This window comes from Heteronotia binoei, chromosome 12, assembly GCF_032191835.1.
Source record: "Heteronotia binoei isolate CCM8104 ecotype False Entrance Well chromosome 12, APGP_CSIRO_Hbin_v1, whole genome shotgun sequence".
In the NCBI taxonomy this organism is placed as follows: domain Eukaryota; kingdom Metazoa; phylum Chordata; class Lepidosauria; order Squamata; family Gekkonidae; genus Heteronotia; species Heteronotia binoei.
The window spans coordinates 58,230,980-58,303,068 of NC_083234.1; positions in this window are offsets into that span (position 1 = coordinate 58,230,980).

Sequence of the window (72,089 nt, forward strand, 5' to 3'; positions counted from 1 at the left end):
TGCAAATTCTTTATGTTCTTCATTAAATCTACGCAGTTCCTGTTCATTTGTAATTGTAATTCTTTTTCCCTGAAGTTCAAAGCTCAAACCTTCAGGTATTATCCATCTATACCTCATCTCATTGTCCCATAATTTCTCTGTCAGTTTTTTGTATGTTCTGTCATTTATCACTTGTCTTGGTAACTCCTTCATGATTCTTACTCTACTGCCTCCCACTATCAGTGTCTTTTCAAAATTTTTGTTCATAATCTTTCCCACCATTTCCTTTGTCATGAATCTTATGATCACATCTCTTGGTAGATTATTTTTTTGGCATAGAATGAATTCACTCTGTACATATAGTCATACATATTTTTAGTCTCTTCAGGATCTTCCTCCAAAAATTCTGCAATTATCTTTATTATATATTCTTTCAAGTCACTTTCTTTCTTTTCAGGTACTCCTCTCAGACGTATCTGAGTCTCCATCAATTTGCAGTCATGGATTGCCACTTTTTCTTTTATTTTCAACAAGGTGGAATCATGTACTTTCATTCTCCCTTCTACCTCCTGCACTTTCTTAGATGTTTCCTCAGTCTCATTTCTGAGATCCTCAATGTCTTTTTTAATCTCTTCTATAATTTCTTTCTTAGAGGCAGTTATCATCTCTTTCATACCTTTCATCATTCTAGCCTCCATTGCCTCTAATTGTTCCTGCATTTTCTCCAGAGAAGTAGCCCTTGTACTGGTTTGCTTATGCTCTGACATTTAAAAAACACCAAAAATTTTGTTCTCACCCATTTAAAATTTAACTATCAGGTTCAAAAGATTAGAGCTTGCTTTTTCCAACAAGCCTAATTTCGCCGTCCTCAGAGGCTCCTAGGCTGAGATATTAATTTTTAAAGTTTTTATTTCTTTCAAAATGGCGGTCGCGACTTTCTACTTCCCTTTAAAAAAATTTCTTTTTTCCTTTAAAAGCTTCTAAAGTCTATTATTAACAATAATGTCCAATAGTATTTATCTTTTCATCACCACCTCAATGATTTCCAACAATTTTTAATGTCCCAAACACCTTAAAATATTATTTTAATTTTGACCTCCTTGTAATGGCCGCCGATGTTATTCTATGGTATTATAATCCTAGAGTAGGCTTTTCATTCAATGCTTCCTGCTTTACTTGCCACCAAATCCCGTTTTCGCTGGTAGAGAGATCTCACGATACTTGACGTACTTCCTGTGTTGAGTGTGTATACTTCAGGTCTGTGATGATGGTGCTCTTTTTTCAAAACCGCAAGTAGACCAAACAATAAATTCCTTCTCATTTTTTAGCACTGTCATTTAAATTTAAAAAGTCCAAATTTCACCTCTTCATCCCTTCTTCTTTGAAGCTTTCTAGATTTCCATTTCCCACCTTCTGAATTTATTCTGTGGCCCTGAGCCACTCTTGGGAAGGGCGGGATACAAATCCCGAATAAATAAATAAAAATAAATAAATAGTCCCAGAATGAAAGATAGTAATCTGTACCTTTTTTTTGCAAGTTATCCAGATCCACACCGGTCTTGTATCGCTTTAGATGTTTAGTAATGTCCAAGAAGATTAGGATTCTGTCGAGCTTATGTCAAATGAATGACTCTGTAAACCTCTGCAGATGATGAAAATGCAACTCTTCTCCGGAGACCCCTCAAAGTCTAAAGGAGCCCCCCCCCCCGGGACTCCCTTTTAGCCACGGTAAATCTCCTCAAAGTTTTCTGTGCATATCTTGGACTAATCTCTGACTGAGAAAAGTAGGCAGTAGGCATTAATTTGCCTTCCACTACCCCGAACAGAAGTTCCAGCCTGCTCCCTTTATGAGAAGCAGCTCAGCTCGGCATTTTCCTACCCCGGAAGTCTGAAAACTTTGTTGGTCTTAAAGGTGCTACTGAACTCCTATTGTGTTCTGTTGCTTCAGACCAACATGGCTGCTCACCTGGATCTAGTTCCAGGAAGACTGAGAAGTTGGACTGAGGAGGTCTCTAAGGAACAGTGTACACATGAGCCATTGCAGCAGTGAGGAAGCCTGAGTATTTTTAGAAGCAGCCCCCAAAGGTCCATCAGGACCTTGCTGCTGCTGGTGCAAGATCCTAGCCCTCATGAATCCTGCTTTGTTGATCTTCAGGAGTGGACAGCTCCCTGTGCCTTCTCCTCCTAGATTTTTTTGGGGTTTTTTTTTAAATTTCTCTGTGTGTGCGTGTGCAACAGACAAACGTGGAAGTCATGGTGACTTCCGAAGACCTCTACTGGGGCATGGAGGACGTTCAGAGAAGTGGTTTGATGCAGCCTGCCTCTGCCTTCCACTCCTGGTATTCCTTGGAGGTCTCCCATCCAAGTACTTGCTGGGGTTGGCCCAGCTTAGCTTCTGAGATCTGATGAGATCAGGCTTGCCTGGGCTACCCAGGTAAGGGCCTCCTAGTGGGTGCCCCCTGCCACAGACGCAAGATCCCATGTCTGCTTCTCCCCAGTTGGTAATGGGCAGTTAAGAACCTTGGGCAGAGGCTACCTGTTTTCCTATTGATGGGAAATGGCAATCTGCTAGGAAGGGAGAAAGGTTGAAGGAGTTGGGCATGTTTAGCCTGGAGAGGAGGCGGCTGAGTGGTGAGATGGTGATAAGAATCACCATCTTCAGGTATTTGAAGGGCTGTCATATAGAGGATGGTGTGAAATTGTTTTCTGTGGCCCCAGAAGGTAGGACCAGAATCAATGGGTTGAAATTAAATCAAAAGAGTTTCCGGTTTAACATTAAGAAAAACTTCCTGACCATTAGAGCGGTTCCTCAGTGGAACAGGCTTCCTCGGGAGGTGGTAGGCTCTCCTTGGCAGTTTTTAAACAGAGGCTAGATGGCCATCTGACAGCAATTAAGATCCTGTGAATTTAGGGGGAGGTATTTGTGAGTTTCCTGCATTGTGCAAGGGGTTGGACTGGATGACCCCGGAGGTTCCTTCCAACTCTATGATTCTATGATCTGGACCAGTTTCCCATACAGCTGGTGGCAGCCTTGCTCCGATTTCCTCATTGCGTCCCATTGCATCTGTTATGGAGCTGACTGGCACCCCTGCTTCTGTTTCCTGTTAAGCTGCAGTAGATACTGGGTAGTGTTAACAATTTATAGAGCGAGATGGCATTTGGAAATAGAGCAAGCAGCTCTACTCAGCCTGTGATGATCACCCCCTCCCCAATCCTCCTTGCATTATGAAGGAATATATATCTATCTTTCTGCAAGGTGCCTATGAAAAATAGGCCTTTTTATTTCCATGCTAGGAAATTAAGATTTGCCTGGAAGTAACATTTGGCGAAGGCTTTAGCAAAGATTATTCGCGGCCTTGGAGGGGTGTAAAGAGCGTGTGTGTGTGTAAAGTTACAGAAATCAATGGAAGGGCATATCTCATTTGGGTTTTGGCTTTCAAAGGCAGCATTTTTCTTGAGGACATCATAGTCGGGGGTCATGGAGTGGGGAGAGAAAGCGAAGGAGAGAAGTTGGGTATTTTATGCCCCTGTTAGGTACAATGGCAGGCAGGTGTACACAGTTAATCTTTTCAACGTGTCCCCTGAGTCACCCTGTGGTACAGCATCTCTTTTTCCTGCATGCAGCAAAAACCCTTATGCCCTTCCCTTCCTCCAAAGTGCAAAATCTGGGCCTTGTTGAGACTGATCCTGCCACTTTCACACCAGGATGTTCTGAATCAACGGGCAACCCGCCACTCGCTTTTCATAGCAGGATTCTGTCGGAACTGAGGAACAAACATCTCTGTTCTTCTGTCTGCCTGTCCCCTTTTGTACTCACACAAGCAACACTTAGAAGAATAACAGGCTTAAAGTCATTCACTGAGTTTCATTACAGCATGAGGATCTGAACTGGGGTCTCTCCACTGCTAGTTCAACACTAGTTATTGAAACAGACTGTTATTTCAATTTGATTAATTCTGAAACTGATAACAAGGAAGTGTCAGTGGTTTCCCCCCACCCTTGAAATAGTATTGGGGGCTGTCAGGCTTTGTACACATCTGTCGAAAATTGTGGATTACAATCAGTGTGTTTTTCCCCGAAGAGCTTAAATGGTTTGTCATACCAGTAATCCTTACAAACAACCCTGGAAAGTAGGCCAGTATCTAGGGATTGCAGATGAGAATGCTCACTGAAGCTTGCCTAAAGCCTACTCTGGTTTTTTATATTAAGAGGTGGGGAGGTTTCATCCTACACTCCCCATGGAACATGCAGCTGAAGCCCTAGCCGAAGGCCATTTTCCCTCCCCAAATTGCCTTTCTAAGCAGTGCTGGTACTGCATCTCTACATGATGTCAGGATCTTAGCTCCCTCCTCTGTCTTGTGAGGGGGGGGGGGGGGACACACATAGCCTTCCGGTCTTATAGCCAGCTGCCTCTAACCAAGTTTCTAGTGTGTGTTTCTTTTTAACTGGCAAAGGATTTTCAGTAAATGTGAAACATCAATGTTGAACAGCTTTTGCTGAAACCTTTAAGAATCTGACCCACATGGGTGGGGCTTATTTGCCATTGGTTTGACCAGGGCTTTTTTTTTTGTAGCAGGAACTCCTTTGCATATTAGGCCACACACCTCTGATGTAACCAATCCTCTTGGAGCTTACAACAGACCCTGTACTAAGAGCCCCCCCTCCCCTGTAGGGGATGCTGATTCTGCAGCCAGGATTCTGCAGCCATGCTTTCTGCCCGGTACACTGAGATGATATGATTGAATCATTTCAGCATTTTCCCAGCCATGTGGGAACTGTGTATACGGTAACATTAAATGGGTCCCTATGAAGTAATGAGATCAGCAAACTTTGGTGAGCTTGCAAAAAAAAAAAAAGCCAGGAAGGGAGGACGGGAACCTTTCCAAATTAGCATAGCCCTTAAATAGATGGAATCCAGAGTTGGCTTGTAAAAAAAACCTCTTGGAAGAATCATTAGGAGAATTTCATTATCTCCATATTGCCAAGGTCAGGTTGTCCATATTTCCTCTTTAGTGCTGTGAGGGGAATATGCGGTGACTCTGGTATAATAGACCAGAAAATGCCCACAGTGGGAATGATGGTAAATCAATAAAAACTCATCAATAAAGCTCACCCCTCCACACAGCTTGTCCCGATGTATCGCAAGCCACCTCAAGTTTGTAATTTACTTATAGATCTCTGCTCGTTCCCCCCATTCCACCCCACCAACATTTTTTACATCCATTTCTGAACTTTTTTTTTGGTGTGTATAAAATTTTTTATGGGGCGCCATATATATAAAGGGATAAAATGCTTTAGTGAAAAGACCATTGATTCCCCCCCTCTCTTTTTGGTGCGACTGACTGTGAAGAAATAGCTACATGTTGTGTTCTTGCCCCTGAAGGAGGTCAGAGCAGCAGAGTGGAATGAGAAATCCAAGATGGGTGGATGCAGTAGTGGAGACAGAGAAAGATTTTGCTTAGCTTTCAGAATTGGGATAGCCACAGAAACTCACAGAATTTAATTAAGGATAAACAAAGCCCTGCTGGTTGCCAGCTGCTTTATCTAAAATGGCTGCCCAGCGATGATGTCATCATCCAGTGTCCTGCTGCAACCCAAGAGGTGAAACTAGGAATACTTCCAAGATTCTCATCCAAATCCCACCCCCAGATTTTGGAGTTCTAAACCATCTGGTCCTTGCTTCCAGTTCCGAGTGGAATTGTTTCATTAGAAATCCTCCATATCCCGGTTTTTAACTTCTAGCAGGGCTTTTTCTTGTAGAAAAAGCCCAGCAGGAACTCATTTGCATGTTAGGCCATACCCCTGACATCACCATTGCTTCACACAGGGCATTTTTGTAGGAAAAGCCCAGCAGGAACTCATTTGCATATTAGGCCACACCCCTGACATCACCATTGTTTTGCGCAGGGCATTTTGTGCAAAAAGCCCTGCAGGAACTTATTTGCATATTAGGCCACACCCCCTGACACCAAGCCAGTTAGAGCTGCGTTCTTGTGCATTCCTGCTCAAAAAAAGCCCTGACTTTTAGATTTTGTACATAGCCCTGCCTTTCAGCATCTCTAGTTCATATGCATCCCCCCCCCACCCATATGTCACAGATCCACATTACATTGATATAATATTGGAAGTTTCTCATCAACTTGTATGCTCAGTTTAGGGTTGCCAACAGTGGGTTGGGAAATACCTGGAGAATTTGGGGGTGGAGCCTGGGGATGGAAGGACAGCATCACAGTGGGCTATAATGCCATTCTCCAAAGCAGCCATTTCCTCCAGGGGAATTGATCTCTGTTGCTTAGAGGTGAGTTCTAATTCCAAGAGATCTCCAGGCCCCACCTGGAGGTTGGCAACCTTAGTTAAATTAGATTAAAGTTCTTTTTGTGTGTTGTTTCACCAGTGTTTCACCAGCAGATTGGATTTATATACCGACCTTCACTTGGAGTTTTAAAGCGGTTTACAATCTCATTCCCTTCCCCTCCTGAGAACAAATATTCTGTGAGGTAGGTGGAACTGAAAGAGCTCTCTTGAGAACTGCTCTTGAGAGAACAGCCCTTTCAAGAACTGTGTCTGACCCAAGGTCACTCCAGCAGCTGCATGTAAAGGAGTGGGGAATCAAACCCAGTTCTCTAGATTAGAGTCCACCATTCTTAACAACTACACCAAACTGGCTCTCGACATCTCTCTGAAGTGCTTGAAATTCAGCACTTGAACCTAATTATTGATCATATCAAAGCAAGGCTTGCTCAAGAAGGCTAACAAAAAATCCAGATCACCCCCTTTAATCTGGTCCTTCTTAATCTAGAGGCACACACCAATAGCCTCTTGCTGCTTTTAGAAGAGAGATCTGCCACCTTTCTGATTCTGTTGGACTGGTCCCCCTCTGCTTCAGCCCTGGATAGTGAAGGACTCATATACATCATGACCCTTTGTGAGTGACAACTTGAACTTTGGGCCTGCTGATAAGTAGCACTTGAAATGCCACTTCCTGTTTCTGCAAGCAGCCAAATTCAACTGCCTTGGCGGTCTGTAGAATGGCAGTGGCTTGCCTAAGTTTTTAATCACCTGGACTGGATGGGAATGGTAGCTTAAATTATCCAAGAGGCACAGCTTTTGTTAACAGTTCTTGGTTAAACAATGCCTCATTTTGTCCTGGTCACCGTTCTTGATTTGTTGTTTCTTTTTCGAAAAGGAAAAATGCTGTCAAAGCATCATCCTGAACCAGCCTGCAGAATAAAAGGCATTTGTATTTTTAAGAAAAAGAAAGAAAAAACAACTCCAAAAGGTATAATTAGCTTGTGCAAATTATGCAAATGATTCGTCATACTAGGATACTCTGTGTCACATTGTCCTAAATTTGGTGGCGCTTCATAATCCCCCTCCAAGTGTTGCTTGGATGGTTTTCTTTTTTTTTTTGCTTGTAGCCAGTTGCCAGAAAAGTGAACCACATTTCCCCCTTCTTATTGTTTGTTAAATATATTTGTATACTGTGCTTTTCAGAGATTTGACCGGGACTAATTTCCAACAAGAATTTAGAGTACAAATTTTAGACAGGTTTAAATGGTGGTATGAGATCATAAAAGCAGCATTAGACAATGTGAGCTGCATTAAAAAAATACACAAAGCAGCACAGCAGTAGAATCCTGTAAAAAGCATCAGTGGTTAAGAGTGTCAGACTGATATCTGGGAAACCCAGGTTCACGTCCTCACTCATGACATGGAAGTTTTCTGAGTGATAGGGCTGTCAGGTCCAACTCAAGAAATATCTGGGGATTTTGGGGGTGGAGCCATAAAACTTTGGGAGTGGAGCCAGGAGCAAGGGTGTAACAAGCATGATTGAACTGCTATTTTGGTTTTAATTGTTCTTTTGCAGGTTTTTATATCACTGTAATCCATCCTGAGCCTGGTTTCCAGGAAGGGGGTCAAAAATCCAATTAACAACAACGATGATGATAATTTTTTTTTTTATCATTTTAAATGTTGCTTTTAATTGTTCAGATTTGATTGCCTTTAATGCGCACTGCATTGTGGACTCTGAACTGATGGAAAGACAGCATAAAACATTTTAAATAAATAAACAAATTTCGACAAGTCAACTGGATAAAAAGGGATCTACCAAATCAACAGCGAGAAGCAGTCAACCAAAACTGTTCACAGACTTATTCATTTAGTTTAAAAGTCCGATCACCTCTCAGTAAAATATTCTTGAGGCAACTGACTGAATTCTGAGGAAGGGATAACAGTTATAAAACTGAATGCAAAAAGGAAAGAACCAGGGAACTTCTATTAATTCATAAAATGTCCCCTCTCCCCCCTCCCTTGCTCAGGACATACTGGACTGTATGTATGTCGCAAATTTCAGCCTTCTGTCTCTTTTGGGATTACTGTGGAAACCTGTGTGTGAATGAGTGTGAAAATACATTTGTTTGAACATCACTTTATTTGTGGAGGTCAGACTTGGCAAATTCTAATCAGCGTTTCAGTTCTGAGATGTTTTTGGCTCCTGTTTTCTTTCTCAAAAGGATTTTTCTCATGGGGATTGCAAAAGGCCACATGTGCTGATTCTCTGCTCCTTTGCCCTCTCCTTTCCTCATAATTTACCAGTTTTAACCTCCTGCAAAAATGACATATATATAAATATTGTTAATAGCACTAACATAATGTTAAGTCGAGTTTTACTGGATTCCTTCATACACCCTCTGGATTTATTAGCTGTAGGGTCTGAAGTAAATTTTTATTAGCCCTGTGTTAAATGCAACCTCTATGGGCTTGGTTGCTGTTGTTTAAAAAAAAACAAAAACCCAGTCTCTGTCTGACAAAAATGGATAAATCCTTGCCGAAGTGAAACATTAATTCATTTTGCTAACCAATACTTATCTTGTAAGTTACACACTGGCTGTTGCATGAAGCTGATATGATGGTCCTTGGTCATACATTAATGGGTTATTGACCAAACAGGATAATTAGGCTGTGGGACCCCGGTGGCTGCTGTAGTGGGTGAGATGCAGATTTGGCCCTTAATATGCCAATGACCTGTTTAATATCATCTGATGAAATTTAAGAGAGAAGAGCAGTTAAAGTGGTCGACCCAGACCTGCACTAAGATTTACGGCCAGAACAGGGGCTGGAGGGCAGGGGGAGCCAATTGATCTGGAAACAATAATGTTCATAATCACAGCATTTCTGTTTTTATTTCAAATGGTAACAGGCTAATAAATATTGAACTGGTTTCCTCCTCTGCCCTCAAAGACATATTTCTGAAATGGATATCCCTCCTTCCTTATATTAGCTTATAACACCTGGATGGAGAGTTTAGGTTAAAGCCTCAAAAATGATTGCTTCATTTTCTTTTTGGAGAGAACCATTTTCATTGATAGGCCTGTTGATGGCACAAGAGCAAAGTTGAACCTCCACGTTCAGGGACAGTGTATCTCTGACTACCAGCTGCTCGACTAAATGGTCATCTGGATTCACCCAATGAGGTTGCTGTTCGCTTTTTTTTTTGGGACAAGCTAACAGTGTTCCATATATGTGTGTGTGCATGTGTTTGTGTAGCTTCCTTTTCTGAGATGTTGCATTTCCTTTGCTCTACAAAGACGCACCATATTCAAATGCTGTGATCAGAGTGGTCTTCTGTGTTAAAAGTATGTAAGTCCTCTTCATGTTTTTGAAATGAATCAATGTCCAGCTTGTTTCCCCAACCTCTGAGTGTATATATTATTTACATCTGTCTGAACCTTTTATTAAACAGTCTGCCAGTTTCTAGCTCTCAAGGGTGGCACAGAGTTGCAGCCTTCCTACCATGCTGTGGTTACAGTGCCCAGTAGAACTTTTTGCAGCTTCTCATGATTAGGTGAGGCAGCATAAATCCTACAACAGAAAGCATACCCAATCGTGTAGAGCTATTTTGCATGGGTTTGTGCAGGATGCAACTTTTGGCAGTGAGTTCAGAAGCAGTCCCACTTGTGGCTCCTTGAGTTCATTAATGCCCTGCACTCTTTTCTGTACAAGAGGGCACAGAGAGAGCAATTGATTTTAAGTTCACCTCATGATGGATGGTGCCCTTTGACAGTTCACTGGCCTGATGCTGCACTCGGGATGCTAACATTGCAGCCAGAAATCTTCTCATGCGGTTCAACACTTAATATAATGCAGTGGTGGCTGTACAAATTTGATGTGCATGCATACACATGCATGTGCACACAGACACACCCAGAGGTGGCTTTTAATCCTATTAAGTGGGATCCAAAAGGTAGTGCAAGCTATCAGTGGAAGAGGGGCTGTGATTCAATGGGAGAGTTCCGTTTTGTATTCAAAAGTTCAATCCCTGGCATCCTCACAAAGGATTTCTCAGATAGCAGATGCTGGCATAGTCCATATCAAAGTTCCTTTGGATAATTGCAATTAAGTACCCAATTGTTTCTCTGTTGATTGGCTCACAGTTTTGACCATTAAGACCCTAGATGTTTCAGGTTCAGGGTATCTGAAAGACTGTCTCCTGAACTGTTGAGCCAACATCCTCAAAAGCTCTGTTCTCTGTTCCCCCACCTACAGAACGCCTTCCCCCTTGATGCTAGCAGTGTGCTCCTTCCTCCTGGGTTCCCTGTCAGAGGAAATAAGAGTTCCACCCCAATATGTCACAGCATTCCTGAACAATCTTAGGGTTCCCAACCTCCAGGGGGGAAACTGGAGAACTCCTGGGATTACAGCTGATCTCCAGGCAACAGAAATCAGTTCACTTGGAGAAAATGGCCACTTTGGAAAGTAGACTCTATGGCATTAAACCCCACTGAAGACCCTCTCCTCCCCAAACCTGGCTCTCCTCAGGCTGTATCCCCACAATCTCAGGTATTTCACAACCTGGAGAGGGCAGCCCTAGCAATCTCCCATTTTCTGCTGGAGGGATGCCCCAGGGGAAAAAATGGTATATTCATCACCCATTTGGAATGGAGCTTCTGGATAATCTCCTGTCTCTTGTGGGAGGAGTGCCTGAAGGAAAGGATTAGAGCACAGCTCCTTTGCACTCCTTTTAGATTTGTTGCTTGGGGGTAGGGTGGTGTTGTAGGATTGTCAGCCTCCAGGTGAGACCAGGAGTTCTCCCTCAGAATTAGAACGGATCTCTAGACTACAGAGATCAGGGTCCATGGAAGAAATGGCAGCTATGGCAAGCAGAGTCTATGGCATGGACATTGCATACTCATTGTACTCCTTCCCATCCCCAGACTCCGCCCTCCTGAGGCACTGCCCCCAAATCTTCAAGAACTTCCCAAGCCCGAGTCAGCTTATTGGTGGGCCCTCCTGGCAAATGCCAACAAAGCTGACCAGTCCTTGAGCTGCTTTGCTTCTTCCGCATTCTGCTTTTGCACATTTTATAACTGTTTCACACACAAGACTGGAGAATGACATCCAAAGGGCCATCTTTCTAATGATCTAAAATAGGTGCTAATTTTGACTTCTGCTTCTCCCTACTAGGGTTGCCAGTCCCCAGTTGGGAGCCGGGGATCCCCCAGTTTGGAGGTCCTCCTCCTGCTTCAGGGTTAGCAGAAAGTGGGGAGTGGGGAGGGAAATGGCTGCTGGGCACTCCCATTATACCCTATGGAGACCTATTCTCATAGGGTATAATGGAGAATTGATCCATGGGGCTCAGGAAGGGGGGCTGGGTTTTTTGAGGTAGAGGCACCACATTTTCAGCAAAGCATCCAGTGCCTCTCCTCAAAACAACCCCCAAGTTTCAAAAAGATAGGACCAGGTGGTCTAATTCTATGAGCCCCAAATAAAGGTGCCCCTATTGTCCATAATTTCCAAATGGAAGGGAGGTATGTAAAAGGTGTGTGATCCCTTTAAGTGTGATGGCCAGAACTCCCTTCAGAGTTCAATCATGCTTGTCGCACCCTTGCTCCCAAGTCTCCTGGCTCCACCCCAAAAGTCCCCAGATATCGTTTATCTTGATTTCAGTAAGGCTTTTGATAAGGTTCCACATACTATCCTTGTTGACAAGTTGGTAAAATGTGGTTTGGATCCTGTTACCGTTAGGTAGATCTGTAACTAGTTGACAGATTGCACCCAAAGAATGCTTGTGAATGGTTCCTCATCCTCTTAATTGGGAGGGGTTGCAAGAAGACAGAAACAGGATACAGGATGACCTTGACAGGCTGGAAAACTGGGCTAAAATCAATAAAATGAATTTTAACAGGGATAAATGTAAAGTTCTGCATTTAAGTAGGAAAAATCCAATGCATGGTTATAGGATGGGGGAGACTTGTCTTAGCAGCAGTATGTGCGAAAAGGATCTAGGGGGTTTAGTGGATCATAAGCTACAACTTTATTAAATTCATATCCCAAAATCTTAGAAATTTCTTGCTGAATCATCTGCCAAAACATTTTAGCGTTTTCACAAGTCCACCACATATGGTAGAAAGAACCCTCATGCTTTTTGCATTTCCTACACCTGTCCGGCATCTTAGTATTCGTCTTTGACAGTTTTTTAGGAGTCATATACCATCTATACATAATCTTAGAACAATTTTCTTTAATACTCTGACATGTTGAAAGTTTCATAGAGTTCTTCCACAAATATTCCCAAGTTTCCAGCTGTATTTCTTTGTTTACATTAATTGCCCATTTAACCATTTGAGATTTCACTACTTCATCTTCTGTAGACCATTGTAGAAGTAATTTATATACTTTTGAAATTAATTTATCATTGTCTCCAAGCAGAACTTTTTCCATTTCTGTTTGCTCTTTTCTTATTCCTTCAGTTTTAAACATTAGGAAGAACTTCTTGACCGTTAGAGCGATTCCTCAGTGGAACAGGCTTTCTCGAGAGGTGGTGGGCTCTCCTTCCTTGGAGGTTTTTAAACAGAGACTAGATGGCCATCTGATAGTAATGAAGATCCTGTGAATTTAGGGGGAGGAGTTTGTGAGTTTCCAGCATTGTGCAGGGGGTTGGACTAGATGACCCTAGAGGTCCCTTCCAACTCTATGATTCTATGATTTCCTGGCAACCCTACCCTACACTTTGTCTCCCAGAACTCCTTCCTTCTGTACAACAACTCCTGGAGCATACTGGTTCCTACTTTAAGTTGTTACACATACCCCACACTCACAAAAGACCACATATGGCTCCCTCCATGCCTTTTCCCAAAAGCCTTGTCTCTCTCTGGGGGCTGCCCTCTTTGACAGAGTCCTCTGCTCCCCTGACTTCTGTCACCTGCTTCTCCTCTCCTCTTGGAATCAATTTCTTTTCCTACATTGCTACATATTCATTGGGGCTAAAGTCATTTGACCCTGGGCCCTCCATCCTCTGGCTCTATCTCTTGATCACAGGACTTCCACTATTTGCTAGCAGCCATGTTCCATCTTCATTAATCAAGCAAAAAGGGTCCTGGAAGTTCAGTGTTTCCTGCATGATGATGATTATTTTATTTGCAAAAAAAAATGTCTTTGGTATTGGAGCAGCATAAGAGAGTGTCTGCTGGAAAGCTAAAAGCTTGTAGTGGCCCATTTAATGCAGCTGACAAAGGACACAGAGGCATAAAAAGGCTTTTGTGTCGCTGTTGCCATGTAAGGAAGAAGAGATGAGCATTTGTTTATTCTTTGGGGGAGCTGGTGGACTTTGATGACTGGGGGCTACTAGCTGATAGAATTCGGACCCATAAGATAACATACAAAACTGTCTTATATGAAGTCAGGCCACCTCCTCCATATAGTTTATCCTGACAAGCAGCCGCTCTTCAGGGTCTCAGAAAGAAAATAGTCTTTCTCAAAACCTGCTACTTGAGATGTTGACATCCTCAATAACTGCTACTGGAGATGCTTAAGATCTGGCACCGAACGGTGGGGCTGAAGATAAAAACAAGCAGATGGGTCAACTTGGTTGGCTATATCATATTGCTGTTTGGTTCAGCCTCACCTAGCCAGGTAAGTACAAATTCTGGTAGCTCCTAGGTTGCCAGCAGTAAAAACAAACACCCCCCCCCCCATGTAGCCATGTGGGAAATGTAATGTAAAATTTTATTTGTATCCCGCCCTCCCCCGCCGAAGCAGGCTCAGGGCGGCTAACAACATTTAAAGTGAACAACACAATAATAAAACAATAAATTCATATTAAATTCACATTAAAACCAATCAATGATTAAAACATTCCTAGATCTGATACTGGCGGTAAACATTATTAATCTGGTGGTAAACATTAATTTAGTCATTGGTGAACGCCTGTTTAAAGAGGACGGTCTTGCAGGCCCTGCGGAACTGGTCTAAGTTCTGCAGGGCCCGCACCTCCTCTGGGAGCTGGTTCCAGAAATAAAAAAGTCCATAATCCTATAGGAGAAGTACCAGAGCCAGTTCCAGGTTTTGCAAATTAACCACTAGCCGGCAAGGGCTACTGGCTTGAGAATTGGTTATTATGTATTAATTTCTCCCAGTAAAGAGGAGCACAGGCCTGATAATTCTGAAGGCTCACTGCCAACAAGCCAGAAAGATCATACTTACGCCCACAGGCCAGGGGGATCTGCTGGTCAGCTCTCCCCATCCATTGCTTCTGTTTCTTCTTTGCATTTAATTTTCTATAGAGTTGAGCGAGAAAGAAGCAAGGCCAATTGGCAAGGGGACATCATTGCAAACTAGAACTTGTTACTAAAGCAGGAACTCACATTACCATCCCAAGATCTCCACTGACCTGTGATGTCAGGATGCACTGGGGACTACATTTTCCCAGGGTCCACTGGGGCATGGAGGCTCAAAGCCATCAGAAACCACATCGAAGGCAATGGAGGAGGCTTGGTTAGAGCATCAGAGACACCACCACCACCTGTCTGTTGATTGGCTAGCCAGCCACCTAGCAGCCAAGCCAGTTGCTGCCACTGAAGAAAATCTGGAGCCACCCTACAGTAGCAATGGAAAGTAACACTTGGCACAACAAATAGTGGAGATGATAAGGAGCGGCTGTGGCTCAGTGGTAGAGCATCTGCTTGCTATGCACAGGGTCCAAAGTTAAATCTCTAGCATCTAGGGTTGTCAGACCCACCTCTAGCATCTAGGGTTGTCAGAATCCCCTCTATTGTGGGGCATTTCTCCACCACTGGCCAGCTGGCTGATGGGGAAAAATCTCTCCCCAACTGGCCCCAAAGGCAATGTGATGATGTCACCCAGAAGTGACATCATCATGTCATTGCCATCATGTGGCGATGCTCTAATTTTTAGGCAAAACTATGGTAAAATTAGCTACAAACCATTGAGTTTTGCTCAAAAACTAGAGTATCACCCCCCAACAATGGTGATGTGATGATGTAACTCCCAGGTGATGTCATTATGCTTTGCATGTGAAGAAGATCCCCAAAAGGAAACAGGATCCCCCTGTTGGATGCAAGGTAGGACCTGTCAACCCTGCCAGCATTTCCACCTAATGGATCTGGTAGTAGGTGATATGAAAGACCTCTGCCTGAGACCCTGGAGAGCTGCTGCTAGTCTGAGTTTGATAGACCAAGAGTCTAATTCAGTATAAGGCAGCTGAACGTGTCCCTGTAATCCCCTGTCCCCAGGAGACAAATACTAGCAAATGAAGAAAAGGCCACATTGTTTGTTAATTAGGATGGCTGTTTGTTTTTGATAACCAAAACAAATGGAGCGTACTATTTTCAGTTCATATTTTCATTTGGAAGGCAATGATCAGATGTCCATAGAGCTTACAGAAACCAAGGATTACAGGTGGGGTTGAACTGGGCCACTGAAGGTTTCCGCATCCCCTGAAAACCCAAGACAAAAAGGCCCCTGGACCTGAAGCTGGATTTCCTTGCTAAACAATACCCTCTCAATAGTTCAAGGAGCTGACAGGATTTGAGGGACGAGTCGTTTTTTTTTTTTCCCAGGGCAAATACAGGAGAGAAGAATCTGTGTCAAGAATGGAAAAATTTAATGAAGGTTTGCTTTTAAATAAAAGGTTAATAAGAATTTAATTAAATTAAATGATTGAAGTTCAATATTTGTTGAACACATATGAGTTTCTGTTTGGCATGGAGCAAAACAGGAGCCTTTGGGCTCTTGTCAGATGTTGTTGAGAAAACCCTGAATGGAATCTGGTGAAAGATTTGAGGCTTTTGTATCCTGTATTGAAACCTTCCAGGTTATATTAGTAAATACATTCTAGATACAGAATCATGATATGAATGACAGGTAGCAGCAGTACTGCCCCATAGGTCTGGCTTTTCACCCTGGATTCTTTGTGTGAGACAAGATGCAAGAATGTTTCATTTCCTTTGCCAATGGGTTCCAAAATAGTGGCTTGTGTTGCTTGTATATCTTTAAGTTATCATTTTAGCTGTTGTTTCACAGGGTTCCATGTAGGGTTGCCAAGTCCAACTCAAGAAATATCTGGGGACTTTGGGGGTGGAGCCTGGAGACTTTGGGGGTGGGGCCTGGAGACATTGGGGGTGGAGCCTGGAACAAGGGTGTGACAAGCATAATTGAACTCCAAGGGAGTTCTGGTCATCACATTTAAAGGGACAGCACACTTTTAAAAAATGTCTTCCTTCCATAGGAAATAATGAAGGATAGGGGCACCTTCTTTTGGGGCTCATAGAATTGGACCCCATGGTCCAATCGTTTTGAAACTTGGGAGGTACTTTGGGGAGAGGCACTAGATACTATACTGAAAATTTGGTGCCTCTACCTCAAAATACAGCTCCCCCAGAGCCCCCGAAACCTCCAGATCAATTCCCCTTTATACCCTATGAGAATCGATCTCCACATAGGGAATAATGAAGTGCTCAGCAGACGTTTCCCTCCCCGCCCCCCCGTTTCTGGCGACTCTGAAGCGAGGGATTGGCCTCTCTACTCACAAGTTGCTGCCAACTTCTTCAAAGTAACACAGACACACCATCCCAAGAGGAAGCCTTTCCAATTGGGGACTGAAGCCTCTGGAGGTGGAAAGGCACATAGACCTCTGGGGGCTGGGCTTCCCCCCGCCGGCCAGCTGACTGGGGGCGGGAAGGAGTCTGGGAAAACGTAAGAACCACCACTGGGACCTGGGGATTGGCAAGCCTAATTCCATGGTATAGCATCTAGTTTGCATGCAGAACATCCCAAGTTCAATCGGCACCTCTAGTTAAAAGATTATGCAATAGGTGATATGAGAGACCCCCCCCCCTCTTTCTCTCAGAGACCATGAAGAACTGTGGCCAGTTAGAACAAACAATACTGACCATGATAGACCAAAGGTTTGACTCAGTATAAGGCAGTTTCATGCGTTCATGTGCACAGTCTAGGCGCTTCTGTGTGTCCTGGGACTGCCCAGAGAAAAATGCAATCAATATGTAAGCAAAGATGTATTAAGGTGGCATAATAGGTGGCAAAATCAGGGGAATTTTTTTTTTTAAAAAGGTTTTATCTCATGCTAATTAATGGACAGACCAAAACTCAGCAGACAAATTCAGCAGAAGAGAATTTTGAAAGAGAACCAAACATAACAGTGGAGCCAAACCCAATCTTCCTTCTGTGTGATTCAGTGCACTTTTAGAAATGCGGGGCGGGGGGTGGGGGGAGGTTGCCAGCTCCAAGTTGGGAAATGCCTGGAGATATGGGGCAAAAACCTGTAAGGACAGGGACCTCAGTGGAGTACAATGCCATAGAGTCCATCTTCCAAAGCATCCATTTTCTCCAGGGGAACTGATCTCTGTAGTTTGGAGATGAGCTGCAGTTCCGGGAGAACCCCTGGAGGTTGGCACCTCTAGCCAGTCAGACGTCTGAGTGTATTTCTGCCCCCAAGGACAGCTTGCTGACAGTGAAACAATCGAGGCTGTGGCCTAGGCGCTTTCCCTTCCCTGCAGTTGAAGCCTGTGGCTCCTAATGTACAGGGATGGCATTAACCGAACATGGATTATCATGGCTGTCAGGGGCAGGCGTGTGTTCCTTGGCACGATAAGGGAGAGTGGCAAGCTAGAAGGCGAGCAGGAAATGTAATTAAGAGGCTTCCTGGACTATAAATATTGGTTTCTCCCCCCTCCACCCACCCCAAGAGGAGACTGGAGGAATATTTGGGATGATTACATTTATTAGAGCGCTGGGCAAAAAAAAATATGTTACACCCGCATGACACATGAATGTGATGGTTTCAGATTTCATTAGGCTGCCCGAGGGCAGCTGTACTTTTGTCCCCGCTCCAAATGAGCAAGGCCTCTGTCAGGCATCCTTAATGGTCATCTTTGCATGAGTGGTAATGAGGCAGCCGAGGAAGGCTTGTTGGTTTGTTTCTTAACCCCCTTCTCCAACCTTTTATAAACAACAGAGATGCCAGCCGGAGGGGATCAAAATGGCACTGGAGCTCATTTTCTCTCTGTGTATCTGTGTGTGTGCGGGGGGGGGGGGGGAGGGAGGATGGGACTTGTTTCTCTGACAGCGTGGCGTAGCGATGGCTGTTGGAGCATTCGCCTCGGAACCGGAAGACTTGAGTTCAGGTCCTTCAGTTGTGAAGGTGATCTTTGGGCGGCTGAACACCTTAATGGGTAATCAGTGAAGCTCCTAATCGCTGGTCCACAGGGTGGTCAGGCTGGCATTGGCTCTGGTGGGCATTTAGCAGAAGTCTAGAGATGCTGAGGACTGGATTTGTTTGTTTCCAGCATGCAAAGCAGGCGCTACATCCCTGAGCTATGTCGGGTCTATCCCAACCTGCTTCACAGGGCTGTTGTGAGGGACGGAATGGATGACTGTGGGCCACCTGTGCACATCCAGCACTGAATGGATGACTGTGGGCCACCTGTGCACGTGTAATGTTCATCTCTGATTTTGCTGACCCTGAGACATTTCTCCTTCAATGGTTTTTGGGGGTATTTTTTAAATATGTGCATATGTGTGCGTGCACACACCTGGAAGTCATGGTGACCTCTGGTGAGTTGTCATTGACCTGTACTGCTTGCCTGGAGGATATTGAGGGAGGTGGCTGAATAAAGCCTGCCTCTGCCTTCCCAACTGCTGGTATTCCAAGGAGGTCTCCCATCCAAGTACCTGCCAGAGTTGACCCTGCTTCGCTTCTGAGATGTGACGAGATTGGGCTTGCTTGGGCTATCCAGGTCAGGGCCTCCTTCAATGCTTATGTGGCTTCCTCTCTGTTCCCCTGACCTGCACAAAGTCCTTGTTGCCCCAAACTGTGAGAGCCCTTGCCAGGCTTTGCCCCCAGCCCCTCCACCCTCATACCCTCCACCCTCCTATCTTGCCTGTGAACTTTGCTCTTCCCATAGCCACCAAAAGTCTCCTGCTCCCCTCAAATACCTCCTCCCTTCCTCCTCCTTATTCCTGGAACTGGTTGCTGGACACCTGTGTGATACCACCATTCACTAACTAATCTCTTCTCCATACCTCCCTTTCCCAGGAACTTCCCCTTCCTTGCTATGCCTCTGCATGTAGAGCTGGAATGGATGAAGATTCTTCTCCTCTTTCTCCCTGCCTCTGCATCCTCCCCCTTTCATGTCAGCCTTACGTCAAATTTTAGACTGTAGACTCCTCAGGGCAGGGCTCTGTCATCTTTGCAAAGTGCTTTATGCATTCCTGTATTCATCTTCAGTGTGTAATCATTCTGTTTTGCAAAAGCTTCAGAGGGAGAACGTGTCAGGGTATAGAATGTAATGGTCAAAATGTTGAATGGAATATATCCTTGATGAAATGTGCAGCTTGAGCTGTATATTTATTTAGAAGTAAGGAAGGCAATTGGCAAACCACCCCGTAAATAGTCTGCTGTGAAAATGTGGTGATGTGATGTCAATCCTAGAGTCGGAAACGACTCTGCTTGCACAGGGGACTACCTTTACCTTTTTAAGCCAGTTTAGTGTAGTGGTTAAGAGTGGAGGATTATAATATGGGAGAACTGAGTTTGACTCCTCCTCCACATGCAGCCAGCTGGGTGACCCTGGGCCAGTGACAGTTCTTTCAGAGCTGTTCTCTCAAAGCTCTCTCAGCCTCACCTACCTTGCAGGGTGTTTGTTGTGGGGAGAAGAAGGGAAGGAGATTGTAAGACTCTGAATGAAAGCTTTAAGTTGAGGACAGTAATGGTTACCACCTTGTCTGGCAGCCTCTTCTGCTCTCTGTGTTCACCTTGCCCCTCTTTCCCTCTGCCTGGGAAGTGGCAGACAGTCTGTAATTTTGGAAATAATCAGAATTCACCATCTGACTCTTAAATTGTGGCATTCAAGTTATTTAGTTGTTTTATTTTATATTTGATGTTTTATTGTTATTGCACATCACCCATAGCCCTGCAGGAACAGGGATTAGGTGATCCATAAACAACACCACCATCATCATCATCATCATCATCTTCATCACCACCACTACCATCATGATCGCCAATCTCTTCCTCCTCCTTTCATAAAGACAGCATGGTGTTGTGGTAAGAGGGTCAGATAACCCAGGTTCAAATTCCCATTCAGCCATGAAGCTTGCTGAGTGACATTCTTACCTTAGACTATACACTACTGGACTCACCAAGCCCTCTTTTTCTCTGAAAAGGAAATGAGGACAAAATACAAGGGATGGCTGCCTGATAAAATAGGTACTGGCAGAGAGGATGTTAATGCAGTGGGGGCCCATTCCAATGTATGCCACCCTGAGATCCCTGGAAGAACGGTGGGACATGGTGATAATAATGACTATATTTGAATATGGAGAGAATATTTCCTAGAAGAGATAAGGAAAGAAGAATCTCCACTTTTCAAAAGCAGAGCAAGAGGAGCAATGAATAAAATTAATAATTTTGTCAGTCAAATGATTTGTAGAGAGGTCTTGGGCTCAGCCAATTTTTTGGGGGGGAACCTTTGTGTTGTAGAAGATCAGCTCCCCAGTTCCAAATGTATGCGTCTTTTTTACGTGTGTGGTAGAACAGATTGCAGGGCTCCTGTGTCTCCAACAGCCATGTAGAGAAGGGAATTCTGGCAATCACAACTTCTCCCACCTCTGTAGTGCTGGGATGCAACAAGCTGTGTGCCAGCTGTGATTTTCTATTCTGAACAACAATCCTTGCTATATCTTATTTTTTTAAAAAAAATTCAATGTACCGATGTCAAAACCAATCCAAGCTGCGGGTGCATATATTTAAATTAAAAGTAATTAAAAATGGGCTGCCAGAGGGGAGGGAGACGACGGCATGATAGATTCAATGCCGGAAAATGAAGTAATGAAATACTTTATGGATTAACTCATATCAGACTGTTTTTGCAAATTTATTTTTCATTATGGCCCATCCATATCAGATACTGTCTGAATTTATTAGACCGCCTTCAGGGCAGCCAGCCTTGGCTAGATGACAGGCAAGCTCCTGTCTGGAGCGTGTCTTGGCAAGGTCCTTCCCCCATCTCATCTGACCTCCTGGGGCTAAGGGGGCGGAGGTGGCCAGTCTTTGCTTGTGGTCATTGTGCCTCAATAATTAGGAAGGTAAGGAGGTCCCCCCCCCTTCCTTTTGAATTGTCTTTCTCATATTGTTATTATTTTCAAGGAAAGAGAGAAGGCCGGCTGCTAAATCATTACAACATCAAACCCAGAGGACTCTTTCCAGGTCATTAGTCTGGTTTGTCTTGAGTGTCTCGAGGTCCTAAAGGGTTTGGAGTTATATGCAATAAGGCGATAGTCGACAACGTTTCCCCCGAGCCCTAGGTGTTAATGAGAAAGGTTTTCTGTGTTGCTGTTAATGCTGCGTGTGGTTTTGAAAGTCAACAGGAAATGAGAGTTTCTGACTTTCACCATCTCCTCTTGCCTCTCAACAGACAAAGAGGCTCTGCACTGAGTCCGCATCAGTCCTTCTTGCTTTGTCCTGACAGGCAGAGAAAGGTTCTCTGAAATCTTGGGGAGAGTGCTCAAACCGGTTGAGCTGATGTTCTGCTTGCCAGTTAGGAAGCCAGTTTTCTGATGGACTGTTTGTCAGTTCATCGGCTCATTTGTGACTGTTGGTTCAACGTGTTTCTTCTTAACAGTCCAGCATAGGGCAACCAGCTTTTTGTGCATGTTCATTCTCATGTGACCAATTGAGCTCTACTCCTCCAGACCATGCTGCCCTGCTGCTGCTCTGTTCAGCCAGGCAATTGTTTGAATAGACAAATCAGTCACAAATCATATCAACTGGTCAAATCCTACCTTTCGGTTTACATATAAGTGGTTCTTAGTGACATTCATGGCTGCCGATCTGCTTGGATCACCGGTGGATCTTGCGTATGCACCGCATTTGGAAAACCTCAATGCAAACCTGTTTAGTGGGCATTTGAGTCATTTGGTGCTCTGGCAAAGAAAGGTCATTCCCAGTACCTGTAGTATTCTACCATTAGGGAGCAAAGGATGGCACTTGGTGGATTATGGGAAGAACACGACTGTCCTTGGTGTCTCCTCCTGGTGCAACCTAATGGAAGTGAAATAAGCCAAATACTCTGAAGCAGAAACTAGTCAGCCCCTTTGATGCTGGTCCTTCACAGTTAGTTTTTAATACTTTGCCTGGAGACCCTGATAAGAAGATTGAAATTGAGGCAGATTTTTAAATTCTTATCCCTGTTGTTTCCACTTTAAAATCTACAACTTGGTTTTGCGTCACTCTTCTGCAAACTGAACCCATGATTCTTTAGTTTCATGCTATTTGCCATTTCCTGGCACAGATTTTTTTTTCTCTCTCTCCAATGTACACATTTTTTCAATGTTATTAATGCCTTAATAAATCAGTGTTATACATTTATATGTGTATGTATAAGTGGAGTACGTTGCACATACCTTCCATTGCACATGTAAAAAAAATCCATATATAAGCACGTGCACATAAACAAATTGACAAAACTCATAACAAAAAAATTGGACAAAAATGTAAAAAACATAAAAAGAAATCAAATGTTTGTCTATTCCAAGCTGAGACTCTGAAAACCCTGTTCTCTGCAATTTTTATTCTGCCTTTCCTCCAAAGAGCTTAGGATGGCACATGTGCTTTTCCCTTCCCCATTTTCTTCTCACAAAGAAGGTTAGTTACACAAAGAGAGAGTGATTGGCCTAGCTTCATGGCACAGTACAGATTAGAATCTGAGACTCCACAGTGTTATCTTAGTCCAGCACTCTGACACCTACATCACACTAGGACCTGGGACCTTGAGGCCCTTAGTAGATGTAAGTAGGGCTTTTTTGGTAGCAGGAATTCCTTTGCATATTAGGCCATACACCCCTGAGGTAGCCAATCCTCCAAGAGCTTACAGGGCTCTTCTTACAGGGCCTACTGGAAGCTCTTGGAGAATTAGCTACATGGGTGGGGGGGGGAGGAATGTAGCCTAATATACAAAGGAGTTCCTGCTACAAAAAAAGCCCTGGACGTAAGTGTGTAAGTAACTGTGCTTGCTGCCACCCAGAGAATCTGAAAGAAGAAAGGAAAGATGTTGTAGGTTACTTGCTGGTGGAAATTGCCATCAAGTTGCAGCTGATTTATGGCTACCTTGTAGGGTTTTAAAGTCAAAAGGTGGTTTGGAGTTGTTTGCCTCTGCATAGCAACCCTAGACTTCCTTAGTGGTCTCCCATCCAAGTACTTATCAGAGCCGACCCTGCTTAACTTCCAGAATTGGTCTAGCCTATAGCATCCAGGTCAGGGCTGCAGGTTACACAGCACATTCTTTGCTCCTCTGCCCCACACGTTTCATGTGGTCCTGAATCTTTTAGTTTGTGCAGGCTGTGAAGAACACAGAGCCTGTTTATCAGCTGAAGGGCCTGGTGGGTTTCATTGTACGGGACCTGCTTCAAATCCTGCAGATTCTGGTTTTAGTTGAATTATAAATGAACATTCTGAATCCATGCAGTTCATAATTAATAACCATGTTAATGAACTTCACTTTCCCACAACACAAACATTTTTTCCCTCTATTTCCCAATTGAAGTGCATTTGCTTTCCTGAAAAGCTGCTATAAATTCACCAAAAAAGCACGTAAAAATGACACAATATTAACAAAACATTGATTTTTCTATTTATTTTTATGCACATTTATTAACTAAAACACTTTGGAAAGGGGCCATTATATGTGTGATTTATGCCAAGTTACCACTTATGAATCTCTGACGACTCAGGAAATGTTTATTGAGTCAAATTTAGCAGATTCCTTATAAAACAAAAATTTAGGGTAAAAAAAAATGTAATTAAAAAATGCCAGCTGAACTTCCAGGCAATAACTGCAAAACATTTCTCATGAGAGGATGGGATTATAATTCCATTCCCTCAACTGTACGTTATTCCACAATAAAGTCGCTGTCTACCTCAGGCAAAATTTCGTTCACATTTCTTGCCAAAGCAGTAATGCCACAATGTTCTCTGGATGCCTTGTTTCATTATTTGCTCTGTATCCATGGAGTTGGTCGTCCTAATACAGCAATACCGAGAGGGAGGGGGATGTGGCAGCATGCCTATCCCCTCAAAAGATTGCTCAGGGTTGGGATGGACTTGCCCCTCCCTCAGTGGCTTTTTGCTCAATATCCAGCAGATGCAGTATTTCCAAGAGTCAAGTGGATGTCAGTGGACGACACAACTTCCTTCCTAAACCAACATATAAAACCTAGAGCCCCCCACCCACTCTCCCACTTCCACCTAAAGCTAAACTTTGAGGAAAATCTGGTGGCTCCCAACTGGGAGGAAATATCTGAGAAGGTTTAAGAGAAGCAGGAAGACATTCAAGAGTGGTGATGTTTCTCAGAGGGGAGAAAGGCATGCTGCACATATTTCTTCCTGGTAGCTTCCCCCTCAATGGATAGAAGATCTTGCAAGTTCCTCCTTGTGATATGTGATGCTCTCTCTCTCTCTCTCTCTCTCTCCCCCCCCCCCTTTCTTGGACAGAAGGGCTGTTAGATCTCTGAAAGAAAATACCATTAGGTGTTTTGACCTGACACTTGAAGGACAGTAAAATAACACCAGGCTGTGTTGTGTATCTGTTGTTTTAGTATATTAAACTATATGCTGTTTATTAGGGTTTGTAGAATCTTTTGGGCTCAAGTGCCGTGTTCTACTGGAGAAAGTTTTCCTTCCAGACATTTCGTTCTCAGCTGCGGAGAACATCCTCAGTGGCGTTGCAGCCGGAGCAGGCGCTCTGACCTTCTTGGCTGCTGTGCATTGAGTGGGGCCAGGGCTGCTGGAGAGCTGCTATTTATAGGCTGGAGGGGGGGGTGATGAAAGGGCAATAGGTTTGTGGATGTGCCCATTGTTTGGTGGGGCTTCCTGGAAGGGTAGTGATAAGGAAACTGGCTGTTGAATGTGACCATTGTTCTGTGTTAATTGCTGGGAGGGTTGGAAGGGGTGTGAAGATAAGCAAGATGGTTGTTGACTGTGCTGATTGTTCTGTGTAATGTGCTGGTCTGTGTAATGTCCTTATCTTCACACCCCTTCCAACTCTCCTAGCAATTAACACAGAACAATGGGCACATTCAACAGCCAGTTTCCTTATCACTACCCTTCCAGGAAGCCCCACCAAACAATGGGCACATCCACAAACTTATTGCCCTTTCATCACACCCCCTCCAGCCTATAAATAGCAGCTCTCCAGCAGCCCTGGCCCCACTCAATGCACAGCAGCCAAGAAGGTCAGAGCGCCTGCTCCGGCTGCAACGCCACTGAGGATGTTCTCCGCAGCTGAGAACGAAACGTCTGGAAGGAAAACTTTCTCCAGTAGAACACGGCACTTGAGCCCGAAAGATTCTACAAACCCTAATGATGTTACCAGCCGTGAAAATCTGAAATCTTTGATATATGCTGTTTCCATTGTATTGCATTCTGAGGCTAGCAAAGGAACATGCTTGAAATAGAACAGCACATGACTCCTCTCTGCTTTGGTTTCTGGGTCATTTAAAGGGCTCAGTCAACCTGGGGGCTGCTTCTTTCTAGCATCTGCCAAACAGCGGTGTCTAAGGGCTATGTACTTATGTTTGAGGACAGTGTTTTACATACAAAGAACAATGGTATGGTTTTTTAAAAATCAGTTACAAAATGATGGTTGGGGAGGAAGGTGTTAAATGGTTGATGTGTGAGCTAAGGCAGAGCCATGACCCAAAGTGAGTGTGAGCTAAGGCACTGAAAATAGGCAAGGGAGAGCAGAGTACAGAAGAAATTGAAATTGTGGTTTAAAATATGGCATACCCTTAAAGCTGAGAAGCACAGTACGAATAAGGGTGTGGCATAGAACATCTGCCACTTCAGCCGTCAAACAAGTAAAAATGCCCTGCTGAATTAATTGGTAAAATGTTTAGATTTTTTTTTTTAAAGCATTGAAGGAGACCCCTGAAATTACTCAGTTACAGTGCAGCATCCCCTCCCCGAGTTCATTTTGGTACGAAATAACAGCCTCCTCCTCTGTATTTGTGTATGAACTGCCCCCACCATTCCTGCTAAATCTATATTATTGCACAAACACAATTAATAGCAAGTTTTCGAGGCAAACGGCACCTGTGGCCATAACGGAGAACCGTATGAGCTGGGATACAAAATCCATATATAGATTTCCCCCCCTCTGTATCTTCCTGGTTGTAAATGGCCCATGCAACTGCTATCTCTGGGAGGGAGAGTGGTGGTCTAGATATAGAATGCATTGCATGCCGAGGAATTTAGCTCTGGTGGGGTTGACCAGGTAGGGCTCATTAATGTGCCTGGCCTTTTCAAGCAAGATTTAGAAGGCCTGTATAATCTGTACATTCTAAAGAGCTGACGGGGACAGTTATTAAGGGCTGGTGGCGGACGAGGACTCACCATGCCATTAAAACGTTACAAGATTATGCCTCCGATAGCCGTCTGCTTGCGTTGTCCTTCACAGCTACTTCCATAACGACAGAGCCAAGGAGAAATGGTGGGGAGGGGGGGAGAGGATCGATGAAAGGATATTACTAGTGGGCCAGACCCAAGAATAAGTGATCTTATACACACACACTCACATACACACACTCTCTCACTTCCCTCCTTCAGAGAATTTTTATTAAGCCTACAATCTAATTGCACAGTCAACTTTAAGCTCGTTGGAACTCGGTGCAACTTACTTCAGAGTAAAGCTTTCATTGTCAAAAGCTGCTGCCCAGTGAAAGAACTCTTAGATGATTAATTGCCTGTCTTTCAACCAATTAATTGATCAATTAATCTATTCTATTTAAATAAATTTGCAAACAATCAGATCTTCAGTACTGATGCATTGTGGAGATTCTGAAGGACATGATGCAGAAATAATGTACAGTTCATGAAATCAGAGCACACACACACACCGCACACGGCTGGGAAGACATTTTTTGGAGGGGAATTCTGTGGTTTTGTGGTAGAGCACTTACTTTGCATGGAGATCCTGGGTTCAATCCCTGCCATCTCTGGTTAAAGGATATGAGGTAGCAAGTGTTGGGAATGGCCCAGTTCTTCCTGATCCTGACTCCCTACAAATGTATTGCAAGTCAGAGTAGACAACAGTGAGCTAGATGAACTCATGCTCTGACTTGATACAGTGCAGTTTTGTGTTTTTATTTTTGTTCTCTGTGACAATAGAACCCCTAAAATGAAAGAGTCTTGGACATCAAAACACATTTCTTTAATTTTAAAAAATATACATGCTGCTCTGTTCAAGGTAGTAAAAGCAAAAACAACAAAACAATAATATAAAAACAAAAACCACAAGAATTATTAACATTTAAACAAGTCTGGGAACAACCCAAGAGTTCACATGGACGCAGAAACAGCATTAAAGCAATATTCAGCAACCAAGATGGTATCCACAAAACAGCCCTCAGTCTAGAGACAGGCCATAAAAACAGCCACTAAAAAAAAAAAGAATCCTTCCATTAAAAGTGGGAAAAGACAAATGTTTGGCCTGACATCTAAAGGACAGTAAAATAGCGCAAGGCTAGCTAGTCTTAAGGGAAGGGTTGCTATTGCTAACTCCAGGTCTGGAAATTCCTGGAGATTTAGGGTCGGAGTATGAGAGGGGAGGGAGCTCAGCATGGATGTGGTGCTATGGAGTTCACCCTTCAAAGCTGAATTTTTCTCCAGGGGAACTGATATCAAGGGATCAGTTGTAATTCCAGGAGAATTCCAGGCCCCACCTGGAGGTTGGCAACCCTTCTCAAGGGACAGGGCATTCCGGAGATGAGGCATCACCACTGAAAAAGTCATCTAACAGCCACATAGATTGAACTGTGTATTCTCTGCACAGCCCTTTCAACATTGTCCTTGTAGGTAACCCACATTCTCCAACCAGAAAAAAAATGGGCTTGCACAAATTATGCAAATAAGGCTGTTTTGCATAATCATATTGCATAGTCTTGAATTTCCTCGCTTATAATAGCAGCCCTTGTGGTTTCTGAGATCTCACCAGGCAATGAAAATCTTTGTGATAATGATGACTAGAAACATGGCTGGGGAAGGGGGAGGATTCTCTGGAACGTGGATTCTGCTGTCGCTGATGTTTATCATGCATTTCTGCAGAATCCTTTATTTATTCCCCCCTTCCCCATTTATATCATGTTTTATTACTTTGTAGGCAATTATTCTATACTTTAAACCACCCTGAATGCATTGGCATACAGGTTTTTAAAAAGAACATGTACAAAAGAACATTTGAAGACAAAGCCACATCCATTTCAGGAAACCTTTCTTATTTTGCCATTTTTTATCTCCTCTTTCTCACTGTCAGAACAATATTTTTACCATTAAAGTTGCAATACACATGTAATAACTTCGTTGTTATTTAGTAATTACTGCAGGAGTCCCTGATTATTTATCTTTTGCAGAATATGCAGTAATTGTGTTTTGGCCATGGCATTTAAATTGTAGTGTAATTACAGAAAAATGTATAGAGTTTTTTTTCCCTAAATACTCCATACAAGTTAAGCTTTTAAATTACACAGGCCCCATGTAAATACTTGAAAATTATCCAGTAATTACTTATTTACATTGTAATTAAAATAAGTAATTAGCATACATTTGCAGAGGATTTACATATTTATTGGTGAAAATAGTTCCTTGACAGATGCAAAGGAAATCTTTAGTTGATCATAAAAGAGAGGGTGAGAGAGAGAATATACATAAACAAATTCACACGTGGGCTGAAGAAGTCTGAAAAACTGGAATAAAATTGATGGTCCTAGGAATTTTTTATATCAGGGGGCATCATGGAGTGCCACCTGTTCTTCAAACAATATCACACAGATCAGGAGTTCCGATTTCCTATTTTCTGTGCCACTAGGACAGCTGGTCTGAGGAGACACCTTCTCCCAGTATCTACCTGGTTCTGGGAATCACATGATTCCAAAAAAAGCTATTTTCCCCCCAGTAATTCATATCAAACTTTATGTTCTGCCTTGCACTCTCAGTCTGGGAAACTTATGCTTGAGGAGGGGCTTGTGGCCAGGGCCACAGCCAGCACAGGGGAACACAGGGTTGGCGGGGGGGGGGGGCCCTACAGAATCTGCAGCACCCAATCTTCCCTAATCTTTCCTTTCAGTGAAAGGGAAAATTGGGGAAGATTGGGTGGGTGTGTTGTGCTCCCCCTTGCTGGCTACAGCCCTGATTGTGGCCATCCCTTTACACATCAAGACTGGCCTCATGGCTTGTCAGTCAGTAGTCCTCTTTGTTCCTATACTTGCTTTCTCGCAAATCCAGGGCTGGCTCCAGTTTTAGTTAGGGTTACCAAGTCCAATCCAAGAAATATCTGGGGATTTTGGGGGTGGAGTCAGTAGCAAAGGTGTGACAAGCATAACTGAACTCCTCTAAAATGCCTTCCATCCTTCCAAGGTCGGTAAAATGAGTACCCAGCTTGCTGGGGGGAAAGTGTAGATGACTGGGGAAGGCAATGGCAAACCACCCCGTAAAAAGTCTGCCGTGAAAACGTTGTGAAAGCAACGTCACCCCAGAGTCGGAAACGACTGGTGCTTGCACAGGTGACCTTTCCTTTCCTAAAATAATAATAATAATAATTATTATTATTATTATTATAAAATGCCTTCCCTCCATTGGAAATAATGAAGGATAGGGGCACCTTCCTTTGGGGTTCATAGAATTGGACCACCTAGTCCAATCATTTTGAAACTTTGATGGTGTTTTGAAGAGAGGCACTAGATGCTATGCTGAAAATTTGGTGCCTCTACCTCAAAACACCGAGCCCCAGATACCCAGAGATCAATTTTCCATTATACCCTATGGGAATTGATCTCCATAAGGAATAATGGAGTGCCCAGCAGACATTTCCCTCCCCCACTCTGCTTTCTGATGACCCTGAAGTGGGGGGAGGGCCTCCAAACTGGGGGATCCCCTGCCCCTACCTGGGGATTGGCAACCCTGGTTTTAGTGTCCTCCAGTTGTTTCACCTTTGCTAAATGCACCATTAAGGTCCTTCTTCCTCCACTTCATCTGCTTCCCTCATACACACACTTTTACCCCTCCCAACCTTTGTGAGGCAGAACTAGAGGGAGTCAGAGAGATTCACTGTTTCACTTCCACTACTGTGCCTACTGTCAGGAAATGACAACTTGCCTCTGAAACACTGGAGGGACCCCATGACAATCTTCCATTTCCTGGTGAGAGGGCAGCCATGAAGCAGGGCCATTCCACAGGCTCGCTGCTTGCTGCTCCACCTGGAATAGCTCTTTTGTGGGCTGAGGGTTCCTGGGAAGTTCTCCACACTTCCCTCCTCTTGCTCAGGCTCCCAGGAGCAGGAAGAGACCAGGAGGATCAGGGCATCACAAATTCAGGAGGGGGCATTTCCTCGCCCCCCCCCCCCAGCAATGGGTGTGGTGGGATAGGTACCTGAGGGATGGGCAATGGAATGTGGTGCTTTTGTGTGACCATGACTCTTTCTCTTCCTCCCTCAGTGTCTCTCTCATTAAGAAATGGGAGAGTGGTCCCTGAAGCACCAATGACATGGTGGCAAGTTTTGTTGATCTTATAGAAATGCCTTATTTCAAAATTCCTCAAATGTTTCAGTTGAGATGGAATTTTAACATTCGCTTTATGTTTTTCTTTGGGATAAAATTTCAGTGTCAATTCTGCTGGGGTAGTGGAATGGTGGTTCATTCTTCCCCCCAACCCCCCACCTCAGCATTGTCAGGTAATAGATTGGGGATATGGGAATGGGCAGCCTGCAGGAAAAGCAAAGAGATTGCTATTATTTCTCATAAAATTGGATGCCCCCTGTTCCTAGGTCTTTTATCGTATAATGCTGCATTTTACTGGTTTTTCACCCTTTGTCCTTATTAATGTGGGAAATGTAGTTTGTGTGTGTGTCTGAGAAAGAGAGAGGAGAGAGAGATGGTGATAGGATCTAACACTGTATAAAATCACAGTTTGTTCTCCTTCCTGGAGTTAGGTGTAAACAGGGTTTAACTGTACAAACAAATAATCCTAAATAGAAACATTGGTGGTGCTGGTGGTGGCGAAGGATGATAAATGGATGATGAGAGAGAGAGAGAGAGAGAGAGAGAGAGAGCTCTCTCGCCAAGGTGAATGAGATGACAGTGTATCTGTGAATGGAATGTGGAATTTGCTTGTTGAGGGTCACTCCTGCACAGTCTGAAGGTCAGCTCTTTCAGCATTGTGCTCCCCAGGCCTTTCAAGAGGTTGCACAAGTCTGTGTGATTTGCACTCGGACTAATTGGTTTGGGGAATTCTTCCCAGTTGAGGGGCATTATTTCAAATATAGGCCTTTAGGCTTGTGCATGCTTGTTATTGCAGTGTGACAGATAGGGATGTCTAAACCCCTCCTGTATGAGAACTTTTGCTCATTCTTTGGGCTTCCCCCAAAAATTCCATGGATGTTTTGTCCAAGGAGATTTCTGCTTTCTTGAATTTCGCTTTCGGCCTCCAGTGAGAACCACGAGAGATGCAAACCACTCCTTCCTTCCAACGCATTTTACTGATCTTAACAAAGTCCTTTGGGTTGCATTCAGAATTCCTCTGTGGTTTAGGAGATAACTAATGTAGGGGTTAAAGCGCTTGTTTGTTTAGTTATTTATTTCCTCTTTATATCCCTCCCTTCCCAAAAGTGGGCCCAGGACGGACTACAACAGGAATTTAAACAATAGGAACAAGATTAAAAATTCAGTTAAAACAATATTAAGATTTACAATATAAACAACTGAAATACCAGCTTAAAACTCTGCTTCAACAGTCACAACCGATCAGGTCCAGAGGTCCATCAGATCCCAATCACGGGGATCTAGTGCCTCTCCCCATCTAGTGCCTCTCCCAAAAATGCCCCCCAATCACGGGGATCTAGTGCCTCTCCCCATCTAGTGCCTCTCCCAAAAATGCCCCCCAAGTTTCACAAAGATTGGATCAGGGGGGCCAATTCTATGAGCCCAAGAGAAGGTGCCCCTATCCTTCATTATTTCCTATGGAAGGAAGGAAATGAAAAGGTGTGCTGTCCCTTTAAATGTGATAGCCAGAACTCTCTTTGGAGTTCAATTATGCTTGTCACAGCCTTGATCTTGGCTCCACCCCTAATGTCTCCTGGCTCCACCCCCAAAGTCCCCAGATATTTCTTGAATTGGACTTGGCAACCCTACAAACACCAGCCCTCTTCTATCCATCCATTCTCATTTCTTACTTAAACGTTGTTTGAACACTTAATACTTATTCATGTTAAAGTTCTGTAAAAGCTCTGTTAAAGTTCTGTACTTTTCAAACATTCTACATGAGGCTTCTGCCTTTTTCTAAAGATAGTATAGTGTTGTGGTTACAGTATCCTTTGAGAACTGGGTTCAAATCCAATCACTCTCTCTCCAGAGGAGAGGAGAAGAAAGTACCCTACACTGAACTTCTGGGAGGAAGGAAAAGAAATGTAATGGATAGTAAATAATTTGTATTTTGTCTGCTGTACTTGACTCTTATTTACTGAGTTAATTTTAACCATCCATAGGAGTGTTTGAAAAGTGTCAACTATGTGCCCGTCTGAATCTTTTCCAGAGGTGTGTCAGGCAATCCGCAAAGCCAGAGATTTCATGTGTCCTTTGATAAGGACAGATGGTCTCTTCTTCATTTGTATAACTCAATCGGTTCTTGTGTCAGTGCCACTCCTGTTCATCCCCTTTTAATGTTTTGGTGAGCACCAACTCTGCCTCCTCCTCCTCCTTTTGAAGACCTCAGTGTATTCTTACATGTGCACTTCTGAGGGGGAGAGATTTAACTGAGAAGCCTCCAGGAACACCAAATGCGTGGGGCTGACCCCAACCCTCCTGTCACTGTGCTGTGCCAGCTTGTAATGAGGCCCTGTGAGGATATTGATATGACAGAACTAAAGGCCAAGGTGTGGGAAGGACAGCAATACGCAGGTCTCACTCCATTTGTTTTTCCCACCAAATCCATCACGTTAATGGGTCACCTTTCTGTGGCAGCCGATGATTACCTGCTTATCCAAGGAGAGAGGCAGGTACATGGGAGGTTGATGGGGGTTGTGAGGAGAAACTAACAGGGTTTGGGAGACGAGGGGTATTGCCAAGCTCTTTCTCTGCGTGTGTGGATTCGTTTTCCTTGTGTGCTGAGGCTGAAGAATTTATGATGGGTCAGCTCGAGTGTGCTTTCTTGCTAGATCAAGGAGACTGAGGCTTATTTGGGACAGACAGAATGACTGCCGCTATTGGTGGTGACAAATGATCTCCTGGGAAGGTGGGAGGTTGTGGGAAGGCCAGAGGGATTGCTTCAAAGCACAAGTCCTACAGGTTATTTTGGGTGGGTGGATGGGTGGGTGGGTGAGGGAGTCAGAAGCACAGCCAAGTATTTACAGGTGGTATATGCAGCAGTCATGAAGTCCCAAGTGTAACGTGAGTAATTCTTTTTCTACTAACTCAGAACATGCTAATAAACTTCTGGGAGCAGAAGTTTCCCTTGAGTTAAAGTTAGAGAATCCTACGTCACTATAGGGGTGATTTTGAGTTCTTCATCCTTGATATTTCAACCTAAAAGAATTAATAAATCTCCATCTCCATTCTATTGCTGCAAATTGTACCCAGGATTTCTTCATTTTCATGCCATATTCTCTGTTTCCTTGAATTATAGTATTCCAATAGGATGTACACATTTTTCTAGTGTGTTTTTTGTACATTGCTAAATCAGTATTATACACTGCAGGTATATTATAGGCAGGGCTTTTTTTTGTAGAAAAAGCCCAGCAGGAATTCATTTGCATATTAGGCCACACCTCTGATGTCACCATTGTTTCAAACATAGAAAAAGCCCAGCATAGACTAATTTACATATTAGGCCACACCCCTTGATGCCAAGCCAGCCGGAACTGCATTGCTGTGTGTTCCTGATCAACCCCCCCTGATTATAGGTGTAACAATGCAGTCCTATGCAGCTACTCCAGTCTATTCTGATTCAAAGAACGGACTGGTGTTACTCTGCCCAGCATTGCACTGTGCATGACCTACATTGTATGTGTAAATACTGTATGAATTGCATATATAACGCATGCAAAATGCATACACAGTGTAAATTAATCTACAAAACCAACAATAAAATGTAGAGAAATGGAAAGTCTGAATGAGTATAAAGAAGATATGAAATAGGGAATGTGGGCTTGTCCCTACACCTTCTTACAGTAGAAAATATTAATGAGGACAAATTTCCCTCCCTCAAAAAAGCCCACCCCCTCTATGCAGGGCCAGATCGTTTATTTATTTATTAAATTTGATTTTCATAACCCCCCCCCCCATTCCCTGCAGACAGGGCTCGGGGTGGTGTACAACAGTAAGTAAATAACATATATAGGTTAAAACATTACAATTACAATAAAATATCAGTCAGATTTGTTCAGATGGCAATCTGAATTGCGAATTATGCTGCCAACTTGAAGGGTGCAGGAGTGCCAGCCAGAGGAATTCTGTTGCTGTCCTCAACCAAACACCTGGCAGAACATCTCTGCCTTACATGCCCTCTGGAACTGCATCAAGTCCCAGATGTTACTCAGCAGAGAGTACCACCAGGTTGGATCCAGGGCACTAAAAGCTCCAGCTCTGGTTGAGGACAGCAAGACATCTCTCAGGCCAAGGACCATAAGCAAGTTCTTATCAGTGGAGCATAATGCCCTTTGGGGATATATGAGGGGAGGCAGTCCCAAAGATACGTAGGTTCTAGACTGTTGAGGGCCTTAAAGGTAACCACCAAAATCTTGAACCTGATCCGGTGCTCAACCAATAACCAATGCAGCTCAAGCAGCACAGGTCCCTGTAAGGGCCCATACCACTGAATTCTGTACCAGCTGGAGTTTCTGGGTCAGTCTCAACAGTAGGCCTACTTAGACTGAGTTATGGTAGTCCAATCTGGAGGTGACCATTGTGTGGATTACTGTGGCTAGGTCAGGGCAGGATAGGAAGGGGACCAGTTCCCTAACTTGGCGTAGCTAGAAAAACACGTCTGGCAACATTTGTGATCTTGGCCTCCATTGATAAGGATGCATCCAGAACCATAGCCCGGTTCCTGCTGATTAAGACTGAAACAATTATGGTGCCCCCCATATGTAATTCAAAATAAAATCAATACTAAACCGTAAAATAAAATTTTGGGGCTTTTTTTTTTTGAAATGACATAAAACTTTAGTGTATGCTGCAACTTCAAAAGTTTCTTTCTTGTCCACCCCCTCCCCCCCCAATTTTAAAAAGGTAAAGGTCCCCTGTGCAAGCATCAGTCATTTCCGACTCTGGGGTGATGTCGCATCACAACGTTTTCATGGCAGACTTTTTATGGGATGGTTTGCCATTGCCTTCCCCAGTCTTTTACACTTTCCCCCCAGCAAGCTGGGTACTCATTTTACCGACCTTGGAAGGATGGAAGGCTGAGTCCACCTTGAGCCGGGTACATGAATCCAGCTTCCGCCAGGATTGAACTCAGGTCATGAGCAGAGTTCAGACTGCAGTACTGAAGCTTTACCACTCTGCGCCAATATTTGGCTGCCTCCCCAACTATTACATTCTTTCAAAAAATGTAATATTTTAATAAAATGTAATATTTATTAAAATTTAAAATGCACATGCTTACTTTGCTGTTGAGTAATCCAATGCCCCTATGTTTCTGCTCTACATGAGTCTTACTGGTGATCCCTGGCCTGAGAAACATCCAGCTGTCCTCAACCAGAGCCAAGGTGTTTTCTGCCCTGGCTCCAACTTGGTGGAACTCTCTGCTGAACAATGTTCATGCCCTGTGGGACTTAATGCAGTTCTGCAGGGCCTGTAAGGCAGAGATGTTCCACCAGGCATTTGGTTGAGGACAGGCATTTGGTTAAGGCTTCCATCTGCTCTGGCACACCTGTTCTGGCACTCCTGTTTCTTGCCCCACCTGTGGGGCAGTGGCACAATCTGAAGTTGCCAAATTAGGCCAATTGTGCTATTGTACTTTTTATTGCTTTCAACTGTGAATTTGATTTATGATTGTTTTTTATTTGTTGTGCACCACCCTGAGCCCAGTTTTACAGGGGAGGGTAAGCTCGAAATTTAATTAATTAAATAAATAAATATTATGGCATCTTCATGATGTTTATGTTCTAATTGCAAATGCTTTGAGTATAAAGAAAGTTGAAACACACACACAATTTTATGGGGGAAATTTGGCATAAGGAAAGAGAAAGTGTTTGTGTATTTATGTATTCATTGATAGTCCTATTTCTTAATAGAAAAACACATTGTGGTTAGAAAAGACTCAAGGGGTATGAAAATAGAGGCTTAACTTGTTCGATCCTCAAAAGAGGGAAGTGAAATTGAAATAGGAATATTCAAATTGAACCACCCAGTGTGTGATATTTGGTCTCACCCATTCTGTTCAACATGGTGGTTGACTTGCATATTGTTTAGAATTTGCAGTTGGTCTTTCTGTTTACTTGTTTGCTTCTGCACTCTGCTTAAAGGTTAGAGCGAAACTAAAAGCTCTAAAAGCCTGCTTGCAGGAAAGGGCGGAATACAAATTAACAAAATAAATAAATAGCCTAGGAATTCATTCTCTTTCATGTGCTGTGTTTATCCAGAGAGCCTCCGCTTCACACTCTAGTGGCAGTTTAATATCACCTGTACCTAGGCTTGCCATTCCCCAGTTGGGGGTGGAGGATCCACCAGTTTTGTGGGCTCTTGCCCACAAATTCCCCCCTTCCTTGCACAGCAATATTGTGCGATGTGCCTACATCATCCTTTGGGGCAAAACTCTTATCATTTGTGGGTGATTTTACCATAGAATTTTGCCCAGAGCATTGCCGCCAGTGTGCCTAGGCATGCACACAAGACCACTTCTGCTGACACTGGCATGTCGGGGGCAATGCTTCCAGCTTCCGGAATGTTCCCCCCACCACAAAGCATCTCAAATGGACCTGGAAACCCTATCTGTACCAGAGGCAGGACCTTCTCTGTGGTGAGACCTGCCCATGTGAGGCGTTCTGCTGAAAGGGACCTATCAGGCTTGACCTGTTGAACCCTCAATGGAATTAATTGTAACATTCTTTTATATTTATGTAATTATAACATACTATATAATTATAACATCCAGTTTTTGCAAAAAGTTGAATTTCTTCTATTGTTATGCCAGGCAGATAGTGAGGATTAAGAATTTTAAGGATTACATTGTTTGAGTTTCTTGTTTTATGGGAATTATGTGTATGATGGAGAAGGGACTGAAAAGACATCCTCAAAGATGCAGGGACAGGAATACCAGAAAGGACACCACATCACTGATGTGATGTCAACACAATGGTCCAGGACTGGACAAAATTCTGCAATAAAATGACAGACTTTTTGCCTGAATCCTAGAGTGTCATGTTGGCATCACTCCAGCAATATGACATTATTTCCAAGTATTCGCTCGAATAAAACATCAGTTTTACAAATATTTTCCCCCTCCAGCCCTAACTGGGCTTGTGGACAACAGAGAGGCCTAATCCACTTGTTTCATAATCCCTCAGTGTCAACGCTAGCTGGGAAGGGGCTCATCTTACTTCCTTCAAGAGCTTTCCCATTATTCCCAAACCAATTTATTATCTTCCTTTGTAGCACTCAGGAACTTGACTTTCACCCTCTGTACCAGGAGCTGCCTTCTGATGACATCACCAGAAAGTTTGCTGTTGACGTCAGTCAACATGTTTGTGGGGATCATATGAATTTATATGAAATGAAACATTAATTTATATGAAACAAATCATATGAATTTATATGAAATTGCCTTGTACTGAGTCAGAGCAATTTCTCTTCCAGCTCAGTATTGCCAGCTCTGATAGGCAGCAGCTCTCCAGGGTCTCAAGGAGAGAGAAATCTTTTCTAGCATCCACTGCTTGAAATCCTTTTAACTAGAGATATGGGGGACTGAACTTTGGATCTTTTCCATGTGAAGCCTGTGCTCTACCACTGAACCACTGCTGGATTAGAGCTGTCATGACAATTGCTATTTGGTGTGTGTGTGTGTGACTGCTTTGTACATGTCTTCGAAAGCTGATTGATTTGAATGTTGGGGTAGAAATGTTAAATAAATAAATAACTATGGCCCGACCCTCCTGGAGTGAATGAGAAAAGGGGATGTGTGTGTGTGTGTGTGTGAGTGAGTGAAAGTAAATTGTACATGTTTGGACCCTAAATGATACCGGTAAGTTTGTACAAGCTTATGTAAATCACACAAAAAGTGACAAGTTTTCCTATTAAAAGATAATTGTAATCAGGTTGCCGGACGTGGCTTGCGCTGATGATCGGAGATAGACGGCTAGCGTGAAAAGATGGATTGTTTTAATTTGCACCAATTAAATTGAAGTTCATAGGATCATCTTCCTCAATCTTCATGAATACTTTATTTTCTGGCTGCTATGGAGCTATTAAAAAGAATGATTGAGCCCTACGCCGGGCATAGTGTATTTTATGAAATATCACCTTAAAGAATTTGAGTATGCCATTTTCATAATGAGTTTTCTAGTACCTAATACCCTTCTATATGACTACATTTTTAAAAGGGGGATTGATCTGGAAAGTGCTCGAACTACAGGTAATGATACATTTGGCTAGGATAAGATGGCGGATCATGTATCATTTAGTGCTCTGGAAATAACAGATTGCTTTGGGTTGGAGAGGTGGCATTCCTAGTTTGGTGGTTGCCTCCTGCACATGTAGAAGAATCTCCCCCCCCCTCCACATGGCTGTCTATCATAGATTTGTAAATGATTAAAAGGCCATCTAGTCTAACCCTCCTGCCTCAGATAGGACCAACCACCCACCCTCTCCTGAAGATTAGCTATCCAATCTGGGTTTCTGTATGCCATGACCTCAGACCAGGTGTACCAGAGAACAGAGTTCACAAAGTAAACCAGAGGCAAAGCTTTGGTTATGTGTTTGTCTTTCCAAATCAGTATGTCACACTTTATGATTTGGGTAAAAGAGATTCTGACTTACAGATGCTTTCTCTATAATAGAAGTGCTAGTCTTTAAGGAGCTACAAAACACTGTGTTTGGTCCAACATTTACAGCTTGGTTGAGTTCAAATGTTGAAAGGCTTCCGAATTTCGTAGTTTTACAACATCTCATTTCACCATTGTTGATTTTGGATCAATGGAATTTTCAGTGAGAAGCAGAAAATAAGTGAAGAAACAGAATTTGCTCTCTGTGTGAAAAGCTATAAAAAGAAAATGCTGTTAAACCCCCCCCCCCCCCCCCCCCAGAAAGTTCAAAATATACTGGGCAATTTTGGTACAGAATAAATCAGCCATCTAGAGGCCTTCTGTGTTTTCTTCTTGCAGACTTCAATCTCTGGAAGGTGCCAGCTGCTCTGAATCTCAGAGCCTGACCTTTGAATCCCAGATAGAGATATTGCTGAAATTTGTAATTATCTGCTTCAGATTACAAATTTCTTCAATTCATAATGTGTGCCGTGTTATGAATGGAGAAGTTCCTCTCTGGCTTAGCTCAGAATGTTAAACAAAAGCATCTTGGGTCAGTATTTAGCAGAGCTAGATGATTGTGTCTGGATGCGAGGGGTGATTTCAGATTTGCCAGTCCTGGTGTTGGCGCTCCCAAGCCCCCATTTTGGTCTTGCTTCTTTCTTGTGCAAATTGAACTTGTGATTTTTCATTTTTGCATTGTTTTATGTTTGCTTCCATTGAACTGTCCCTTAAAAATGTCCATATTTTTTAGTGTTGTTTGTGCTTCAATAAAGCAACACTATCCATAGCATTAGAACAAAGCAGTAGACAAGTGCACATTTAAGACCAGCTAAGTTTTATTTAGAATGTAAGCTTTCATATGCTTTTAAGCAGACTTCAGGAATCTATCCATTGCATGTACATTATAGAAATATTATACATTGCACATATAAATACTATATAAAGCATTCTTTTAAAATCATATAAGATGCTTAGGGCATGCAAATTAATTTCCAGATCAGACACCAAAGAGACAAAAAGATATAATCAAAGCCAACAAAAACTAAAAATAGAAAGGACCAAAGTTGAGAGTGCATGCACAGAAATTCTTAACTAATTACTCTTAAAGAAAGTCATTTTCTCACTTCAAAAAACTTTCTATGTTAAAACTGTTTAGGTTACAACAGATTTTAGATGATTACAATAGAACCAAAAGTATTTCTCATGGTAACAACAGTAATTTTTGTTTTATTTTCCATAAACCAGGGCTTTTTTTGTAGAAAAAGCCCAACAAGAACTCATTAGCATATTAGACCACACCCCTTATATTAGCATATTAGTCCACACCAGCTGGGATAATCAAGTGCAAGTTGAACTGGTGGTAGCTGGCTCCCGCCCCCCACCTGCCACCCCTCCCTCCCTTCATGAAGATGCTGCAGTTGCTCCCACCAGACCTTAAAGGTACCCACATTCCCCAGCAGCAGCCCTTCAGAAGACAATGCCCACCACTCAGGAAAGACAGGCACAGAGAGAGAGAGAGAGGCCAGCAAGACGTTGGGAGGATGCTGCGCAAGCATGGCTGGGCCCCCTGAGCCCCACCGGCCAATATCAAATGACAACAGCAGGCTTGATTGGAGTAGGTGTGAAATGCAGAGGGGTAGTAGACATGGAAATACCAGCATTGGTAATGAGACAGGAAACCTAGTCTCCATTCCATCCAGGTGGATTCAGTCCAGGCAGATGCACAGAATAAATGGATGTAAGTAGAAACTGCAACATTCAGTTGCTGACCTAAGAACAGCAATGCTTTTGCAAAGGAATTTCAAAGGGAGATTAGAAAGAGAGACTGCTGAACTGCAACTGATTATGAAGCTCCAGATAATGCATCCTCCTGGACTGAATTGAGAGCAAGTTTTCCTGTCTCATTACCAATGTGTGCTATTGTCATTTGGCATCTGAAATCACTCCACTCTCCAAGATATAAGGAGCAGTTCAAGTGTTCTAATTCCTAATCAGGGTCTTTTTGAAAGAAAATAGGAACAGAGAAATCCAATCTTTTTTTTTTTTTTTTAAAGCAACAGCTTTTCAGAATAAGCCAAAATAATTTCCTCAGTGTACATTGTGCTTGTCAGAAGAACCATCCATCCACCGACCCTCCCTCCCTCCAAAGAAGTGTGCTTGCACACAACAGCTTATACCCAGTATAAAACATTGTTTTCATGCTGCCACAGGACTCTCTTTCCTTCCCTTTCCTTCTCCCCAAAAAGAAGAGGAGCAGCCCTGGAGAAGGAAGCAGAAGAGATCTGTGTGTGTGTGAGAGAGAGAGTGATTAAAAGAGAGAGGGCGAGAGCAAGGGAGGGAGAGGGAGGCAGGAATCAGGAAGCAAAGAACTACTGAGGGAGCTGGGAGCAGCCCTGGGAAAGGAAGCAGAAGGAAGTTGCTTGGGGGCCAGATTTGAGCCCATGCAGGTCACATGTGTCCTGTGGGCTGTGTGTTTGACACACCTGCTCTAGGGAGTAGGAACAAAATGAGCTGGGATATTCTTGATAATCAGATAAACTTTTCCAAAATTCTTGCTGTGAGAGCAAGATATAGCATTGGAAAAATTATAGCATTGGAAAAAGTACAGAAAAGTGTTTGAATGATTAAAGGGTTGGAACACTTTCTCTATGAAGAAAAGTTAAAGCACTTGGGACTCTAGCTTGGAGAAACGATGACTGAGGGGTGACATGATAGAAGTTTACAAGATTATGCATGGAATAGAGAAGGTAGAGAAAGATTTTCTCCCTTTCTCACAATACAAGAACTCATGGGCACTCAATGAAATTGCTGAGCAGTTGGGTTAGAATGGATAAAAGGATGTACTTCTTCACCCAAAGAGTTATTAACACATGGAATTCACTGCCACAGGAGGTGGTGGAAGCTACAAGCATAGACAGCTTCAAGAGGGGACTGGATAAACATATTGAGCAGAGGTCCATCAGTGGCTATTAGCCACAAGGTATAGATGGAACTCTTTGTCTGGGGCAAGTGATGCTCTCTATTCTTGGTGCTTGCCGGGGGCAACGGTGGGAGGGCTTCTAGTTTCCTGGCCCTACTGGTGGTCCTCCTGATGGCACCTGTTTCTTTGGCCACTGTGTGACAGAGTGTTTGACTGGATTGGTCATTGGCCTGATCCAACACGGCTTCTCTTAGGTACTTATGTTCTTAGAGCTCAGAAATACCAAGCCAGTTACAAATCGAGCTCAGGAGCATTTGCCTATCACTAACTCCAGATGTCTCACAGTTGTTTGGTTTTGCTTGTTGGTAGATGGAAATGCACTTCTTTGCTGCTCTGAAGCACTTTCTCCCATGTCCTGACACTAGGCTTCCCAATCCCCAGGTCCCAGTGGGGATCCCCCATTTTTACAGGCTCCCCCCCCCACAGCCAGCTGGCCGGTGGGGGAAGCCCCGCCCCCACAGTCACCATGTAGTTTTAGAGCTCCTGCAGGTTTAGAAATCTGCAAACAGGTCCGTTTTTAAAATGTGTGCCTTTAAGGCTGAGCAGGAAGCAGGAAACAGGAAGGCTTCATGGGAAAGGGTCAGTAACAGTTTCCTCGGAGAACAACCCCTCCCTTTGTTTTGCTTTCGTTTTCAGAGCAAGCAAAGTTCTACAGGAACAAGATCCAATAAGTATTTGTGTGTGAGAGAGAGGGAGGGGGCAGGGGATTCCTTGTTTTGGAGGCCCTCCCCCCGCTTTAGAAAGCGTGGGGGGAGAGGGAAATGTCTTCTGGGCACTCTATTATTCCATATGGAGAATAATTCCCATAGGGAATAATGGAGAATTGGTCCACGGGTATTGGGGGGCTCTGGGGGGGGCTATTTTTTGAGGTAGAGGAATCAAAGTTTTAGTATAGCATCTAGTGCCTCTCTCAAAATACCTCCCAAGTTTCAAAACGATTGGACCAGGGGGTCCAATTCTATGAGCCCCAAAAGATGATGCCTCTATCCTTCATTATTTCCTATGGAAGAAAGGCATTTAAAAAGGTGTGCTGTCCCTTTAAATGTGATGGCCAGAACTCCCTTGGAGTTCAATTATGCTTGTCATACCCTTGTTCCTGGCTCCACCCCCAAAGTCTCCAGGCTCCACCCCCAAAGTCCCCAGATATTTCTTGAATTGGACTTGGCAACCCTACCTGACACTGGAAATAGGAGTTAGATTTGAGTTCAGTCGCATCTTAGGACCCAACAAAATTTTCAAGGTACAATGTTTCAAGATCTCTCAAAGGGAGCTTTGACTCTCAAAAGCTTAAAAGGTAAAGGTGCAAGTGCCAGTTGTTTCCGACTCTGGGGTGATGTCACATCATGACATTTTCATGGCAGACTTTTTAAATGTGGTGGTTTGCCATTGCCTTCCCCAGTCACCTACACTTTACCACCAGCAAGCTGGGTACTCATTTTACCAGCCTTGGAAGGATGGAAGGCTGAGTCAACCTTGAGCCGGCTACCTGAAACCCAGCTTCTGCTGGCATTGAACTCAGGTTGTGAGCAAAGCTTGGACTGCAGTACTGCAGCTTACCACTCTGCACCACGGGGCTCCTCTCAAAAACTTACACCCCTAAAATCTTGTTGGTCTGTCAGGTGCTACTGAAATTGAATCTAAATGTTCTACTGCAGACCAACATGGCTACCTTCTGAAACCATGGAAATGGGAGGTAGTTGTTGAGGCTGAACAGCTTATTTGTGTTGTCTCCAAAAATGTTTCCAAAATGTCTGCTGCAGCCAGTTTTGAACCTGTGCTCTGCTATGGAAGCTTGCTGGGTGACCTTGGGTCAGTTATACTCTTTCTGTCTCTCTCAGCTTAACTTGCTGCATAGGGTCATTGTTCTGAGGATGAAATGAAGGCAGGAAAAACCATGTTGTAAGTAATTTTGAGTCCCCAGAAGGGAGTATAAATACCTAGAACAGTTCTTGAGAACCAGTATGATGTTAAGGATAGAACTTGGGACCTGGACAGTAGAGATCCCAGGTCCAAATCTCTGCTGAGTGATCCTGCTGGGTGATCCTGGTAGAGTCACTGATTTTCAGTCTAGCCTACCTGTGGTAAGGGGAAGGGATAAACTGTATTTCTCTTCCAGAACTTCCTGGAGAGCAGGTGGAGCAAATAGGTAAGAAACTAGTAAAATAAACAAGCAGTGTTTGGTGAAAGCAATTGGGCAAATATGTTGACATTGCTAAGGAGGAGGAGCAGAAGAAGAAGAAATCAGTCCCTGGGGGTTTGGTGCTTGGATGCTCCCATTGTTTTGTATCTCCAAGTAACACAATGCCATCTCTTTCTTACATAGGTTTGAGCTGCAGCAATCATAATTAACCCTGCTAATTAATCAGGGCATAACTTATTAATTGCTAGCATGCCAATGCTCTTCCAGAGCAGGTGCCGCTGTGCTGCCTGCGTGGGAACCTAATGGGATAATAAAGAGGCTCGCAAGAAGCCATGCAGTGGGAAGGCATTGGCCCAGCAAAACCTCAACATCTGGGCAGACGAGCAGCTGCAGTTTGGCTGCGTGACCCTTCTAGAAATAAAGAGCTTGTGAAAATTGGCCAGGGAGGTAATGAGTTTTCTTTTCAGCCAATGAGATAATGGCCTTTGTTCTCTGTCTCAGTTTAACACATTTCCATTTAAAACCAATCTAGAAATATCTAGATGTTTTGATTGTCCAAAGATGAACTGTCTTAGCCAGTTGCAAGGAAAAGGGATCAGTTCCTTCCTGAATAAGGTCCTGAATAAGGTCCCAATAAGGTCCTGCACTTCCAAGTAATTTGGGGGTTCCCTAAAGGGTTCAAAATGTCAGCAGAGAGGGAGGCCTGTTCCATTGACTTTCCGTGCTGATTTAAACTGGGTACAGAATACCAGCTTTTGTTTGCACTCAGTGATACTGTGATGTAGCCAGATCTGATTGGATATATGGCATAGGGACATCATTGCATTCCTAACATGATCCCTGACTGGCCAGGATCTTTTGGGGATGAAGAAAGCCTGGCCAAAGAAAAGACTCCATAACAGTGCTTGCTCGCTCACACATGCACACACACACGTGCACACACACATGAGTCTCCCTGAATCAGAGACATGCTGCATAACTAATACTATATTTTCCATGCCCCTCACATTTTGAGAGCAAAAATTTATTACAATTTGATTCTTTACACCCTTCTTTATGTTCAGTCCAAAACTGGAGCCTCACACTCTGTTCTAAAATTGGAGACCAAGTTCTAAATCTGCACAAGAAGAATTTGTTGCATGGATCCAGTCTTAGTGTGCATTTACACGACACTAAATAATGTATTTTGCAACTAGATTTTTACTGTGTTAAGAATAGCAAAAATCCAGATACAAAATGCATTGTAGTGTGAATGCATCCTTAGTGCTTCCTACAGTTTTGCTGTGACTTACAAATTTTATATGTAGCACTATGCTCTTGCACTTCAGTTTCATCTGTTCATTTATGTCTTTCTCCTCTACGGTGCCTACATATGCATTGATGAAACACTGGAGGGAGAACTTGCCACTATTTTTGTTGTCCTTTATCTTTATTTCTTTCTGTTTGGGAGTTTGATTTCTAATAAAATTAATTTACATTTTTTTAAAAAAAATGGATGGAGAAAGCAATCCTACAGTGAATCTATGTATGCTGGTATTAAGAATCTTTTCCATGTGGTGTTCTACTTATGCACAGGACCATGAAGTAAACAATGCAGAAAAGGTTCGGATGGGAAGCCGTGTTGGTCTGAAGCAGCAGAACAAAGTTTAGTCCAGTGCCACCTTTAAGACCAACAAAATTTTATTCAAGATATAAGCTCTTGTGTGAATGCACACTTCTTCTACAATGAAATGGAAACTATCAGTCCATACATATAGGTAGAGGGTGAGCAGTAAATTAGCATAGAGTATAATGAAGATGTTTAACAGATCCAAGGACCAAACAGGATTAACGAGCTTAGTTTATATGGTTACCATTGGTTTGGATTTAATTGGGGGGGGGGGAAGCATAGTAAAGGAAATAAATACTTGCCATTATGCTCCATCCATCTCCTTTCAAGCATGGAGGCAACCTGACAGCACCTTCTTCTTTAAAGTGGGGTGATTGGCTGTGTAGAGTTATCTGCCCTGTCCCCAGACCAGAGAAATACATTCCAATCCACCATTCCAAATTACATTATATTCTCGTATTCATTATGTTACAGTATAGTCTACTAATCTATTATTCCAAATGAGAAATAAAACAAAATATGGCACTTCTGAGGGATTGGTGAGAATATAGATGTAAGGGCTGAATGAGATTAGTATATATTAGTTTGTGAGAAGGGGCTAACCGCAGCTTTATTCTGGGGGGAAACTCAAAGTATGCAGAAAAGGAATCTTGTTGCAGCATTACATACTGGTTCTTTTTTTTGGGGGGGGTAATGTTTTCACAGCATACTTTTATGTATTGTTGCCAAGAAAGGGTGGGGGTGGGGATATATGACTTAACTGAAAGCTATGACAAACTGCGCATGGCCGAGTTCAGGGATTTGGAATTTCTCCTAATTAGTCTGGAATTAAAAGAAGAACTGAACACATCACTAAGAGAAAGTTCGAAAGAGTGGACAAAAATATCTCACAAAGCATAAGAAGAATAAGGACTTGGTGGTGCTGCTGCAGCTGCCTAGTTCACAGTAAGTCGGCAAGAGAGCTTAGATGATGGGCGGTGTGGTCCTAAAATGAAGTGTAGCTAGATGTGGGGCAGGGCCATGTGCATGCCTGTGTGTCAGTTTGAATTGAAACCACTGATTTAAATCAAACAAATCTTGGGCTGGAAGTTTTTAACTACAGAGAATATACCAGCAGGCTGTTCCCGACAGAAATGACAGGACAAAAGAGTCCAGCTGTGGAAATGGTGAATGCCCTCTGCCTCCATAGCTTTAATATTTAACCACTTCTCTGTTAGGGCTCTTCTCTCCCCCACCCCCTCCCTGGATCATGAACGACCCTGGGTGATCTGCCTTGCCTGCATTCTGCCTAATTGCCCTAAAATTGGTGATAGATTAAAAGAAAATAATTAGCCCTAATTATCTTAATTGAATGGCTAATTTGTTAATTAACAGTTTTAATGTATTTTTTAAACCCTACAAAAAACCCTGAATACTCTTTGCAAAACAAGAAGTTGGGTTTCTGAGCGAGACAGTGAGTCTGAGCAAATCGAATCATGACGAAAGGTTCTGCGAGATAACCGACTCCATGCAGCCCTTCCTTATGCAAGATGATTGAGCAAAGCTAGAAATAATCATTTGCAATTAAAATCAGGACAATTATTTATGTTTTGAGGCCTCTCTCCTTTTTTTTTTTTTGCACAATAGCCTGTAACAAAAGACAACCCCCCCTCTTTTTCCAGACCACTTTCTCTCTCCCTCACGTTTTTATCCCAAAGTGTAGCAGGTTTGTTAATTAGGAAGCTTTTGAATTAGATTATTTGCATGTCTGAACAGGGATAAGGTATTAAGCATCTCCAAGGACTTGCTATAATAACCTCTTCAGTGGCTTTTAAGATCCCCGAGGAACCAGTGAGCCTACGGAAAGGGGCGGGGGAAGGAACTCGTCCAAAAGAAGGGAAAGTGCATAACGATTTCATCCAATTAGATATGGATTAGTCGGCTCGGTGTCTTTGAATGCTCCTTTCTCTGCAAAAGGTGTTCTCTTCCAGGAGCACTTGACAAAACCATTGGGGAAATTATAATACAGGCCCTAAATGAAATCACAATACCTTCGTTTCTCCTCTAAGAATAAACTACAAAATCGATACAGTGGTGGAGGTTAGCAAAAGAAAGAGAAGCATATGTTCCTTTTTATTGTTTGGCTTCAAGCAAATCCTTGATATATATACACGTATACTCTCTTGCCAAATTTCAGCAGAGCTCCAGAAGGACTTGAGTGACAGAGTGGCCTAGCGTGTCTTGAGCTAATAGTCATTTCTTATGGGAAGAGCATGTCTATATCTGGCAGGGATTTGAAGGACTGAATAAGGCACCTCTTGAGTCTGGGACTGAGCTTGGTGAGCTACTGTGGGACTCTCAGGCATCCAGAGCCCTCTTCTGGCTCAGGAGGGAATAGGGGTGTGAAACATCGGGCCCTACCAGTGGCAGACAGTATGAAGCTTCTGGATTGGTTGGCCTCAGTAATGACAACTGGGGTGGCACCATCTTCCTTAGCTTGCTCATAGTTTATCTGCTGTTCTGGAAAATTTAGATCCTGCTTTTTTGTTGTAGAAAATTAAAACACTAAAAATTAGTAAACTGTTTTTAAAAAACCCTAAAGGTCTAAAACAGCCGCTGCAAGCTGAATGAATGGTATGATGAAAGCAGCAATTAAAAATTCTCTCCTACAGAATTAAACACCACCAAGGGCCAAATCCCCCTACAATGCTTTCAAGGATTAAATTATTTTCATAATTTCTTTAAGGTCAAAAAGTGAGGGGATCCAGAGTTGCCCACTCTGGGGTGTGAAGTTCCTGGAGATTTGGGGGTGGAGCCAGTGAGAATGGTAGAGTTTGAGGAAGGCAGGGGAGGAGAGAGACCTCAGTGGGATATAATGCCATGAAGTGGGACATAATGCCATGATGTTCACCTTCCATAGTTGCCATTTTCTCCAGGGGAACTGATCTCTGTTGGCTGGAGATCAGCCATAATTCTGGGAGAGCTTTAGCCTGCACCTGGAGGTTGTCAACCCTAGGCCTGATGGACTTCCTGGGTGTATGCTGAAAAGACCCAGCAATCTCTTTTATGCAAGAGTGTAGAACAGGGGTCCTCAAACTTTTTAAATAGGGGGCCAGTTCACTGTCCCTCAGACTGTTGGAGGGCTGGACTGCCATTACTGTACAAGGCCGCGGGCCATCAGTTCTCCGTCTTCTGCATCTCTCTCCCTTCCCCACACCACACACCCCGGCCTGGGAACTCACCTCACCTCGGTATCACCTCACACTATGTCTCCGCTGCCTCAGCCCAGTGCCGGAAGTGTGCGTTGCTAGCGCGAGTTTAGATCGAACGTCACTTCCGGTCTGATTTTGCCATAACCCGGCGGGCCGCATAAACGTCCTCAGCGGGCCGCATCTGGCTCGTGGGCCGTAGTTTGAGGACCCCTGGTGTAGAACATAGCACCAACAGCCAGTCTTCATTCATGGGCATAACTGCATGGCTATATCATATTTAATTAAACCACTGCCCCATCTAACTCAGTGCTGTACATTTGAATGGGCAGCAGCTCTCCATGGTTTCAGGAGGTATCCTTCCCAGTCCTTTAACTTGAGGTCCTTTTAACTGGAGATGTCAGGGACCAAACCCAAGACCTTCCACAGGCAAAGCATGAGTTTTGCCAGTAAGATGCAGCCCACAAAGCAAAACCTCCAATTAATGGATTTTGGGCACCAACATCTTAAGCCCTCCTGGTCTAAATTTGTGTATGGCTGCTTACAGCTTCGGCCCGGCCCTAACGTATCCTTTCCCAGGTTTGCCATTCCGCCCCCCCCCCTTTTTTTTCTTTTACTCTGGGGCACCCTTACTGCTTAGATTCCAAACTAGGAGTGCTATTGAAATTTCTGAATATAATTTGGATCCCATTCCACAGTATTTCTGATACATTAACTAGGAGATTTTTGTAGCATCTTCAGTGGCAGAACACAGGGCTACAGCCTTGTTTGGGAATGAAAATTGCACCCTACAGGTATGGGTGACTCTCCTGTGTAAAGCAATAGGCTTTGAGCAGTCATTGGTGGGGAGGAGAAAGCGAATTCTGCCTAGCGACACACTCTGGCTATGATCAGATAAGCACTTTGAACCGTTGTCATTGCTTCCCCTCAACGGATTTAAAGTGCTTGTCTGGACAGCCACATCTGTCTCCTGTTCCCCACTCATTGGCCACCCGTTCTCACCCTGACTTTCCCAACACCGAGATAAATCCATTGTTTTCCAACTCAGCCATGCACTTCCAGCATCTGATCTCTCCATAGCACGCTTGAGCAGTTTGGGAGGTTTGAGACTTCTCCCCGCCACACTGTTAGCAATGTGCACATAAGTGCATATTCACTCGACAGTGAATACATGGTTATGTGCATGTGCAAAGCAGACTTTTTTTAAAGAAAGAAGCTGCTTGCCCACCCTCTCTGTGGTGACTGCACAGCAGCAGTCTGATCACTCAATCATGGCATGAGGCAGGATTAGAGTTGTGCATATGATTGAATTTCTCTGAAACAAATAGTTCCGGAAAAATGAGAGGTGAGGTCAGACCCCTCCAAGCCTGTTGTCTGACCGCAGCCTCTCTCTGCCTAACCTGCCTCACAGGGTTGTTGTGAGGGTAAAAGGAGAAGGATCATGTATCTTAGTTTCTTAGAGGAAAGGCAGGATTAAAGTGGAATAAATTGTTATTGGAGATGTTGCACAATTTGGACCCATTTAAGAAAACAGGGATACATGAAATAATCTAAGTGCAGTAGTCAGCAGTTCACCCTGTCTACTGCAGAGTAGAACTTTGCCCCAGAATGAAACTCAGTTTGGGGGCTTATCCATCTTTGTCCTTGTCCAAATACAACAGTAAGGAATATGTGCTTTTGAAAAAAAAGAAAACTGAACGCCTTGTGAGATTTGCCAGAAGGAGGACGAATGCTGCTAAACTCAGTGAGGTGCCCGATGGAACGCAGCAAAGTTTTGCTCCAAAATGCCATTGATTTCTCTTTTATTGCCGGGATTTAATTTGAAGGGAGCTAAACGAAAGCTTCAGGAGAAATATGATTATTATGAATTGCTCGAGGTGTCTCAGTCCTGTGCATCACATAGCACCTGTGGGGACTGCTCTGCACCACTTCCCATCACCACGCCTTGTGCTTTGAATTGGGAACTATCATATTGCTCTCTAATTGGAATGGATTTCTAAAACCGCAATAAAGGAAACAATCTAGAGGTGTGTGTGTGTGTGTGAGAGGAGAGAGGCACACTGCACTAGCAGTAATAAATCTAAGCATCTATGAATGTGGTAGCCTTAAATGGCCCCAGTTGGTGAGCTGAGCGAGAGAGAGAGAGAAGCTTTGCTGGATCAAACCAGAGGTCCATTTAACCCAGCCTCTCATTTCCCACAGTGCACCATAAGATCGCTAGCCCTAGATGCCATCCCAGTGGGAGAATTTGCAGGGCAGGGACAAGCTCTTTGACATCACATCAGGGCAATGCTCTAGGATTCACCCCAAACCCTATGATGACACTGCACTTGGCTTTATGAGGGAAGTGACATTGTACATTGACACAGTACTGAATTCTCTCCAACCCCCCATTTTTCCCACTACTATGTTGAGCGGCAGTGGGGAACAGGGCTCCAGGTAGGGAGGAGGTCTGCTATAGCAGGAGACCTGGCTTCCTTAGTGGAGAACCAGATGCCTACACACAAACTTCAGCAGGACTGAAATGCAGCAGCCTTACTACTGGGTGGAGGGAGAGCTAGACACAGGCATTGTATCGCTTCTTTGCTGAACAAGCTGCACTGGTTGCCCATCTGCTTCCAGGCACAATTCAAAGTGCTCATTCTTACCTTTAAGGCTTTAAATGGGGTGCTTTAGCTGGGATACTTAAAAGACCACTTCCTCCTGTACTGTCCAGCCTGCCAGTTAAGATCCACCACACAAACCCTGCTCTATGTGTCCCCACCTGCAGAAATGAAGCAGGTGATGATCAGAGATGGGACTTTTCCAGTGGTGGCCCCTTGCCTGTGGAATACTCTCCTTGTTGAGGCTTGCCTGTTGCCCGCTATATTCTCTTTTTTTGTGTGCCAGTTCAAAAGATTTCTTTTTATCAGGATTTTAAGAGGGATTTGATCTGTTAAATTGTTTTTAGTCTGCTTCTACCCTGAGAACTGCTACAAGGATCATTTAGGTTCCTGAATATTTTATGCTTTGGGTTTATACTGTTGTATGTTCCGAGTTTTTATTGGCTGAGTTTTTAATGGTTTGTTAATTTTAATGATTTTTAATTTTTTTGTGATCCTCACTTGTTTTATTTTGTAAGCTGTCTGGAGCAGATCTCTGAAGAGGAGGCATACAGATTTTCTCCATTAAATAAGTTCAAATTAGATGTGATGCCAAGAAATCCATGAACAGTGATAATGCTGCTATATAAGGGGAGGGACGGTGGCTCAGTGATAGAGCATCTGCTTGGTAAGCAGAAGGTCCCAGGTTCAATCCCTGGCATCTCCAAAAAAGGGTCCAGGCAAACAGGTGTGAAAAATCTTAGCTTGAGACCCTGGAGAGACGCTGCCAGTCTGAGTAGACAATACTGACTTTGATGGACCAAGGGTCTGATTCAGTATAAGGCAGCTTCATATGTCCATATAGACATACTAGCAAAGGGAATGAGTTTAATGTCTCTAGCCCTAGCTTTTGTATTGTTACCCAATCAAAATACAGAGGGTTGGATCCAATGATAATTACCCCATTAGAGAAGGGATTTCCATCATCAGAATGGAAATTTCTCACCACCCTCTCCCAGTGCTTCCTAAAATGCTGCTCCTAGGGGACGGGATTACAAGAACACATGAAGCTGCCTTATACTAGGAACTCATTTGCATATGGCTGGGGCTGATGGGAGTTGTAGGCAAAAAATATCTGGAGAGCTACTGTTGGCCATCCTTGCAATAAATAAACAAATGGTTCTAGTCTCCAGACTGAAGTATCCAGAAATTTAACCATGTTGAAGATTAGACACACAAACACACACATCTACAATTTTTAATAATAATAAATTAAGAAAAAGTAATAGTAAAAGGAAAACATCTTAAAATCAATAGGAATTGAAAAGATTATAAAATAAAAAAGGTAATATAATAAAAAGGCTGTAATTGATCAATTAAGGCAAAGGAGTTTTACAAAATAAATCCAAAGAGACTCCCCTCCTCTCATTCTCCACTATCCATATACATCAGCCAAAGTGAATGTTATCCTTCAACCCTTCTCAGAGCTAAATCTAGCTTCCCCAAAATCAGATAATGCCTTCCAAGTTAAACAGCCATAAGGTAAATCTAAACTTGATACACGACACTGGTGTAAGCCTGTTATAAACTTCTTTCGTGCAAGCTCCTTGTCGACAGATATCCTTGAGGGTAACCTCCATCTCTTTCACAGGTCACACAAGAGATTTAAAGATAAGGGGGGGGGGGTACTGTAGTTAAAGTCCAGATCTGGTATCTGAACTTGAATGATGGAGGACATGTTGCTGGGACAAGTTTATTGTCACCCAGCGGCCCACAATTCCATTCTCCTGGCGCCAGTTCTATTCCCGATATAATTCATGGGCTGACTTTCCCTTGCGGAGTGACTGATAAGGCCTTTGCTTCGGGCCTCGCTGGCCACTCGTCTCAAGGAGATGCCAAAGGAACTTCAGAGCAATATAAATGTGGCTCGGCAACAGCCTAAAAGCCATTGGAAAAATTCCAGTCTTAAAGAAGAAGGGAGAAAGCAGCATTTTAAGTAATAATTTGAGAAAACCAAGAGAGGCCACAGCAAAATATGTGACAGGAATTATCCCCCCCCCCCTTTTGGCTGTCTGTGTGAACCTTTTACCTTAAGATGGATAACAGAAACAAATGGAAAGGTCACATGATAATCTCCCCCCCCCCCCCCCAAGTTCTTTGCTTGGCATTTTCATGCTCTTATTTTGTACCAAAGGAAAGCAAAATGGCTCCAGTTCTAACAAGAAAAAGTTAAGTGTTCCAAGGAACAGTTCTAGCTATTCCCTTCATGAGCCATAGATATAGGGATTCAGAGACTTTGCAATCCCACCAGCAACTGAAAGGCCAACCTCAGGGTCATAAGAACCATGATGCCATTGTTAAGGCAGGGGGAACCAGTGGCATTCTTCTGGGTCCCTGGGCAAAAGTTCAGGAGGGGCCCCCAGAATCAATGCCACTTCACTGCTGTACCCTCAACAGGGTGAAACAAGGGGTGGAACTGCACCCTACATGGGGGGTTGGGAGCCACAGGTGCGCTGACACCTCCATTTTATCCTCATAATTATCCTATGAGATATGACCGGCTCAAGGTCACATAGCACGCATCATAGGAGAACGGGCATTCAAACCTGGATCTCCCAAATTGTAGTCAGACACATGAACCACTATTCCAAGGTGGCTGGAATAGGGAAGCTGTTGCCAGCCTTGGAAGAAGGAAGAAACTGGAGATGAACTGCTTTCCACATAACTGTGCCCTATCCCCATGGGAGGCACTTACATAATGCTTCACCTATAGTGCTTGTGAAGAAATACATTTCTTCCCCTTTGGAGGTTTGAAATGAGCAAAAATTCCTCTCTGAATTTTTAAAAGTATTTTTCTCCCTCTGGGGGCAGAGAACAAGTGAGAAGGAGGAAGTCAGTCAATGACTTTCCAGGCTCACTTCAGCTACCTCTTAACAAATGCCGATAGGTCTAATCTGAGACAAGTGGATGGGCCAGCACCCCCTCTTCAAGCAGGAAACAGAGATTTGGAGGTGCTAAGTGATAGAGAAGTTTCTGCAAGGAAATTTCTGGAGACTTCAGGAAGAACTTCTCTTATCTGGCCTGACCTGGTCAGTGGGTGGAGAAACAGATATGACAAAAACTCCTTGCAGCAAAGAAGAGGCCTCTTTCTTTGGATGCTGAGTCCCAGAAAGCGGACAGTTCTGTTACCAGAGGCAGCCATTTGACCATGAGCTCATCTGAAGAACTAGAGAGAGTTTTAAGGTAATGGTAACTCTGTAGAGATTTGCAGCTCCCTAAGCTATCCTATCCTATATTTTAACATCTCATAGAGCATATACAGAGAGAGGGACAGAGGATTTGCATTTTACCCATTCTTTTTAATCCCTTGCTTAGTAAGGTGCTGTGCTAAAAGTAGGCTTGTGAATATTTTCTTTTTAATAAATACTTTATAACTTTTGATGTTGGCAGCGGTTCTCTGTACCACATAGACCTCCACTGTCTTAGACACACTATTTTTATATGGAGCGCCAGGGGAAAGGCCAGTAGTTGGCAAGTGGGTATTCCTCCAGGGATGCACAAGGCAGTAAACTGTCTCCATGGTGACTGGGCACTGGGCAGCAGCAAATGCAGAGGCAAGGCCTCAGAACTTGAAAGGGAAGCTGGGAGTCCTGATCCTCTCAGTGTAGGGTTGCCAAGTCCAATTAAAGAAAAATCTGGGGACTTTGGAGGTGGAGCCAAGAGACTTTGGGGGTGGAGCCAGGAGACATTGGGGGTGGAGCCAAGAACAAGGATGTGACAAGCATAAATGAACTCCAAGGGAGTTCTTGCCATCACATTTAAAGATACAGCACACCTTTTAAAATGCCTTTCTTCCATAGGAAATAATTAAGAATAGGGGCACCATATTTTGGGGCTCACAGAATTGGACCCTCTGGTCCAATCATTTTGAAACTTGGGGGGTATTTTGGGGAGAGGCACTAGATGCTATACTAAAAATTTGGTGCCTCTACCTAAAAAAATAGCCCCCCCCCAGAGCCCCCAATACCCACGGATCAATTTCCTATTATTCCCTATGGGAATCGTTCTCCATAGGGAATAATATAGTGCCTAGTAGACATTTCCCTCCCCCCCCACGCTTTCTAAAGGGGGGGAGGGCCTCCAAACTAGGGAATCCCCTGCCCCCTCCCTCTCACACACACACACTTACCAGATCTTCCTCCGGACAACTCTACTTCCTGTGACAACGAAAGCAAAAGAAAGGGAGGGGCCGTTCTCAGAAGCCCTTTCTGCTTCCTGCCCAGCCTTAAAGGGGCAGACATTTTGCAAACGGCTCAGGAGCTCTACAACATGAAGCCTAAAGGTATGTTCTCCCCCCCTCCACCCCCACCCCCGCTTCCAGAGTTTTGAAGAGCGGGAGATGAGGCTGCGAACCCGGAAGTCTCCCGCCAGAGCGGGAGGTTTGGGAAGCCTATCTCAGCGGGCAGTTTCTTACAAAGGTCAGGTGGTGGTAGGCTTCCCAACCCTCCTGCCCTGGCGGGGGACCCCAGGATTTCCACCCTCTTCCCCCGCTCCCCAAAAAAACGGAAGCGGGGGGAGGGGGGAAATGGTGAGCCACCCCATCCCGGAGCGGGCGAGGCCGCCGCGCCGCTGCCGCCCCCTCCCCGCCCAGTGAGGCCATAGGCGGCGGGCCCGCCGGCGCCCAGCAGCAGGAGGAGGCGGCGGTGGCGGCAAAGGAGCTGCCGGCCGAGGGCCTCGCCGGCGGCGTTGGCGCAGCAGAGGGGCAGCAGGAGCGCGGCGAGGAGGCAGCGAACCACCGGCGCGAGACTGACACCTAGCGCGCCCCCTTGCCTCCGAGGGTGTCCGCGCCAGAGGCCGCTCTTTTCCGCGCTCTTTGTCGTCCTCGCTCGCCTTCCAGTCCTCCTCGGTCTCGGCTGAGGCGTCTGTGGCGATTGCTGGGTGGGGGAACGAGAGTATTCAGAACCATCCACCAAAGCGGTGAGCGATTCCTCGGGGGGAGAGGCGTGGGACCCCCACTGTATTTCGAGGCGCGGACGCTTTTCGGGGACGCACGACCCTTCTTCTCCGGAACGACCCCCTGAGGCCCACATCCCACAACCACCATTTTCAGGGCAGTTGCTCTCTGGGTGGGGGAGGGGAGGCGCCGCTGCCATTTTCCCCCGCCAGGCCCCCTCGGGGGCTCTTGACACCTGTCACTTGGGGGGCCTCAGATCCCTGCCCCACAACTGAAGGAGGCTGCATGAGGAAGGGGGAGGAGCAGGAGAATTGCCCCTGTTTTTAGCACATATTCATGTCGCATGGGCAGGGGGGAAGCTTTGGTATTGCTTCCCCCCCCCCCCCCATAACCCTATTTGGTTTGATCCCCTCTTGATCTATATATAAAATACCTGCATGGACAGGGCATTGCTTCCCCCCCCCCCCCAATAATCCTATTTGGTTTAATCCCCTCTTGATTTATATATAAAATACCTGCATGGACAGGGGGGAAGCTTTGGTATTGCTCCCCCCCCATAACCTTATTTGGTTTGATCCCCTTTTGATCTCTATATAAAATACCTGACATTGGAGTTGCCAATCCCCAGGTGGGGGCAGGGGATCCCCTGCTTGAGGATCATCAGAAAGTGGGTGGTGGGGGGAGAAATGTCTGCTGGGGATTCTGTTATTCTCTATGGAGACTTATTCCCATAGGAAATAATAGAGAATTGATCAGCGGGTATCTGAGGCTTGGGGGGGGGGGCTGTTCTTTGAGATAGAGGCACCAAATTTTCAGTATAGCATGCAGCGCCTCTCCCCCAAATACCCCCCAAGTTCCAAAAGAATTGGACCAGGGGATCCAATTCTATGAGCCCCCCCCCCACAAAGGTGTCCTTATCCTTATTTCGAAGGGAGGGAATGCATTTAAAAGGTGTTCATTCCCTTTAAATGTGATGGCCAGAACTCCCTTTGGAATTCAATTATGCTCGTCACACCCTTGTTCCTGGCTCCGCCCCAATGTCTCCTGGCTCCACCCCCAAAGTCTCCTGGCTCTGCTCCCAAAGTCCCCAGATATTTCTTGAATTGGACTTGGCAACCCTAGGTGGTGGAGAAGGGCTACCCAAGAGAGAAAGAAAGGCCTCTCCAGTTGTTGGAACAAAAAACCTTTGAGAGCATGGCAGAGTAGGGCCTGCAGGCCAGAACAGGCCTGTTCTGCCACAGAGCTCATTTGAAATTCCTCACATGGTCAGAAGTTCATTTTTGTGTCCCACCCATAGCCAAGGGTTTTTTTTTTTTTTTAAATCACACCCCTTGATATTTTTATCCTTCTTCAGTCTTTTTTTAAAAAAATGCTCACTGATCAATGTCTTCATGTCTTGCTACAGCAACATCCCATCAGCCACACGTTTGGCTGCGTTGTGATTGACATTCAGTGATGCCATTATGTTGTCATGTTTCACGACATTGTCAACATCTTTCCCAAGGTACAGATCTATACATTTTAAGGCTGTCAGCCAATTAAAGAATTTTAGTCAATTAATCATTTGTCTTTTTAACCAATTAATTGAGCAACGGGATTTAAATCAATTTGCACATTACCCAGACCTCAATAGGAGTGTTTTTGTGATAGTTTAAGAAATGTCAAATAACTTATGGATCTCATAAACAAAAGCTACCACAGAATGACTTTTTGATTCAATATGTTGTCATTTAGTGCAGCTCACTTTTGTTGCTATTGTTGATTATTCTTTTTCTTTTTCTCTCCTTTAGGCCATTTTATTTATATGCTGCAGGACAGGGGGGAGGGGCGGACAGCATTATGCCTTTTATATGCAACTGGTGCACAAAGAACATTGAAAAAAAGATGTGCATTTTTTATGGAACAAATTTTCTGTACAGCGAAACAGAAAATTGTGTGAAAATAAGACTCACAGGTTCATTTCTCACAAGGAAACAATTGAAATGGAGATAGTCAAACCAAACGAGAAAGCTTGCAGAATCGGTCTTGTCCATATTCAAGTTCCAAGCAATTCTTCTGCCAAATTGTCTGCTTCAAATCCTGCGGCAGGACTGATTCCTGACAGCTACAAGGCACAGCTCATGGGGGTTACAATGCATCTCAAGGGACTATAAACAAATCAAGTTTTTTTTTTTAAAAAAAGAGTTGGAACAGATCTCATTAGTCACGAAAACTCACATTCCTGTAAATGCAAAGATCCAAACCGTCGACTCTTTGAGTGCTTTCCCATTTAAAGCACTTTTATTGCACTAAAACTGCCCATAACGGTTTCTGCAACAGCTCGTGTTGCTAAGTGTAGTTATTACTCTGCATGCATAAAAGATTCATACAAGTGTTTATGTATATACATACACACACAGAGACATGGGTTTCCCAAAGATGCAGGATGAGATTGTACAGAATATTCTCTTCTTTCAGGAACAGGGAAGAGGAAGTAAGAGGAACATTATAGACAGACGTGTAACATCATTCTTGTGGGCTGGTTTTCTCCTTTTGTGTTTCAGGTGTAAAACCTGGGCATGGGCAGAGGGATGAGCCAAAGGGCTCTTGGGCAGGAATGATCCAAAGGGCAAGAGCCAAGGCGCTCTTGGCTTTTTGACTCTTAGCCTTTTGCTTGCAGCAAAGGTCTTGGAACAAGCCAGCCAATTAGACCAGGAGTGGCCCAAGATGGGCTTTTCTTTTTTCTTTCTTTGCTGTTTACTTATATTGTGATTTTGGATCACCTCTCCCTGTTTTAAGCTGCTTTGTTTCCTTTGGGGGAGGAAAGTGCAGTAAAAATTTCTGAATAAATGTTCTTTCAATGATACAGCAAGGTTTGCTTCATTGGGTTTGTTGGTACTTTAGACAGGATCTAGCTGTAGACTTCCACTAGTGGAACAAGGGGTGTTTTTCACCAATTGTGTATTTCCATTTCATACCCCAATTTGCCCTTGATGCTGTTCTTTAAAATACATATAGTTAAGGAACTGCTCAACAGCAGCCACCACATGAAAGCACATGTGACATGGGGGTTAGTGTTTCAGACTAGGATCTGCTAGACCTAGGTTCGAATCCCCACTGTGCCATGGAAGCTCACTTGGGCCAGTTACACATTCTTAGCCTAACTTATCTCACAGGTTTGTTGTGAGGATAAAATGGATGAGATGAGAACAATGGGTCCCCAAAGGTATAAATGAAATAGTAAATACAGCTAAAGGGGGGGACAGATAAAAGGTAGTTGGTTGGCAGGTGGGAAGGAGAGAAGGAAGAAGGGAAAGGTGAGGATATGGGGTTTGTGAGGGAAAGGAAATACTGTGGTGGAAGAGGATGCATGGGGAAAATGAGTTGTTCCCTCCAAATCTTCGAGGTCCCCACCACACATTACACAACTTAGTCATAGTTTTCCCAGGTAGAGGCTGCCTGGCAGAGGGAAGGAAGGAAAGCTGAAGAGAAGGGGGCAAATAAAGGTAGGTTAGCTGGTGGGTGGGAAAGAGAGAAAGACACAAGAAGAGGGGTGAGACTACGAGAGAAAGAATCAGGAAAAGGGAAGAACCCATAGGGACTTTAAAGGAAGGGAAAGAGGAAATAGTAGAGGATAATAAAATAAGATGCCCCCTCAGTTCCTTGCAGGGCCCTCACATTACCAATATCTATATGTCAATCAATATCTTAAAACGATTGTTCTGTTTTTAGATTTGTCTGTAAGCTGTCTTGAGACCTTCCTTGTTCAGAGTGTGAGATAAAAATATTTAAAATAAAAGAAGTAATAAATAAGAATGTCTATCCGAAGTTATTGTTTTAAACATTAATTTCCCCCTTGAAGTATCTTTTGTAGCAACTAAAGTTTGTTTGAAATTCATTTTGGGTCAAAGAGACACAAATGGCTCTTTACAGTTAGTTAAATGTGATAAATTTTTTGCCTTTTCAGTGTGAGTTTTGGTTGAGCTTCTCCTTTGTGTGAATAAAACTCATGATTAAATTAGCCAGGTGCCCAGGAGAAAAGGACAGGGAGTTTAATAAAATATTGCAAATTGAAACTAGAAGCTCTGAAGAACACTTATGTTAAGCAAGCTATCACCACATGTGAGCCTTAAAAGTCGTTTCAGTTGCTTTGTAATGTAACATTCTGGCATGGATCAGAGTGCTCATTGGCATTACAAATGCCTCTCCAGCATCAGGCACAGATACACAAAAATATATCGCCTCTGTACCTGGAGGTTCTGTTAGTAAGGAACATTGACCTATCCTTCATTAATTTGCCACTGAGTTGACTCGGGAAGCCAGGAGAAATATATTTCCCAGGGGCTTCTTGTGCCTAGAGTAGGAGCTTACTATCTCTCCTCACCAACTGGATTTAGGGGAAGGGAACAGTGGAGAGGGCTGGATTGGAGGAGGGTTGTGGGGTGTTTGGGCATCGTGGGAGAAATCTCTATATGTTTGGGGTGAGGGTTTTTTTGTTGCAAGCTTCTGTGTGGATGTTTACAAAAGCCATGGTTATGTTTGTCTATCCACACGGAACACTTGCAAAATCAAGCATATATTGGGTCAAGCAGGAGAGAGTTCATTCATCACTACCTTCCCTGCTGATGTTTCGACCCTAAGTTTGCTGCTATTTCAATTTCAGATTCAGCGGCCAGGATCTTGAGTAACACCACCCAAAGCCTCAGCATGGCCTTGACACGGCGCATTAATCTGCTGCTGGACACTGATTCTATATCACAGAAATAAAACTAAGGAGCTCTCAGCTGTGAACAGAAATAAATCAATTTAATCTGAAGTTAATTTTTTTAAAAAAGTATAATATAAATGCAAAAGCATTAATAAATTAATGAAGAAAAACGCGATTCCAAGCGTCACCGTTAAACGTGGCCATTAAAAAGCATAACCTCTGTAAAATTTGTGATAAAATTACAATTTAATTTTATAAAGATAATTTATTAGCTAATACCTCATTGCACATGTTAATAGCTTGTGCTTAAAAATAATAATAATCGGCTTGATTGCTAGACAGCCATTAAACTCCCCCCCCTTCTTCTTACCCCCACCATGCGCTTGCGTACAATTTAACTGACCATTCTGTATGTGGTATTCAAAGAGAGAGAGAAGTAATTATCAGAGTCGTAAGCAGTGAGTTAATTTCCAATGAAAGGATAATTTTATTCCAATGATTTTACATTTAATTAACTAAAGCTACAAGTAATTTTGAAATTATAAGGTAAGTCTTATTCGGGTTCTCTCCCCCCCCCCCTTTCATCATCTTGGATAGAACAAAACCATGTAGAAGACAGCACCCTTCATATCGCTGTGTGGTGTTACGGCATGCAAAAGATTCATTCATAAGATGCCCTTTCAGACAAGGTGTTTCAACACCTCCCCCCCAGTTCCCAGTTCCAACTAAGATTTGCTGTTTCCATACATACGTATGCACTGAAAGGGAATGATAAATTTAATTCTGGGAGTTACACAAAAGGGGGGGGGGTCCCAGTGATGCTCCTCAGAAGATCATCAGAGTGGAGTTTTCCTGGGAATTATACTCTCAGCTGGGGAGGAGTAAATGTTCTTTATTTGCAGGGCATTTTTTAAAAAAACTTTCCTTGGAGTAAGTCCATGGCTTTTTTTGAGCAGGAACGCACAGGAATGCAGTTCTGGCTGGCTTGGCATCAGGGGGTGTGGCCTAATAATTTTTTCTACAAAAAAGCCCTGTGTGAAACAATGGTGGTGTTATGGAGTGCGGCCTAGTATGCAAATGAGTTCCTGTTGAACTGTTTCTACAAAAAAAGCCCTGAGTGAGTCCCACTGAATGGACTTAAGCAGAAGTCTGACTATTTGTGCTTCGGAATGCTTTCTTAATTTCTTACTTTTTTTTTTCAGGCATTGCTTTGCTTTTCACTGTTTTGTTTTGTGGATTCATTTGTGTTGCGTAGCTCCGTCGTGTGTTTCTAAAATACCTTTTAATGGAATTTATACATAAAGTGCATGGCTTGTAGAAGGCTGATTTATTGATGGACGAATAACATTGAACAATGCATACATTTTACAGGGGGAAATTTGGCACAAGTAAGCAGGAAATGGTGTGAGAAGAAGGAATTGCGGGTTCTGTCAGAAGAAAGAATCTTGGGAGAACATCATTTTCAGAAAGATAAGTGATTATTGGAAACCAGACAGCAATAAAAGAAGATTCATATTTTTCCGTTTCTGTGCTGATTGATATATAGACAAATGATATATTTTTAGTTTTCTTTTTCTATGATTAGCTCCTATTGATAGCAATAGATGTATTAGATTAGTTTAGGTTGATGTGATTATTTTATATAATTCTGTATAATTTTTTCCTTTTTTCCCTAGCTGTTTTGTGGTGGTGTTGCTTGGAATTTATCTTAATAGAAATTATTTTAGAAGAAGAAAGAATCTTGGGTTCAGTTTGTATGAAGAGCAATATTGAAACGCATTTGAGAGTCGCAAGACTAGGGATGAGATATTTGAGATGCTACTTTCTGCCCTTTAAACACACTTTATTAACCTACAAAATACCACGGGGAAATTATAACAGGAATAAAAACTCTGGGCCCACAAAATAAGCAAAAAGCTCAGGCTGAATGTCATCAATCAAGACCCCATTCAGTTTAGGGTTACCAGCTCTACATTTGGAAGTGCCTGAAGATTTTGAGTGTGGAGACTTGAGAGGACAGGGTTTGAGGAGGAGAGGGTATAATACCATTAAGTCCACCCTCCAAAACAGCCATTTTCTCCAGGGATATGAATCTTGGTAATCTCATCTGGACATGAGTCAGTTTGGTGTGGTGGTTAAATGTGCAGACTCTTATCTGGGAGAACTGGGTTTGATTCCCCACTCCTCCACTTGCAGCTGCTGGAATGGCCTTGGGTCAGCCATAGCTCTTGTAGGAGTTGTCCTTGAAAGGGCAGCTTCTGTGAGAGCTCTTTCAGCCCCACCTACCTCACGGGGTGTCTGTTGTGGGGGGAGAAGATAAAGGACATTGTAAGCTGCTCTGAGACTCTGATTCAGGGTATAAATCTACGGTCTTCTTCTACATCAAATGTAATAGAGGGAGATCTCCGGCTCCCCCCTGAAGTTTGGCAACCTTCAGCTGTGTCTCCATGCCTTTTTTACTATGGAAAATGCAAGCCATGCTTGTTGAGGTTGTTCCTGCCAGGGGGCAGTGGCTGTGGCTCACTCCAACAGAACAATGCTCACCATAAGTCTGTGTGTGCTAGATCAAAATCGGAGTCCAGTAGCGCCTTATAGACCAACAAAGTTTTATTCAAAATGTGATCCTTTGTGTGCTAAAATCAAACTTCATCAGAATGGAACTAGTAGTCCTACATATAGAGAGCGAGCAGTGAATTAGTTTTTTAACAGATTAAATCTGTTTTTAACAGATTAAAAGAATAACACATTCGGTTCCTGTTATTGTTGGCCTGTGGACAGCAAAGGCAATAAAGATGTCATAATTGGAGGTTGAAGTCTATGTCATTAGTTTCTGAATTGTGAAGAGTAATACATTTAGAATTTGTTGCAATGTTCCATTGGTCTCCTCTAAAGCATAGATGAAAATAACATTTTTCTGTCAGAAAGATCTCTACTCTGTTCAAAAACTAATACAAAAAATACATTAAAATACAATGGGTTAAACTAACAACTTCTTTTTCTTTGCCAGCTCCAGGTTGGGAAATAACTGGAGATTTTGAGGGTGAAGCCTGAGATGGATTGGGTTTGGGGCATAAAGCCACAGAATCCAACTTCCAAAGTGCCTATTTTCTCCAGGTGAACTGATCTCTGTTGTCTGGAGATCAGTTATAACAGAAGAGATTTCCAGCCACTATCTGGAGGTTGGCAAGTCTAGTCCACTCTCCAAAGCTGCCATTTCCTCCAGGGCTCTTTCATCTGAAGATCAGTCATAATTCCAGGAAATCTCCAAGTCCCACCTGGAGGCTGACAACCTTAACTGTGACTGAGAAGTTAATGTTACCACTCTGCCATGATGTTTTTGGGTCAGTTTGGTGTAGTGGTTTAGGAGTTCAGACTCTAATCTGGGAGAACCAGTTTTGATTCCCCACTCCTCCATATTCACCAGCTGGTGTGACCTTCGAGTTCTTTCAGAGCTGTTATCTCAAGAGCAGTTCTCTGAAGAGCTCTCTCAGCCCCACCTTCCTCATAGGGTGTCTGTTGTGGGGATGGGAAAAGAAAGGAGACTGTAAGCTGCTCTGGGACTCTGAGTGAAGGGTGGGGTATAAATCCAGTCTCTTTTTCTTCTTTCTTACAAACCAATTCATATCACAGGGTTACCGTGAGGATAAAAGAAATTTTTTTTGTAGAGATCAGGACTGATTGTGTGACCTGTTGTGGCTAGAAATTTCTTTGCAGCATGGTGATATTGAATTCAATGCAAATATGAACAGGCCACTGAAAGCCACCAGACAAAAATCCCCTTGCCCTTTCTTTATATCACCTTGAGCCCCTGTCATATTTATATGAACATGCAAAATGCTTGATCAGCGGTGGGGTGGAGAAGTGGGAAAATGGTGTCCTGAATACACTCATCAGGCACAAGGAAAGGTGTCAACAGGCACCTGGAGCCCATGGGCGCTATATTGGAGGACCCCTCCTTTACACTGTCTAAAAAGTCTCAAAAACCATTTAAATTTGTTCAGAGAAAATACCAGGGGAATTTTGAATTGTTCTGAGTATGGGAGGGAAGTGTGTCTCTCAAGCAATGTGTTTGCAATGCCATTAATGATTCTCTGGAGAAAATATAATTCATTTAATTCATGCTAAGGTGTGTCTCATACTAAAAATCTCTAGCAGAAGAAGCATCATATTGAAGATATCAAAATGTTTCAAAAGGCGTAATGTCTAATTTTTACTTATAGTAATTGGGTTATATATGGGTTATATAACCCAGGTTGTGGTTCCCAGCTATCTCTCCTGCTCCTTTTAATGCTTATTCAGTCGGATGAAGTCTGCTTAAGAGCATACGAAAGCTTACATTCTAAATAAAACTTAGTTGATCTTAAAGGTGAACTTGTCTACGGCTTTGTTCTATTCAGTCAGAAGTTTTTGAAGTGCACAGACCCCATTATTACATCTCAGTAGCCCTTTTCGGATGATCTAAGTTGGTGGAGGAATGCATGTGAGGGGGGAGTGGGACAGAGGCAGTAAATGCTGACCTTGACCTATGGTTGTTCGATGAAGTATGCCACCTTTCAGCACCCTCACACTGGAGGTCAGGGGAGGGGGACTGACTTGCATCCTCTGTGAGTCTCTCTTTCTCTTTGCACAGGTTTGCTGTGCAAACTACAGCTTCCAATGGCACCTTGCCTTAGCTGGCTCAGTCAGGATGCTGTGTATTCTTGAGCCACTATGGGGGTCTCCCATGTTGTCGTATGCCACAAATAACAAAGGACGCACCTTAGACTTAATGATTTTTGCACTGAGCATTTGTGGAAAGGTCTGGTTTTGAAGGCTCAAGGTTCAGCCTGTGCCTTGGTCCAACCATTGCTTCCTCAAGACAGCGTTCAGACACAAGAAGGACAAAAAGAAAGTTTTTAGAAGCAAGTTAAGTTAGTTGCTGCTGAATCTCTGTGCAGAGAAGGAACTTTTTATTTGAATTAAACTCAGCATACGTCTAAAACTGCTGCCTCCTGATTTTCATGCCATTCTTCTGGATACATCCCCCACTGGGGCAACATTGCACCTCAGCCCATGTTAATTATTGGGGAACAAAGTTCCCAAATCTCTTTTTAAGAAACTTAGCAGGATACAAAATGACTCCAGATTCTTTTTATTGGTAACCTACCTTGAATTGTTCATTTGTTTCAATGGAGATGTTATTTTTATAATTTTATGAAAGAAACCCAGTTTTCATTGTTTACTGAATGTGCCTCTGGGGTGCACAGATACCTTACAAGATATAATCATGTGAGTGAGTGTATATGTTTAAATTTGCAGGACATGTGGAGGTATAGTGAATATGATGACACATATTGACTTCTTTGCCCAATACCGTTTATTTCACCGGGGTTCATTTCTAAACACTACAAAATCAATCTGGGGTAACCATTTACCCCCCACCCCAAGCAACCTGTCTTTTTTCCTGTGTCAGTGACAAGGATTAATTATTGCATAAGCTCTGCTTTACCTCTGTATTTTATTCTAACACAGACAGCTTAAAGTTTTTCCCTTTTCTTATTTTCTCCCTCACAGGCCATAGCAGGGTCAGTTGAATTTTTCAGAAACAAGTTTTTCAATTTGTGACATGACAACTTCCATTTGAGGAATAAGAGGTGCTGTTTAAAATAGAGGAAATTCTTCTTTAAAAAAAAAACAGTGGCAGCTAATACCCTCATAAAGTAGTCAAGCTTCACATTTTTCCCTCTAACACTGTCTACCTCATCCCAGCATTTTGCCTTCGAACACCATCTGTTTATCCAAAATTTCTCCTGGCTTGTTCAGCATGGCCCCTTTAATCATGCTGGCGAGATCACTGTTTGAAGGAAGGTGCTCTGAGCAGATAAAAGCTTCTGAACTTAAAAAAAAAATGGCTCATTTATACCACTTTCTAACACAAATAAATTTGAAAACATTAAAATGTGCATAAATAAGGGGGTTCTAGAAGGGTCTATTGCTATCAGGAAATTACTGAGCTGCCATTTCTTTGAGGCCCCACCAGAAAAATGGTGGTCATAGCATCCAAAGAAAATCTCCTCTGAATACCCTCTCCTTTTGTGTCATGTTCAGAATTTGGGCCTGCAGGTAAAGAACTGCTTGAACTGATTCCAGAACAGCACCATAGGGTTCCCAAGTCCAATTCAAGAAATATCTGGGGACTTTGGGGGTGGAACCAGGAGACATTGGGGGCGGAGCCAGGAGCAAGGGTGTGACAAGCATAATTGAACTCAAAGGGAGTTCTGGCCATCACATTTAAAGGGACAGCACACCTTTTTAAATGCCTTTCTTCCATAGGAAATAATGAAGGATAGGGACACTTTCTTTTGGGGCTCATAGAATTGGACCCCATGGTCCAATCATTTTGAAGCTTGCGGTGTATTTTGGGGAGAGGCACTAGATGCTATACTGAAAATTTGGTGCCTCTAACTCAAAAACCAGCCCCCCCAGACCCCCGATATCTCCAGATCAATTCCCCATTATACCCTATGAGAATCGATCTCCACATAGGGAATAATGAAGTGCCCAGCAGACATTTCCCGCCCCCCCCCCCCGCTGCGAGGGATTGGCATCTCTACTCACGAGTTGCTGCCAACTTCTTCAAAGTAACGCAGACACACCATCCCAAGAAGAAGCCTTTCAGTCGGAGACTGAAGCCTCCGGAGGTGAAAAGTCACATGGTGGCTATGGGGCGGGGCTTCCCCCTGCCGGCCAGCTGACTGGAGGCGGGAAGGAGCCTGGGAAAGTGGAAGAACCCCCGCTGGAACCTGGGGATTGGCAAGCCTAACCTGGAACATTGTAGAAGCTAGTGTAAATTATAAAGAGTGATGGTGAAGATCCTCTTCCTGTGCTCTGCTCTCTGTGCCCTCGCATGCTATTAGAATGTTGTTATTATATCAATATTCGGCACAACATTCAATCGTTAATTCTTGATAGTATCTTAGCGTTTCCTGATTCATATAAACTGCTGTATCTACTAAACAACATTGATGGAAACATAACTGATCCTGTGTTAAAGTTTTTGCAGGCTCCTCTTTTCATACGCAGTAATGTACTGTAATTTAAAACTTGTATTTGATAGATTGATTTTCTGACTTACTTTTGTATAAATTTTAGACCCTTTTAGAACTTTATTTTTGTGTTGACACCTGTTGGCATGTTTTATCTATTTGTATGCATATGTTTGTGTATATATGCGCACATCTATATATTTTCTCTTTTCTCTCTCCTTCAATAAAGGCAACTGAACTGGAGTGGAGGCAAGGGGCAACCGAAGATGGATTTTTTTAAAGTGGTGCTGCCTTGTTGTTGGAATGCCCTCCCCCGAGGCTTGCCTGACAACAACTTTTCTGTACTTTAGGTATAAGTCAAAATCTGTTGTTGTTGTTTTTACAGCCAGCCCCCTGCTTCTTTTTTTTATCTATTGCTTTTATGGCTTGAATCTTTCTATTTTATGAGTACTATTTTATACTGCTGAATACCACTTTCGGGCTGTTTTTATGCCTCTGATAGGCTGCGTGCTACCGGTATTGCTGGTTTTTAACGTTTTTATTTATTTTTATGCTTGTGGTTAATGATTTTGGTTTTATCTTGTGAGGCATCTTGAGTGGGTCTCTAGAGAGGCAACATATACATTTTCTAAATATGAGACGGTCTTGATGATTTTGGGGATCTAGCAAAAGTTCAAGATGGGGCCCCAGAATCACTGTCTCCCTCACAGCGGGGGCCCAACAATGGGTGATCCACTGCTGGTGGGAGCTGCAAACTGGAACCTGGCTACCCCAGCCCCAGATTGGGTAGGCGCTAGGGGTGCTGGCTGAGGGAGCCTGCTCCTCTTGGGGGGGTGGGGGAGTTGTGGCTACTGGGGGTTCCCTCCAGTATGTGGCCCTGGTTGCCCATTGGCTCGGAACATTACTGTCTAAGTGATCAAACGAATGGAGGCATTGTCCAGAGCTACCTCAGGGTCTGGTTTGCTCAGGGCTTTTTTTGTAGAAAAAGTCCAGCAGGAACTCATTTGCATATTAGGCCACACACTCCTGATGCCAAGCCAGCTGGAACTGCATTCCTTTGCGTTCCTTCTCAAAAAAAGTCCTGGGTTTGCTTCATACAAGTTTGATTTGTAATGTACATGTGCCAATTGTCAGCAGAATGTATGAACTTCCCCCATTGACAAATTGGGTGGATATGAAGGCTCTGCATGTGGCACTTGCCCTTTATCCCATTCACACATGCAATTGCAGTTAAGGATGAGTGCATTTTCACTATTTTGTATTTGCTTATACTGTAATTGACTGGGTAAATTAATGTTGTCAATGCATGTTGTGTGGCTTCTAAACACCATTTTGCAGTATTTATATGACATGTATATCAGAAATGATATTGAAAATTTTGGTGTGAAAATGCAACAACAAATAGCCTCTGAATCACAGGTCTGATTCTCACAAGGAAGATACAAAACCAAAATGGGGATTTTTGGGTTGAAACAGTAAGGATGAGAAATTCAAATTCATCTTCAGTTTCAGCACTGACTGGTACCAGCATGTGTGAGCCAGCCTGTCGGGGATAGAGCATTCAAGCAAAGAGAAAAAGAAACAAGGGTTTTTTTTTTAAAATGAATCTCTAAACTTCAAACGGAATTAGCACAGCATTGTTCTGTCTTTCCCCCCCTGGGCTGCTGTGATAAAGTCACTTTTGTGTCAGAGATAGCAAATTATGTATGCTAATTAGGAACGGGAATTTCAGATCTTTTTCTCTCCCCCTCCCTTAACCATAATTAAAAAGGTGTCCCTTTTTGTTCAACAAGGAATGGGACTGAGGGTCTTGAAGCAGCGGCGGTGATTTCTGGTTAGCGATAATTACCGCTGATGGATTTCTATTTCTAAGTGCCATTTCTGCTTCAGTTTTGCCCATTATGTTGTAATGGACTGGTGGGGAGTGGGCCTACGTTACCAGGCCAGATTGATGGTTTAGCAGCTTGGCAGGTGGAGGGCAAATCTGTAAAAGAACCAAAGGCGGAGAGCGCCTTGAGAACAAGTGAAGTCCTCTCTTGTTAAGCCTTGATAATCATCATGATGGCATGGGATAATCATCATGATGGTGCCAGGTGCTGAGACTGAAAGGTGAGCTTGGAGTAGGCTTGCCAACTCCAGGTTGAAACATTTCTGGAAATTTGGGGGGTGGAGCCTGGGCAGGGCGGGTTTTGAGGAGGGGAGGGACCTCTGCAAGATATAATGCTATAAAGTCCACCCTCCAAAGCAGCCATTTTTTCAAGGGAAACTGATTTCTGAAGTATGCAGGTGAGTTGTAATTCTGGGAGATCTCCAGTTTTCCAAAGATCTCCAGAGTGGGCATAAGGCCATCATCAAGGGAAGAGGGGTAGGCTTTCTATGTGCCTGTTAATGGTGGGCCATCTCCTGGCAATTTTGGCTATTATCAGCCAACACTCAGCAGGTTGGCAAGCAGAAGCAAGCTGGCCAGACCAGAGTGGCAAGAATGGTCATCGATGCATGATAATGTTGATTTTCTTTATTTATGTATTTAATTCATTAGTACCTCACATTTCTCCCCAATGGGAACGCAGGGTGTCTTACATCATTCTCTTCTCAAGGCACTGGCATTGCATCAGGGCAATGTGCCAGCACTTGCTCAAGGGTTTTGGGGTGAGCGCTACAGTGTTGCCCTGGTGCAGTGCCAGCACTTCCAGGTATCGCCAGAAGTGATGTCATAGTGCTGTGCTAATGATCACTTCTCCCCTTGCAGTAAGTAGCTGTCTCCACCTCCCACTTCCTCCCAGTTGGCAGATGGCCACGGTCAATCACAGGTGATTGGCCCATACATAAGAATGGTAAATCATCCCAGAGTATGGTTGCCAAACTCTGGCCTGGGAAATTCCTGGATATTTGGGAGCAGTATCTGTGAAGCAGAGAAGCTGGGGATGGATTTTTTCCAGTGGAACTGACCTGTGGAGATCAGTTGTAATCCCAAGAGAACTCCAGGATCCATGTTGAAGATAATGACCCTAGGTCCCTGCAGTTCTGCGGGGACCTCTGGGGCAGACTTCTATTTCATGTTGGGGTGGAGTATGGAGGGAGTAGACCATAACTCTTGTTTGCACATCTCCAGGAACTGCATTTCTGTGTGCTCCTGGCTTTTTTTTGAACAGGAATGCAGTTCTGGCTAGCTTGGTGTCAGAGTGTGTGGCCTAATATGCAAACGATTCCTGCTGGGCCTTTTCTACAAAAAAGCCCTGTGCAAAATGATGATGTCAGGGAATGTGGCCTAATATGCAAATGAGTTCCTGCTGGACTTTTCCTACAAAAGATGCCCTGCAACATCTCATATCCTGGCTGGCATCCAACAAGTCTTAAAGGTGAAAGAGGGTCTGTTTTCTCCTCCAAGGAAATGTGTGTTTGTGTGTACAGGAATGTGGCTTTTTTAGATGAATGCTGGTGATGGAACTAAAGGGCCACTTGGGCTAGAAAATCTAGAGCCAGCACTAGTAAGTCTAGTACGGGGGTGGGGAACCTTTTTTCTGCCAAGGGCCATATGGATATTTATAACATCATTCGTGGGCCATAAAAAATTATCAACTTAAAAAACAGTGCTCCGCCTAGGGAGTATGATTCAGGCCAGCAA